The 71,204-nt window shown below is 45.7% G+C and overlaps 2 protein-coding genes and 1 long non-coding RNA gene across 4 annotated transcripts in view; 2 read left to right on the top strand and 1 right to left on the bottom strand.

Moving 5' to 3' along the window:
• YIF1B (Yip1 interacting factor homolog B, membrane trafficking protein) overlaps positions 1-10,890 on the top strand; it is a 14,316-nt gene extending 3,426 nt beyond the window's left edge. The window contains exons 7-8 of the mRNA XM_029620140.1: positions 359-452; positions 9,210-10,890. Coding sequence (XP_029476000.1) covers positions 359-452; positions 9,210-9,365 — 250 coding nt within the window. The 3' untranslated portion in view covers positions 9,366-10,890. The remainder of the gene's footprint in view (positions 1-358; positions 453-9,209) is intronic.
• A 6,985-nt stretch (positions 10,891-17,875) lies between these two features.
• On the bottom strand, positions 17,876-30,775 carry LOC115072968 (histidine-rich metal-binding polypeptide-like). Of its 2 annotated transcripts, none has more exons than XR_003851904.1 (4): positions 30,191-30,209; positions 23,555-23,673; positions 22,961-23,026; positions 17,876-20,684 (listed from the first exon to the last, which is right to left on the bottom strand). XR_003851904.1 is itself a non-coding variant. In XM_029571027.1 (4 exons), exons 1-4 carry the CDS (start codon positions 30,657-30,659, stop codon positions 20,595-20,597), a joined length of 297 nt encoding a protein of 98 aa, XP_029426887.1. In that variant the 5' UTR covers positions 30,660-30,775; the 3' UTR covers positions 17,876-20,594. The 2 variants fall into 2 exon arrangements, 1 of the variants encoding a protein (XP_029426887.1); XM_029571027.1 differs by lacking the exon at positions 30,191-30,209 and adding an exon at positions 30,638-30,775.
• Positions 30,776-41,533: 10,758 nt separating this feature from the next.
• On the top strand, positions 41,534-65,094 carry LOC115100969. Its single transcript, XR_003859225.1, has 4 exons — positions 41,534-41,668; positions 42,145-42,356; positions 52,456-52,500; positions 60,349-65,094. It is a non-coding gene; the product is annotated as an uncharacterized LOC115100969 (long non-coding RNA).
• Positions 65,095-71,204: the final 6,110 nt, after the last annotated feature.

The following is a 71,204-nucleotide window of genomic DNA, read 5'->3' as shown; positions in this document are numbered from 1 at the left end:
TATGTATCCAGAGTCCCCTAATACAAATTGAAAGCTTGCATGGACTTTGGTTTCTGTCCTAGGTTGGATGCAGGCTGGAGGTATGTTGTCTGTACTTTGGTGTTGTAAGCAATTAAGAGAAATGAAATGCACAGCAAATTGTCAACTGTGGTGCTTCTGCCTGTCACTCCCTACCCCATGCAGCTAGACATGGCAAGGAGAATTGGTGCTGGGACATTTTGCTGACATCAGCTGCTCTAACTTGGAGAGAGAGAGAAACCTTTTTCCAGCTCTTCTTTTTGTGTTTGCTGCTGTGGTTTGTGGCCGCCTTTTTTTTCTGTTTTTACCAGGTGGGACCCTTTGATCTCTCCCATCACAGGATGATTGTCGGCGTTCTGTCCGGATTGCTGTTTGGCAGGATCATCTATTACCTGGTGCTCAGCTGGTGCTGCATCGCCAGCTTTGTTTTTACGGTAAGTCATTGAATGCTTTCTTGTCGGTTTGTTTTGTTTTGGGTTTTTTTCCCCAAGGGCCCCGACTTTTACAGTTGGGGAACAAATAAATATGGGGGTAATTTGCTGATGCGGCTCTTAGGACCCTTGATCACTAGGCCTGATTGATTTGATGCAGCTCCATCATTGCTCTCTGCTTCCATGGCAACGGTTACAGGAAATTTTGGTTTCAAACAGCATTCGAGGGCCCTGACTTTTACGGTCTGGTAACCTGCACAGTGCAGCAGATACTGGCATAAGCTTGCTGGGCAGAGCAAGCTTATGCCAGTCCTTTTCTGCTGTCATTTCTATGGGGTGTGTGTTGTCGGGTTTTTTTTTTTGTGTGTGTGATTATTTAGATCAGACTATGAGGATAGAATCATACGAGCAGCTAGGTCTGTCTGGCAGGTTGCAAGTTCTGTAATAACTAGAAGTCTTAGCTGGGTCAGAATGGCAAGCTACACAGGTAACCCAGGAGGCTGGATGTTCAGGGAACAGCCATTTAGATTATTATAGCGCTTTGTGGTTGTGCCTAGGAAAGGTGAGGTTCTGGGAGGATCTTGTATCTAATCTATGGAAGAGGGTGGAGTACAACATAGAAAAAGAAACCAGGTTTGACCTGGATAAAGAAAGATTATTCAAGTAATTATACTCTAGCTGGCATCAGTAAATGTTTAATATATTGCTTTTCCATGTGGACAGAATAATTAACTGGGCTTCTGAATGGGCTACTGGGTCATTTATTATGTTACTATTATACATTATCTTTTTTTAAGCCAAGTATTGTAGTTGCCTTGTTAGTTCACACAATATGCAGAAGAAAGGGTCAACAGAAAGCTGTAAGTGATCAAACTTTCATCAGATCAATGAAGAGAGAGCATAGTTAAACTGGGTTTAAATAGTTGCGGGTCAGCTAGGCATGATGTCTGCATGGTTTAGGAAGCCAGAGTTTGCAGTACTCTGTTACAACTCGGTAACAGGGGTGAGACAGACAGAACTTCATATTTCCAAGGGCTGAGACAGCCAATGTCCTGAAGTCCTTTTGTGTTGGTTCCAAAGCATTTGATCAACTTAATTTCAAATGTTTCATGTTCTTGTGTAATGTGGAAATTGCCTTTTTGAATGCCTGCCTGAGTGGTCTTCCTTCTGATAAATACACATGACATTTATCAGAATCCCACAAACCAAGCTTCACCTATAACACTGAAGCATAAATCAAATGAGGATAATAAACCTCTCTTAACTACTGATTATCACAATGTGTGTGGGGAGGGGGCTGTCTCTACTTTCTAGGAAGCTTCATGCTGCCCTTCTAGCAAACGATGAAATTCATCTTTATTCTCATCTGGCAAACATTTATAGGAAGCTCCCCCTAAAAGTACACTTTCCACGAGAGAGAGAACACTTCTAATACTGGATTACAAATTCAAAAGACCACTTACTTGGTGAGATCAAGTGGGCAAAACTAACTGATAACTACATAGTTTCAAACATGGTCAAATCACAGCTTTCCAGCATGTAGGCTGCATAGGATTTTCTTCTTGTTACACTACACTAGGGAAAAAAACTGCCCCCCGCTCCAAATCTACAAACTAACCAGAGCACTGGCCATCAGACCAGTAAAGGAGGCTCTGTGATGGTCCAAACACAAAAAAATACATAGACGAGGGATGTGGGCAACTCTGAAATGCATATTACAGGAAACCTAACAAAAGAACCACATTTTTTCAGTTTTTCATATTACATTCTTAACACATTTCCAAAGCAGCTAAAGCCTCTGCTGAGGAACCCAATACCATTCCAGCCTTATGAATGCTTCCTAAAATCTCCCATCCTGGCAGACTGATCATATTCAGTTTTGGCACACTTGCAGAGGAAATATGTGAATTACTAGAGGGAATCCTCAACCCCTAGTTTAAAAAAACAAGACAACACTAACCTCCCCAGTCCAGATCTGTCCAATAGCTCCTGCCTTATTCCTTTGTGGTAATAGATGACCACATCTCCCTTGCTGACAGTGTAGCTGCATTTTTCAGATTTCTAAAGAGCCCTACCCGTAATCATCAATACACAGCAAATATAGGGCACCCTTAACTATTTCAGTTATTTACAGCGTATGGGACCTGCTCGGGCACCGGGATGACATTGTAGTATTCTGACCCTTTTTATGATAAAACTGGAAGAGGCATTCCTGAGTGGCTGCCACATCAAACCAGTCAGACTTTACTGGCACGTTGCTGACATCTTCATTATTTGGACTGAAGGAGCAGAGCACTTTTTAAAGTGCTTTTACAACTCATTCAATGTATTCCATCCAATAGTTGGACTCCACAATGGACTATTCCGTAGAAAGGGTTGACTTCAGACACTACGCTCTCAGTCAGGAATGGTCACTTACAAACATCTATATACAGAAAACCAACTGACAGAGATGCAGCTACCATCACAGCTCCAGTTTCCATCCTTCACCCGCTCAAGTCCATTATATCTAGCCAAGGCACATCATACCACTGTATATGTTCTGACTCAAAAGGCATGAATGAATACATCAAAGCTGTAAATGAATCCTCCAAGCATGAGGTCTGCTGGCCAAAAATCATTTCCAAGAAAGACCACATGACACCCAGGGAAACGCCTCGACGATACTAGCAGAGAAGCATGCGTGGGTATCTGCTGTAGTACCAGACCCCAGCACTAGAAAATCTAAGACATCCCAAGATAAACATCCATTACTGCTGGAGGATGAATTGCTGGAAAAAAAATTCCCTGCCCTTCTCGTACTAGCTTTCTGGTAACCAGCTAATATAAAACAAAAACTAGTAAGTAAACTTCAAACCAGCTAAAGGAGAAAAACATCACAAAATCCTGCAAACTGCCATACTGTGCCAGCACGTAGCAAAGGCCCTTACATGGGGAAGACAATCAGCATAAAGAATGACGCCTACATAATTCATGCATCTCTGAATGAGGTATACATAATTTAGTGCAGAAAATGTGAAGGCAGATGCTATATCAGTGAAACAAGACCAATCATCAGCCATAAAATAGCACCTTGCCGAGGGGAAATCTGTGACGTCTCAGTAGGTGAACATTGTCTCAAGGGAAGACCCCTCTCGTAATGCCCAACTGCACAAGAAGGCAAAACGTTTTTTGGAACCAACGCAGATACATTCTGGTTCTTTTGGACATAGGGCTCTTGATACTTTTTAAAATGTTACTGTCAGTTTTAATTTCCTGGGCCTCACCATCCCTTTACCGAGTTGTAGTTGCAGTGTCTTGTCTTTAACAGAAGTTCCAGGTTACAACTTCAGCCCTAGCTGATTCTGTACTGTTTCAAGGCAGTGGAACTGATGCTCCATTGCCCTGAGGACGGGAACACCGCTCTTGAAAGCTTTTTCTAGGCTAGTATTACATTAGCTCGTAAAAAGTTATTGCCTTGGTTGACGCTTCCTCCCAAGATTATTATTATTATTTTTTTTTTTTTTGTGTGTTTTAAGCCTGGGATCCAAATTTAATGTTCTCCTAGGAAAAGCAGGATGGTAGTCCACATAGATGGGTGACAACATCAGACTGAGCCCGGCACGAAAAATGTTTGTCAAAGTTTCTAGAACTTTGACCAGCATGCCACTATCTGCACGTCCACTCGGGGTCCCTATTCAGTTTCTTTTTTTTTTCTGTGAAGTAACTGCCTCATGGTGGTGGAGCACTGCTTTTAGTGTGTTTGTGTTTTGTTGTTTTTTTGGCTTGTCAGCATCTGGTCCCTCTTCTCTGATTGGTGCCCGTTCAATGACTTGATAGGTCTCTTTTTTTTTTTTTTTTTCCCTTTGTTGCAATCGATTCCTGGCATTTCGCTCCCCGGTGGCCACTGGCCATCGCCCCCCCCCCTTCCCCCTCGCTGTTTGTTTTTTCATGGCATTGTCCGGTTTTTCAACGGTGCCCCCAGTGCCTGCAGACCATGTCTATTACTGATCTGCATGAGGTTTATACCCTCTGCCTGGGGGCATCACACAATGCTTGCGGGTGTCATTTGTGCAATCAGATGACCCCCAAGGACCATACCTGGCTGGATAAGATGGAGAAACATTTTGGGCCCAAAAAGTCTGCCCAATACACTCTAGCATTGGAGGCATCGACACCTAGGGGTCAAGGAGAGCCGTTGGATACACTGTCCCTTTCCACGCCCCGGCAGGTCCATCTCGACAGAGGAGCCAGTGATAGGCCATCTCCGGTGTTGTCAACAGTTGCCATCTGTGAATCGGCAGCCGCTGTGCTGCCACTGAAATGACCCCATGGAGAGGCGGCATCGTTCTCTATTAGACCTGGGAGTCCCAGGCATTCCCCACTGGCATCAGTGCTGGGCTCCAGTAACGCCTTTTCCTCCTCCGCTATCTATCCTAACTTTGCTGGAATTGCAGGAGTTGGACCGCAGTGTCCAGATGGTGGTGCTCCGAGCCCTGCGGGTTATCGAGCCGGCACCAGTCCCTATGCCAGTGCTGGAACCTGCACTGTCTCTTGTGGCACACCTGCTAGAGTGCCTGGATGTCCTCTTAGGTGTCCTTCCAATGCAACCTGTGCCCGGAGGACCATCTGTTCCTCAGCGGCCATCGATGCCCTCCTCTGCAGAGATTCCCATTATTGAGGCTGAAGAGTAGGAAGATTTTACTTCGTTGGTGCCTTCGGGTCCGCTTGTCCTGCGACCGGAGTCTCCCAATCCCGTTCCTGGGCCATCAGGGATCTCGTTGCCAAAACCAAGGAGCTTGGACGGGCCATCCACGCTGGCCTCCAGGGGGACCTTAGCGAGGGAGAGGCCCTGTATGACCCCTGGGAGTCTTCTTTGGAGGACTCCGGTGATGTCCTTTCGGAACATTCACCACCAGATGAGGTAGCCGATCTCTCTCCTTTGCAGGCTTTGTCCGAGCCATGGCTGAAGCCATCCCTTTTCAGCTCCTTGCAGAAGAGGACACTCTGCATAAAATGCTGGAGGTCCTCCAATTTGTCAATGCCCCAAGGACTGTCCCAGTCCATGATATATTTTTAAGGAACTTCTCCTTTTTTGTTCCTCCCATTAATAGGAAGGCAGATGCCATCTATCTGGTCCAAGAGCCATTGGGCTTTGAGAGACACCATCTCCTACGCCAATCCGTAGGAGTGGAGTCCATTCTCAAAAAAGCCAAGCGCTCCCGCACCCACGCCTCTGTCCCTCCAGGCCAGGATCACAGGGCGTGGATGCCCTGCATAGGAAGGTGTATTAGGGTGCTTTGCTCATCGCTCGTATTGTCTCTTACCAATTATATATGACGCAGTACAACTGCAACCTGTGGAAGCAGGTCCAGGAGCTGTCGGAACGCCTGCCACAACAGCAACAGGATGCGTTCTCAGCGGTAGTACAACAGGGCCTGGAGGCAGGGAAACATGAGGTGAGATCCACCTACAATGTTCTTGAAACAGCCAGAGTGGCTGCAGTGGATATTGGCACCCACAGTATGGCCTAGCTCTGTGCTTCGGACCTCTGTCCAGAAGTCCAGGAAAAGCTGGCAGACCTGCCCTGTACAGGAGAGAATCTCTTTGGGGATAAGGTCAGGGATGTGGTTGCCCAACTGAAGGACCACCATGAGGCCCTTCAGCAGCCGTCGGCTACCGCTTCCAACCCACGATCCTCTGTCAGGAAGTCCTCACGACAAGGCTCGAGGAAATCCTACTATCGTCAAAGAAAATGTTTATCCTCCAGCCTCGCGGGCTCGTACGCCCCACGCTGCTTCCAAGAGTTGTTCCCGCCAGCAGCGGACCCCCAGACCTCAGCCAGCCCCCCAGCAGAGCCCTCTACAGGGTTTTGACTGGGGGTGAGGGATCATAAGTTGGTTTACTGTGCCCTCTGCATCCTGCCCTCTGGTTGGGGGCAGGCTGAGTTGTTTTGCCCCCAGTTGGTCCCTAATTACGTCAGACCAGTGAGTTCTCTATTGTTCACAGAGGGTACCGGCTGAATTTCAGGGATGTCCCTGTGGACTCCCCGCCCCCCATGTCCGTCGTGGGTTTCCTCCCCTCCTCGGGAACAGTCAGGTAGCAATGTGGTACATCAACAAGCAGGGAGGGGGCACTGGGTCGTTCCTCCTCTGTCAGGAGGTGGTGCAGACTTGTTCCTGGGCTTTGTTGCAGGGTATGCTCCTGAGGGCTATGTACCTAGCTGTTGCAGAGAATGTGCTGCCGGACCATCTGAGACGTGCGTTCCAGCCACACGAATGGTCACTGGATCCAGCAGTGGCAGCCCGGATTTTCCGACTATGGGGACCTCCCAGATGCGGATCTATTTGCCTCCTCCTACAATTGAAAGGTGAGCAAGTTCTGCTCCCTGTTCAGGATGGATGGACTCCCAGCCTCACATGCCTTTGCCTGACATTGGGGCACAAGTCTCCTCTAGGCATTTCCTCCTCTTCCACTGGTCATGAAGACTCTCTTGAAGCTCCAGCAGGATTAGGGAGCCATGATTCTTGTGGCCCCGTACTGGCCCAGACAGGTCTGGTTTCTGCTCCTTTAAGGCCTGTTAGGTAGAGCAGTCAGAGCCCATCTGTCTGGGGACCTCACTCAATCTGATAACACAGGATTGGGGCAGACTGTGCCATCCAAACCTCTGAGTGTTAGCCTTGATGGCCTGGATGATGAGCACTTAGTCCTACAGCCTCTGGTCTTCTCCTACGATGTGTTTCATGAGTTGGTAGCTTCTAGGAAGCCTTCCACCAGGAAGCCTTACCGGCTGAAGTGAGGGAGATTCTCCATCTGGCACTAGGGGCTTGGCTTCCATTCCTTTGCCTGTCCCACTGCAAAGTTACTGGACTATCTGTGGTATCTCTCAGAGACTGGGTTGAAAACTACCCGTGTCAGGGTCCACATGAGTGCCATTAGTGCTTACCATCATGGTGTTGCTGGAACGCCATCTCTGTGCAGCTCATAGTGGGACAGTTTATGTGGGGCCTGCTTCAACTGAAGCCCCCCCGCCTCCGGCCTCCTGTTGTGTCCTGGGACCTCAACGTGGTGTTGGCGTGGCTCATGCAAGATCCTTTCACGCCTATGCACTCCTGTGATCTGAGGTTCCTTACCTGGAAGGTTCTGTTCCTGGTAGCGGTCACTTCAGCTTCTAGGGTTAGTGAGCTTCAGGCCTTGGTTATGTATCTGCCCTACACAAAATTTTTTTCATAAGGTGGTCCTGTGTATGCATTCCAACTTCCTGCCTAGGTTGGTGACTGATTTTCATCTCAGTCTATTGTTCTGCCCACCTTTCTTTTTTTTTCCCCGAGGCGAAGGCTTTACACATGTTGGACTGCAAGCACAGCAGGCCACAGACAGTCCATTCAGCTCTTCATATCTTTTGACAAGAATGGAATGGAAGTTGTGGTGGGCAAGCAAACTGTCCAGTTGGCTGGCGGATTCTATCACATTCTGCTGTGCACAAGCAGGCCTTCAGCTTGGAGGCCGTGTTGAGACTCGCTCTAAGAGAGGAATGGTGGCATTGGTTGGCCCACTTGTGGGCAGTTCCCATTGCTGAAATTTGCAGGACTGTGATGTGTAGTTCGCTGCCCAATACTGCTTGGACAAGGATGGTAGACAAGACTGTGGCTTTGACCAATCTGTCCTTCGCAACCTGTTCCAGGCTTAAATCCAACACGCCCTGCCTTAAGGCCCATGGTTTGGATTCAGGCTTTCTCCCTATCTTAGTAACAGCACTTCGGTTAGTTTTGTGCCTGTTGGCACCTGGTTTTGGTGCTGGTTGGTCATACTCATTCCAGGGAGCAGCCTGTAGCTTGGTATTCACCCGTCTGTGAGGACTACCATCCTGCTTGTCCTAGGAGAAAGCAGAGTTGCTTACCTGTAACAGGTGTTCTCCTACGACAGCAGGATGTTAGTCTCAGGAAACCTGCCCACCACCTCATGGAGTTGGGGTCTCCTTTCATTTTGTTTTTATTTTTCACTCGTGAATTCTATATTACGAGACTGAAGAGGGACTCTGTGTGGATAGTGGCCTTCTGGGCATGCTCAGAGTGCCAGTTGAAGTTCTAGAAACTTTGACCAAAGTTTTCCGTGCCGGGTTCCATCTGCTGTCACCCATCTGTGAGGACTAACATCCTGCTGTCTTAGGAGAACAGCTGTTACAGGTAAGCAACTCCTGCTTTTTCTGACATAACTTTTCATGTATTCCCTATTTGTCAGCAACTTACATGCATATAGGTTTGCTTTGAAAATTGATGGGACCATATGTGCCTTAGCATGGCCCATGCAGCTTTGCACCGCACACTTCCACACATTCTTTGCCAGCTGGATCAAGAACGTGATTCAAGCCTGTATTTATTTGATGTCCTAGTATGTTTCTTTTGTTCCTTGACTACTGGGTTTGCAGATTTAGGAGCTCTCTCTTTGTTTTAATATTAACTTTTGTACAGTATTTGCATTTTTAGTTTGTATCTTGTATTATAAGGAATGTTTCAGTATTGCTCTATATTGCAATGTTGTAAATTTTTAAATAGATTTAGCAGCACCCGAGTGGCTTTGATCTTGCTCTGTAGTCTGGGGGCTATGTTTATGGCTTTGTTTAGTTTGACTGTGGTTTCTTTTACATATCAATAAAACTGAGTCGCTGCAGGCTTGGCTTATATTGCACTAAATATTTCATAATGGGCCACACCCCCCTCCCTTTTTTATTTTATTTTCTTGCTACTCTGTATTGTATCTCTTTCTTGTCCCTGACCCCAGATCCGGACCTTGCGGTTGAAGATCTTGTCGGAGGCTGCGGCGGAAGGTGTGCTAGTGCGTGGCGCCAGGAACCAGCTCCGCATGTATCTCACCATGGCCATTGCTGCTGTACAGCCTGCCTTCATGTACTGGTTGACCTTTCACCTGGTGAGATGAGGGGTGCTGCCCAGGAACGGCTGCAGCTCCCCCTGGCATCCCCTTTCCCCAGAGCTTCGTGTAAGGAGCGACCTGGAGACCCCCTCGCACTGGGTGCTTAATGCTTGTCTAGCAATGCAGTTGCAGGGGGGGTTTCCTAATAATCAACTGGACTGTGATGTGGGTTTCAGTCTCTTCACTTAGTTTGGCTTCTGGAAAAATGGGCAACCTGGCCCTGCTGGATTACTGATTCGTAGCCACTTTAGGTAGCCATGGATCATAAGCACTGCCTGACCCCTCCCACAGAGGAGGGGCCTAATTCCATTAAGTATTTTATAAACGGTGCTGCCTTTATTTAAAGTTTTTGTTTTATGTTGGAAATAGTGCAGATCCCTGTACGTCTGGAATATTTATTTTTCCTTTTTTTTTTTTTAATAGTATTAATTTTGTGATTTGGTTGATAAGATCTGCCTATCTGCAAATGGCCTTTTGGGAGGGGCGGTGAAGATAAACTTTTAACACGTCCTTCCACAGCCTCCCTGAAATATTACCGGAGACTGGGGCAATGCGTTTTTCCCCCAGATATTACATAGGAACTCTGCCAGGTAAAAAAAAAATATATATATAGATATAGAATTGCTCATTTTGGTCCTGGGCAATTTCACTAAGCACCAACTGCACTTTTCCCTGTGGGTTGTGAAATGGAATTTGTTCAAATGTACATTATTCTTTCAAAACAACTGGAAACTCCACCCCCATTTCCTTCTCTTCCTTCCTTAACACCCTTTAAAAGGAATGAAAAACTCCTCCTGCTTCCAGTATTAATGCATGCAGTCAGCAGGCCACAGCACCTCCCTAGCTTGTGCTGCATTTTTGGGTAGAGGACTTCTGTTCGGCCAGTCTGAGGCGTGCGAAAGCTCCTTCAGGGGGAGGAAATGCTGCCACTCTTTGAATTTAGGGGATGGGGGGGGGGGTGCTGGGATGGTTAGCCCCTGCATGTAAGGCAGGGTTGTGAGCTGGAGCTTTTTAAGTTGCTTTTAGGTAGATAGAATCGCAGCAGTTAGGCATGGCCACGTTACTGCTGCTACATTAAAAAACAGCTGTGCTTTTCTGTTTGGCCCAGTCCCTACGCTCGGTGTGGCAATAGGGGCAGGCCCAGTGGCTCTTTCCTGCTGTATGGGCAACATGCTCGAGGTGAAGGGCCTTTGCAGAAAGGTGGGGATGAGCATGGATGCAGGAAAGCTTTTACCATCAATCTTCGCTCTTGAGCCTACGTCTCTGCTGTGACTTCCTTGTGCTTCTCGCAACCCGTTTTCAGGAACAGGCTTCCATTCCATCCCCACCGCCATGAAGTAGGAGAAGAGGGCAGGTCTTCAGTGAATTGCCCAGTAGTGGCTGCCCCCATCTTGCCATTCCTCTCCTCGTGCAGAGGTTCGGGTCTGGTGGCCCAGTCCCTGCTGGCTTTTTCCTGTTGGTATAGCACCAGCTCTAGTCGTATGTTTGTTTACAGGAGACTGATCTTTTAATAAAGATTCTATGTATTGAGGCTGATCTCTGCTGTGCAATCTGTGGGAGAGAAGGCAACAAGGAGTTGGGAGGGTTTTTTGACTCTTTATTTAAAAAAAAAAAAAAAAAAAAGTTTTGCTAGCCACAGCGAGCCCTTACTTTTTCTATTCTTACCTCTTTAACCGCATCTTGGAGCATTATGGGAGTTGTAGTTCTGTTTCTGTTGATTAGGACTATATGCTATAACATTTTGAGCCAGCACTTTTAATTGCATATTAGTTTTTCTTCAAATCTGACTAAAATGCTTTTACCCTTGCTGGAGGCTATGCGAGTAGAAGAGAATGAGCACTGGGATGCAGAGAGTGGTAATAAAGAGAGTCCATGCTGCTGAAGGCAATGTAACTAATACTGGGACCAATTCTTTTCAATATCGGTTAGTCACATTGAGAAACTGGAGGGCAAAATAGGCTTGTTTGCCTGATATAAAATCTGAAATGCCCTCCAGTTTCTCATCAAAAAGCAAGGGACCTTGTGACAATCTGGAAGAGTTGTGAAGTGTTGGGAATAGGAGCTGCAGTTAGGATATAAAAATCCACTTGTGCCCTCTCATCTACAACAGGACTTCCCAACCATCTTCTGGTGGGTTTCAGGACAGAGTGGGTCTCTGTGATATGCAAACTCATCTCATGCATATTCAGGGTGGATATCCTGAAAACCCAGACAGCTTTGAGAAGCTCTGCCCTAGAAGGACAAGACCTGGCACCTGTCTGGTTTTGTCTCTTTTTAAGAGAGAGAGAGAGAGTACAAGTACCTAGTCAATATCATAAAGTAAACTAACTCAATGCTCTGCTCTATAACTGGAGCTAACATTGTCCTAGTATAATTACTAAAACGGCCCTAGCTTGTTCCTTTCTTTAACAGTGGGAGGGCTGCTACTCCTCTACCTGCATGTAATCCAGTTTGAAGGGTATGAAAGGGGGAATAAAAATCGCCTTCCATGAAAGGTGGAAATGATGCTGGAGGAAAGAGGGGACATGACAGTCAATAAGAGACAGGTTTTAGTAAAGTACAAGAAGGCGAAAGTCAAGGACACTGTGTGCTTGGAAGCAGCTTGTGCATCGCCTATTGGCAGAGGTCTGACACCGAGGCAGGCCATAGTGGCTGGCACCTCCTCCCACTCACATCCAGCATTTATAATGACATCTTGTGTGTGTGACACACATGCCATGCAAGGTGAAAGTGCTCCTATCCTGCCACCAGCTGCTACTCCGTTGACTCTGCTACGGTTCTATGAGGTTGAAGCCATACTGCCTGCATTGACCATTCTGACCTGTGCAACAGTGGCCAGTGCTGCTGTTTTGTTTTTCTTCCTTCGGACCATGCTAGCCCGGTTTCAGCTCTTTTTCCTCCACCCTTAACGGGTGGGACTGATAGTGATCAAAATCCCTGGGGTCACTCGGTCACTGCCCCCCAACCTTATTTATTTAAAATGTTACCTGCTCTTCTATAGTTCAGGAAGGGGCTGCCTATTGCGTCCACCGGCACTGGTGGTAAGGATGAGTGATAGTTTGACCTTGAGCTTGACTGCTCAGTCCTTAAATTTTAGAGGAGGGGTGGTGTACCTCTGGTCATGAAGGACACAGGTCTGGTTTTCAGGATCACCTTGATGAATATACATAGGAATCTGGCTGCTCTATTGCCACTGCATACAAATATCTCATATATATTCATAAGGGATATCCTGAAAACACAACCTAATCTATGCCCATCAAGCACTGGAATTTCCTGACACCTGCTTTAGTGAGGGCCAAGGAGGAAAAGCAGAAGCCCATGTTCAGCGAACTTGGAAAAGCCAACATGTATGCTGGGGCGTGAGAAACAAGAAATAGATCAACTATTGGAGATGAGCTGGGTACTGGTAAGCAGGACTGACCCCTGTCTAAGATGCTGGGCTCAATCAACACTGGTTTAAGCTAGGAGGGCTCTTATGATTTTAATCATGCAAGAAAGCTGAAGTAATGTGCATGGAGCAACCATGGTTATCATTCTTAACAGCAAGGCAGGGGATGGTCACGTGAGTCGGGGCATCATCACTAGTGTTGGTGGCTGTTTTAGATTATCACAAAGCTCTATGGTAAGACATAGGAGATATGGGACTTGTATGATCCACAGAGGAAGACGAGGCTTAGAATATCCAACCAGTGAACATGGTGGAGGCCAGCACTGCAGTGCACTTAAATATGGCTTGGAGAGATGGGGAGAGCAATAGGAGGAACAGGGCTGAGAGGCTGGGTACCAAACAAGAGGAGGAGGAGCTGATGTGGGTTTAAGTAGGGGACTTTATTTGCTTATTTACCTAAGCCAGAAAAGCAGAGGGGAAGGTGACTGGGCCAGTTGCTCCTACTGTCATGCAGCAGCAGTGGGGATGCCCATTTTGACTCTCACACACGTCCCCTTTCCCATTTGTGATAGACTGATAAGTTGAAGGTCACCATATGGGCAGGGAAGATGTCCCTCAGTGCCTGCCCTTGTTGGCTGGTAACGATTACCAACGAGTGCCATATCAGCATGGCTAAACCGGGTCAATCATGGCATTACCTCTCGCTGCCCCGCCCCCAGCACATACACAGTGATCTTTAGACTTGCACTTTCAGTAGCCGAAAGAAAAATGGGCATGAGGGTAAAGCCCAGACTGGCTCTGCCTGTCACTGGTGGCCTGGAGCTTGTTGGTGCTGCTCCCTATCAGTACATCCTCCCTGCAGCAGCTTGGCCAGGAGAGCCCGTTCTGTATTTGCTCGTTGCCTCCCTGTAATTATGGCATCGGCCTGCTTGGTTCTTCCTTGTAACAGGGTTAAGCTGATTGAACCTTCACCCAAAAGAGACCTCCCTCTGTCCTGTTTCTGATCCCACAAGCACGAAGGAGAAATCCTTGCAAAGAGAAGTTCCTTTGCGGTATTTTAATCTCATATTATTTGAAGAAAACAGATTTTGTAGTTTGTATTTCAGAAAAGTATTTTTAGGTGTTCTTGTAGGAAATGAAACAAGAATGGCTTGTAGGGAAATCACGTCCGTCCATCTGAGAATGAGCTGGCGACATTAGCTGAGATTTTACACCCATGTGCTTCAAATATTTGGTTGTGATGCTTAAAACAGTTTGTTAGACAGGTTCTTGGGTTCTGTTTTGGGGTTTTCTTTTGTGTTCTGGTTCTAGGGTGTGCGGTAACAGCCTTTTTCCATGCATTATAACTTCCCTGTGTGCGTAAGGACCTGTTTGTGCACCGGGAAAGTGCGGTAGTAAACAGGAAGCTGCAAGGGAAGGCCCAGACTTTAGATTTCCTGCAAAAGAAGCTGTTATCCACGTGTGCAAGCTGAATGGGAGTACACGCGGCTTATGTTTTTTTAACAGGGTGTTTACTCCTGCTGCTTTGCCAGTGGTCAGTGCACTATCATGTCCACCGTGGAATAAGGTGATGGAGCATTAAACCCCGACTCCCATTTAACAGCATTCGCTTTCTGCCAGAAGGCCATCTTCAGCACATGCCTTAGGAGTCCCTATTTGGCACTGCCCATCACTCCTAACTGTTAGTACTGAATTCAAGCATTTTTATAGACTCACACTGGCTTCTTTGTTTAAAAAAAAAAAAAAAAATTTCTGTTCAAATCCAATGCAGTAAATTTTATAAGAAAATCCTGCAGAATGGTATTCGAGGAAAAAGAAAGCCAATGTTTGTTTTTATGAATTTAATGTCTGGAGCAAGGTAGCTCTTAGGCGATAAATGGTGCAGTGCACTGGGCTGGAATGCAGCGGAGGGTGGGGGAGGGATCCCACTTTCCAGAGAGCTGCTGGGAACTATAGAGGTCTGTAGTGGATTGCCCTGGATTCTGACAGCACTGACATTCTCATGGCTTAGTATTAACTTTAGTCTACAGCACCTATGATATGTACTTTTCTAGGGTAGGATAGAAAGGACATGGAAGGGGGGGGGGGGGGGAGACCCTGGAGCAGACCTCACTCCTTGTTTCTGGCCCAGGCCTCAGCCTGTCTAACCTTAGCCCCAAACCAAAGGCAAATATCACTTCCACACATGGCTGATGGTGACCCATACGCTTGTTGGAGTCACTGTTTTAGCTTGATTTAATATCATCTTCTCAAGCTATTGTTATATTTGCACTGGTTTGCCTTTTAATGGGTTGTGTGCCAAGGGTCCTATGGTGTTACCTGCTTATTTTATTATGTCTTTTGTAAACTGGTTGGATAAAAAAAAAGAATTTTCTTACAGGTGATATATTAAATAAAATTGAAACTGTTCTTACTTCACCTTACCACTCTCCAATGCCCTGTTTAATCTACCTAAGGCCCATCTTATAGCTGTGATTCCCAACCATCTCCTGCAGGCACAGCTAAGCAGTCTGCTTTTCAGATATGTGTGATGAATATGTATGAGAGTTTTGCATTGCATGCAGATCTATCTTGTGTATATTCATTGTGGCAATCCTGACAAGCTGACTGGATAGGTGTTCCTCCACGAGTGGGTTGGGTAACACTGCCTTATCGACCAACCTCTCTGCCCAGGATCTGTCTGCTGCTACCCTGTGGGTAAAGGAATGGGAATCACAAACTAGCTCCGTGTGTCAAACTCCCACTCATCAGCTTGCTGCCTTTGAATTAACAGGATGAGGATGGTCGCTGCTAAACGGGTTCTGGACAGCCAAAGGCTGTTGTGCAGCCAACCTCTGTTGCCATAGCTGGGAGCTCCCTGTGTTTTACCTGGATCCTGGGGTTTTCGCAAAGTGCTGGCACTCCAGAGAAATGCCCCAAATCTCCGGGTGTGAGCAATGCGGCAGGGGAACTGGTGCAGGTGTATTGCCGGGCTCTCTGCCTCATATTGCGAAGATGGCCAGTGTTATGTATTTATATTTTATTGTTGTGTTTGGACAATGTGATCTATTTATTGTGAACTACTGTGGTTATCTTAGGATCAGGCACTTCCCCAGCACAGCACTCTCCTGCTGGTAGTAGTGCTTGCAGCCAGTGTTCTGTTCCTTGGGGATATTTGCTCTTGTAGAGCACTGAGCTTCATACGGGCAGATTTTGATGCCTCCAACCTGCCTAGTTTGACTATTGGAAGCACCTGCTCTGCTTAGAATGGTGGTCTATTAAAATTAAGAACTAATAACCCATCATAACCAGCATTTGGATGCACTATTACCCCTTACTGAAGAAGGGGTAAAGCTAGCACGTCAAACGCGCGTCCAACCCTTCCCCCCGAGACTAATAGCACCCGTAACATGCAAATGCATGTTGATGGCCCTATTAGTCATTCCCGCGTGATACAGTAAGTAAAATGGGCAGCCAAACCGCACATTTTACTTTCAGAAATTAGCGCCTACCCAAAGGTCGGCAATAATTTCTGCCGGCGCCAGGGAAGTGCACAGAAAAGCAGTAAAAAACTGCTTTTCTGTGCACCCTCCAACTTAATATCATGGCAATATTAAGGCGGAGGCCCCAAAAGTTAAAACAAGTTAAAAATTTTAAAAAAAAAATTCAAAATGGGCCCACGGCTTGAAAACCGGACGCTCAATTTTGCCGGCGTCTGGTTTCCGAACCCGCGGCTGTCAGTGGGTTTGAGAACCGACGCCGGCAAAATTGAGCATCGGCTGTCAAACTCGCTGACAGTCGCCGCTTCCGTCAAAAAAGAGGCGCTAGGGACGCGCTAGTGTCCCTAGTGCCTTTCACCGCGGGCCCTAATTTAAATAAAGTTACTGAATCGCGCGCGCGCAGGAGTGTGGCCTGTGCGCGCGCCAGGAGAGTGGGCGCTCGCCCGCTCGGTTTCCTGTATTGGCCCAATTGTGAGAAGGGCCATCCTTAGGGAGCAAACCGGCCACAGCCCCACCCCGATAATTTCCTGTTGGGCGCAGGAACGCAGCATCCAGTTTCACTTCCTTCCCTCTCCTAGCCTGCAGTCGCCATTGGTGTGTGAGAGCACCGCAGGGCTGGCTGCAGCACAGAGAGTGGGGGGGTGAGCTGTGAATCACTAGTGGATGGTGGGTGAGCAGAAGGCAGAGGCTGCGGCGAGAGAGCCAGCAGACAGCAAGCCCAGATGGCGGAAGTGGGAAGAGGACAGGGGTTGATGAAGAGAAATGGTCTAGGGGAGGGGATGGAAAGAAGAGAGACGAGGTGTATGGCGAGAGGAGAGCTGGTCCCTAGCAATGTCCACCCCCTGTGGTTTCGCTGCAGTCCTTTTTAGAGGGCACATTGCTGTGCAGCGGGTGCAGGACATATAACTCGCGTTAAAAAAAAGGAAGGAAAATGGAGAAGGGGAGAAGAAGTTTAAAAAAAGGGCTGTGGGATGTGATGGGACAAGAGAAAGCCTCCATACCATCTCCCTGCCCTCTCCCCCTACTAATCTCAGGGGCCCCAGTGTAATAAAGGGGCATTCTGATTTAGCATTTGTGTGCACAGATTAGCCTTCCTCCAAGCAAATCCCAAATGAAGCCTGTGCACCACTCCGCACTGGGAGCCAATGCCTTCTTTCTTAACTCTGCTCAAAGGTGAAGTTTCTGGGGCCAGGGGGTACTCTATGGGGCCAGGGTCCTGTACGCAGCATTTCCGTGCACATCGCTCATGTTTTATGCATGCTAAACCAGTCTCTGTTTGCACTTTTTCTCATTAGCATACTTTTTAAAACTCCAGAGACATTACCATACTGTCAGCTTACCGCACCAGGAGTTAAAAAGAAATGCAGGCTGAAATTCAGGGCCCATCTTTACTCACATGGGATGAGATCAGGGCTAGCAGAACTCAACGCGCCCAGCTATGATCATCGCTGGAGCCTCGCAGCCAGACAAACCATGCCACGCTAAGAGCTGGATTATTTCTTTTCAACTCAGTTAAAGGCTTTAGTTAGTACTACTTTTACTGACATATGATGTCAGTTGCACTTAGTGTATTATCTTGCTGTAAACCTCTTTGGGTTGCACTTTGTTCACGGAAAGCCATCTTATAAATGTAACAGAGCACGTGCTATAGGGCAGGAGCTTCACTCCCCATGTTTATTGCTATCAATAATCACAGTAAATACCACAAGATCATACAACCATTTAAATGAGTTAGAACTGTGCATTTCTATAAAGGGGCAGTTGTATTTCTTACAGTGCCGCATTGCAAATTACATTTTAAGCTTATCATGTGATGCTGCAGGTCAGATGATTTTTTTTTTTAAAGATAAGAAAACAAATCTACTAAGAAAACAATGATGAAAAGTCACAAGATTGTGTCCCATGCACAGACCGTAGAAGAGATGGAAGTGACCCTAAAACCAGCCTACTTTATTCTCATCTGAGCCGTCAGTGGTAAAGCTCCTGGGTGCCTTCTGCTCCAGCTCAGCATCGCTCACCTCTCCCTGACCGTGCATCAGGATCGGTGCAGGCGCTGGAGCGGACAGCGGCACCTCTGCCTACGCCCTGCAGCACAGAAAGCCCCAGCTTTGCGCATTTTTCTTCTGCTTAGACAATAACCCCCAGCAGACAGTTTTCAAAGTCATCATCCCAGGTAAGAAGCACCCATGGCCTTTAGCTCAAAGCAGGCACTTTCTCCCCTCAAAGGAACCAGCCCCAGGCAGAAGAGACCTTTCCGTGGCCAGCACTGTGAAATAGCTCAGCGTGGCCAGATGTTCAGGAGGCAGTAGGACAAATTTCCCAGCACCCCCTCATTGAGGACAGGGGGACCAGTTGGGCAGCAGTGACACAGTGGCCAGAATCAGGGCCCATAACTCCAGGGTTTCAGAAACAGCTTTGGTGATTTAATTTTGCTTTATATTCTCCTCGGTCCCCGGCCCATCGCTGGAACGACAGATCCACGTGAGCTAGGAAGAAAATGTCCCCAAGCAGCAGCCAATGAGGGCTCGTGGCATTGCATCCCAAGGCTCCTAGTTCCAATTAAGCTCAGTTTCCCCCCCCCCAAAAGGGCACAGGAGGAGACCGGCAGGCTGAAAAAGAAACACAATTCTGCCTTTTTAATCCATGAATTTTATAGAAATAAATGGGTCCTTGTTACCCTGCGACTTGACTCCGATCTGCTCAGACTGCCTTTGTTATTTTTTAAATACAGACTGAAGGTGGCAAAGTCCAGGCTGTGTTCCTGTTGCAGTTGGGGGGAGTCCGTGTCATCCACCCTAGAAAAGCCACAGGCTGCACTCTGCCTATTAGCGTCACTGTTATAAGAACCCTATTTTAATTGGCAGGCCAGCCTGATATGACCCTCGAGCAGGGCTTCCCAAACTGTAGGCCACGACACCCCCCCCCCCCCCATGAGGTCACAGAACTTTCAGCAGGGGTCATGTGTATCTCAACCAGGCAGCAGCATTAGTGGGGTGGGGTTGTGAGCCAGTAGGTGCTCACAGGCCCTGCAGGGGTCCCGCCCTCCTCCGCCTTTCTCTTCTGTTACCAGAAAGCTCTGCAGGAGGAGGGCCTGGCGTCTCGCTGCAGGACATTGTGTGCTTGCACTGGCTCAGGGACTCCGTGCTGACTTTTGTTACTAATGCTGCTGCTGCTGCCTGCAGAGCGCTGGCAGCTGTCTGGCTTGGGACCAGGCCTGACCTGACGGGAGGTCTGAGTGGGCGTGGGCCAGTGGAGATTCCCACTGCTCCTCTGTCCTCACACAGCAATGGTGACAAGGACAGCCTATGACTTCGGGAAAGCAGGGGTTAAACACAAGCTTTGTGGGGGCAGGGTAGGGATGGTGAAGTTGAATAGTTGCTGTGCATGGACCTACCACATCGGGCATATGGTCTTTTCCTGCCATCATGTTTCTAGCCTACCCAAGAGAAAAATGTTGCTCCTTTCATGGGCCTGCCCTTCCTCTTTTCACCTGCTGTCATTCACCTTTAGCCCAGGACCAAGAGGAAAATGTTGCTGCTGACCCTGAGCTGGGGGATTTTTGGAGGGGGAGCTGTTTCAAAGGAGGGGCTTGAGGGATGGATCGGGTGCAGAGGAATGGGTTGTGGGTAAGGAGATAGGGTGATGACAGAAGATGAGGTAGAGGATACGAAAGAAAGGTTGGATGGGAAAAGGTGAAGCGGGGAGGTGAGAGAGGGGATGAGAAAATCAAAGAAGGGCTTAGGAGTGGGAGAGAAGCAGCCGTGGTGCTACAAAACAGGCTGGAGGGGATGGGGGAGGAGAGGAGGTTCTCTGGAGGGAATCAGCTGGAGTGCGGTGAGGGTGGCAGTGGAGTGACTGAGGGGGACTGCAGTGCTGCTGATTTGATTTGGTCATCGTGTAGGGTCAGGTGATTTTTCAAGGACTACAACAGCGTTACTTACAGTAGGTAAAGGCTTGAGAAGCCCTGCCACAGAAAAAGCTCGGGCAGCATCTGAAAGATTTACATCGCACAGGAGCTACGTTACTCTACACAGGAACAAAAACTGACGCGGAGGCTGGTGGCGCCTGCCAAACTAACTGGCTCGCGAGGACGATGCCCCTTAGGACGTGGAGCCCTGGCCTTAATAAATGTGTTGGCCTATAAGGCGGCACCAGCCTGTGCGCCATTTTAACAGTTTACAAGAGTGATTTATTATAGCAGACAGACACCTCTGGATAAAAATAAGCAGTTACACACAGGTAAAAACGGTTCTTCCAAAGAGCACCAACATTAATCACAGAGAGAAAGGGGGAGGGGGAGATCTGCTCCAGGCCAGCCCTGCAGTGGACGCTGGGCAGAGAAGGTGCCCCCCTGTCTTCTCCGCTCTAGTGCTTGCTGTCTTTCTTGGGCTTCTTCTCCTTCTTCACCTTCTTCTCTTTCTTCTTTTTGTGCTCGTGGCCCTCCCCATGCTGGTGCTGTGACAGGAGAAGCGAGATTGAAATGTTAAGGAGCCTGGAGGGGGGGAGGAACGGGACTCGGCCTGTTCTGCAGGACCTTCACACGCATGCAACACACCAAAGTCAGAGCAGGTGCAGGCTCCACGGATCGCCCCCCCCCCCCCGGGGACGTGAGCCCAAACACACCTCAGCAGGGTAAACTAAACTCGCCCTGCCCCCAGCGGCAGGCGGCGAGGACACAAGAGCTCATTGGGCGATGAGCGGCTTGGGACGGCGTCACGTCCCTCTCACGAGCTGCTGCCTCCATGCCTGCGCTGTATTGCAATTAACTGCATCCAGGACCGCGACAACAGAACAGCCGTGCTTCCCCCTGTGGCACTGCTGCCTGGGGCGATTGGTTTGCTGCCTTTGGGGAGAACGGAGGGGAGGGCGGGGAAACATATTTTCTGCTGCTTGTATAAAGGACCCAACACAGCTAGTGCATATCTTCAAAAAAAAAACCAACCCCAGATTATCTCCTCCCCTGAGGTGTGGCACCCACAGCGGGGCTGCTGATTATACAGCCGGCAGCAGTCCAGAAAGGGCTGCAAACTGGTTTGGATTTTCAGGCCAATGACAAATGTTAAGCTTCTGGTTTTGCATGTTTGTCTGCATTCCTTGCTGGCCCTGAAAACTCTTGTCTTCCAATTTCAAAAGGATCCCCACCCCCTTGATACATGAACTGGGTTTCAGTGTGGCCTGGATTTTCGATAACCGCTGACAGACAGGAGCCACAACAGTTACAGAAGCAGTAAACTAAACCAGGCCAGGGAAAGTGGCCAAGAAAACTTCCATAATAAGGCCTGCATAATCTGAGCCCCCGCCCATAAGATGTGGAGCAGCAAACGTTATCAAGATTAATTTCTGGCTAAAGTCCTTAGTCTTTTAAAAGCTAGAAAAATATTATAGCCTAGAGCTGCCACTTATTATGAGGTCCGTCACCAGTGAGAGGAGTCAGGAGTGAGTTTGGGGAGAGGCAGTGCTGCAGTCAGAAGGAGCGAAGGGGGCGCTGCTGTTGATGGGTCAAGTTCAGGGGCGGATTTGGCCTAGCGGGGGGAAATCGGGCAGCCCCCGGTGGGGCCGGTCGCTCCAGTCACGTGGTCTGCCGAGCCCGGCCGTGACAGGGCCACACTCGGCAGACCGCGTGGTATCTCCTGGGCGGCGAATCCCCGGGCCCGTCGTCATTGGGAATCCGCCCCTGGTCAAGTTGGAGGTTGCTCAGGTCGTAGGAGAATCCTGCTGGGCAGAGTGGGAAGCTGTTGAGGATGTGCTGTCACTTTAAACGAAATAGGAAATGTCCTTGATCTTTTCCTATTTTGTTTTGTCTCCTAAACAAACAAAAGAAAAATGAAGGAAATTGTGTTTTGTTTTTCTTTTGTTTTGTTTTAGAGAAGCAGCTACCACCAACATTAAAAAAGAAAGCCATTGGGTCCTGGCCTCTTCTCTCACCTACCAAAGCTGCCCCCCTACAACTTCCCCCCACCTCTCCAACCTAGTTCTTACCCCATCATGGGGCTTCCAGGGGAAGGAGCTATCCCCGCTCCTGGAAGACTCGCCACAGGCTGGAGGAAGGCCTTTCATTTAAGCACATTTGGTGGGCGGGAGGAGGAGACAATTTATTTGTGTTTTCCTGTTATATTTTCTGGGGTTTTTTTTTTATTTTATTTTGAATATATGAAACGAAAAACAAAAACGAAAAGAAACATTTTCAAGTATTCACTCCTAGAAGCTGTCACCGGTTCTTGCTTCTTTTATCATCAGCTGCCTCTGATGGGCTCAAGTAGGTCAAATCCAGTTGAGGACTGGAACTGAACCCTCTATAAACAAAACTTACTTAGGATAAAGGCGCAGACCCAAGAATCCTACAGGGTCGGCATAGCCGTGACCTGTTACCAGATCTAACTGGTTGGATTTGACGCTCCCGGAGAGCGCATCTTCAGCCATGGGTCAAAACTTCTTATGATGTGGAGGCAGACACAAACACCACCACTTATTGCATCTGGACTGAATGGACCGCACTTGCCGGCTAGGTTCATGGTCATCCTTTTTCTGCAGCGACTGGACTATGTTTTGTTCTGAACTCTCACTACCTTGGCAGAAAGCAAGCACTTGAGAAACAGCCGGCTGCTGCCCGGCTTCTTCACCAGAGCTTCTAATTTCTAAATTCTCTGTGCTCGAGCGTGTCAGCGTGTTATGCCTCGAAACCAGAAGAAGCAGACTACATGCACGCACACCGCGGACAGGTCAGGGCTCACCTTGCCTTCACATTCACTTCCACTGGAGCTGGAGCTGCTGGAGTCGCTGGAATGTCCACCTTTCTCCTGTAATGAGAATGCAGTGAGCCAAGGGCACACAAAGGCTCCACAACGGCAACCAGAGGGCAGGGAGTTCAGGGCTAGGTTTGAACTGTTGAGGGACGTTTGCCGGGTGGTGCAGTAACCTGCTTGGGACAGAAAGCCAGATCCCACTGCTGACACTCGATTCAGGTCCCAAGATTTGGTCCATGGGGAGAGTGGTGACCCTTTGGTGACTGCACAACATTGGGCACTTTTTCAATGCTATATAAATGGGCAGTGGCCTGGCAGGCAAGCAGATAGAAATGAGCAAAGCAATAAATGGATGGATGGACCCAGTGACCTTCATCTACCGACACTGTCTATGTTTCTACAGCGTGACAATCTTGACAGCAAAAAGACCAATTACCCCATTATAGCTTAAAGCTAGAACAGCTGTCAGCCCCTTCCTGCTCTCTCTCTCTGAATAAGTTTGTCATCTCCCTCTTGTTTCTGTATTTGCTGGGCAGATGTTTTGTTCAGCTGCAGGCAGTGAACACGCATTTCTCTGGTTACCTTATGCCCTTTGCAGTGTTCGCCTCCGTGTCCATGCTGCTCGTGTCCATGCTGCCCGTGCCCATGGTGCCCGTGCTTCGGGTCATGCTTCAGATCTCCACTTTTCTTCTGAGTGCATCCTGAAGAGACAGGACACAGTGTTTTGAGGTACTCTTTTGGCTGAGTGCAGCAGAAAAGTTGTTCGTGGCACCTATTGACTGGACTAAGGGACCGAATTTACTAAGGCTTTTCTCAGACCCTGTGTCTAAGAGGGAGAAAAGCTTAGTACATCAGGCCCTTAATCTATTTCTGATTGACTTTGGGGAGCTGTGCGCCCTTCATGAGGTCAACAGATTACAAGCCAAGGCTGATCTACACTTTGCTTTGATCTGATAACAGGAGCAGAACTTGCCAAAGTCAGTCACAAATGTATTTAATCCAACAAAAAGGCATTGCCAGGCACTAATTGATTGACTTTATTTCTACGTATCTAAGTGAACCAATGGGCCAATTCCAGTCCTAGAGAGCCACAAACAGGCCAGGTTTTCAGGATATCTACAATGAATATGCATGAGATAGATCTGCATACAATGGAGGTAGTGTGTTAGGATTTGTGGACCCTTGTACTGTGGTGAGATTGGGTTAACCTACAGGGAAGGCCTGGAAGGTTCCCACTGACAGCTGGCAGAGGATTGCTGGGCAGAGACTGGACAGGAGCTTCACCTATACAAACCTCTTTCCCCTCAGGTTGAGCCCTCAGGTTCTGGGGGCTGGCAGGGCTTAGGGGAGAGCCTCTGAGGCAAACATAAGCATTGGCCCAGTATCAGGCAAGGGTTGGGGCAGGCATCAGACAGAGGCAGAAGGCAAGCAGCAGGCAAGGATCGTTGGAAGTCCAGGCAAAGGTCAGATCCAGGAGTCAATCATAGGGCAGACAACAAGAACTGTTCCTGCCACAGTGGTAGGAGTGGCAGCTGGAATGGTTCAAGAGAATCTCGGGCATCACAGTGGCTCAAATCAAACAAGTTCATAAGCAGGAAGCAATGCGTCACCAAATCGCTGAGCCAACCTCCTGCTATCCATTTATGGAACCTACACACAAATTCACCTTTAATAAATTCTGATCTAAGCCAGTCCTTGTGACCTCCTAGCCAGATGAGTTTTCAGGATATCCACCATGAGTATTCATGGGTAAGGTCTCCAAAGTGCGCAAATATCCCCCAGGCACGTTCATCCTGAAAACCCAACTGGCTATGGAGGTCACAAGGACAGATTTGGAAAGCCCTCCCATCTGGCACCAACCTCAGATGTCCAGCAAACAGCCAAGTCAGAAATGCACTAAAAAAAAAAAAAACAAACAAAAAAAATCAAGACTGGAGGAGCGGGTTGTCTGCATTTTGGTCAGCGGGGTCACGCGTGAGTCAGAGTCAACTGGAAGGGCTTGGAAGGGACCCAGTATAACATACCGTCATGTCCTCTTTCTCCACTCTAACCCGAATCAGCATTCCCCCAACCTAAAAATGCACCTGACAATGGATTTCTTTGTAGTCTGCAACAGCCATCATGCATTATGAGTGACGCTTTAAAATATTTTTTTCAAACACTTACCAACATTAAAAATAGCTTATTGATCTGTATTAATTCATTTTATATGTATTGCAGTTGATAAATACACAATATCATATAAAAAGTAAACAAAGAACAAGTCACAGAAACATCAGATCCAATCACATAATAAAATTAATAGCAATGTATTCTTTTATGAATCCTCTTTTCTAAAATGCAGAATATATCATAATGACAATAAAACAGCAATAATCATAAGAATCAGAACTAGGATTGTTCATATTATAATCTAACATGCAAAAAAACATATATTCAGATTCTGGTGTCACCTCAGTATCAGCAAAACAAACATCTTCCACTGCCAAGCACTTTGGGAATTAATACAAACCCTTACAAAAATATAATAAAAAACCATCTAGAACCTTGCTGTACCATACCATAACAGTAACTTTCAGAACTCAAAACAGCAGCAACCTTATCTATGAAAAGATAGCAAGGCAAACATAGCAGGCCCTAGAACATTAATACACCACCTACTAGGCAAACACGTCGGACTGCTACAAATCCCTACAGAGAAACTACACACTAGCCGAAATACTGCACCTCTATCACAGATAGAATATACTATAAATTAGAAACAGAAACAAGCAGACAAGATTGAAATGGAAAACCCAAGAAACCAGACTCTGTGAATAGTGGAATACTGAAGAAAATGTAACATACAATTCTATAAGTAATGCATGTTCTCAAAGACGGCATATTTCAATTGCTGAAAGTCAAAATAGTTTTTTTTACCTTTGTTGTCTGATCTTATTTTTCTAATCAGCTGGTTGCAGTCTCTCTTTTCCCCTTGACTGTCTTTTCCCAATTGCTTTTTCAAGGTCACTCTTATTCTGTTTATTCTCTCTTCTTTTCTTCCTCCCCCATACAGGCTCCCACTCCCACACACTCTCTCTTACCCAGGGCTCCCACTCTCATGTACTCTCACATGCAGGTTCCCACTCCCACACACACAGGCTCTCATTCTTATATGTTCTCTCTCACATGTAGGTTCCCATGCCTATATGCTTGCTTCTTCTCACATCCACAGGATCTCAAACCCACATTCTCTCTCTCACACCCACACACACTCTCCACTCCGCATTCTCTCTCTCAAAAACATATACAGACTCACTCCCACATGATCTCTCTCACACACATGACACACAGGGTTCTCACTCCCAACCATGCTCTCTCTTTCACATACACACAGGCTTCTCACTCCCATGCACTCTCTCATGCATACACAAACACACACACACATACAGGCTTCTCACTCCCATGCATACACACACTTCTCACTTCCAAGCTCTCTCAAACATTTACACATGCTTCTCACTCCTATGCGCTCTCTCACGCATACACACACACAGGCTTCTCAGTCCTACATACTCTATCAGGGCTCTCCCTCTCTCCTCGGCCTCCTTGCTGCAACAGGCCTCCTTTTCGGCTGCACAGGCTGAACTCTGTGACGGCCCAGCGTCAGGCCTCCTCTTCTCGGGCTGCTTGGGATGAGCTCTGCAATGGCCCTGCATCAGACCTCCTCTTCTCAGCGCCAGGCAATGCTGATTGGGTGGACCTGAGCCCAAAGGCCCACTCATGGCTACGCCACTGTCTCAAGATGTTAAGAGAAGATCTGGGTCCATTCTTGAAGTGTTTAGTTCATGCCTCACTAGCTCAAGGGGAAACTCCAGAGGCCCTTAAACTAGCTATTGTTTGACCTTACCTATAGAAATTGATTCTGACTTATAACAAACCATCAAGTTACCGACCTATATCTTCTCTTCCTGTGTTAGCAAAGGTACTGGAAAAGCTCATTCTAGTCCAATTTCAGGATTTTCTGGATGATAACTGTGTGCCACATGATAATCAATTTGTTTTTCGTCCAAGACATAATACAGAAATCTTACTTTTCTCTACCCTTGACTCCATTCCTAGGGGTTTCAATGCTGGGACCCTATACATTCTTATATAGTTGGATTTGTTGGTTGCATTTGCTATGGTGCATCATTCTATTCTCCTATCTCGGTTATTTTCCTCGGGGATGACAGATACATTCTTCTCTTGCTTTCAGTCTTTCCTATCCTATCGAACATACAAGGTGATGATTGGAATGTACATACATTTTCAGTGGGAGTCCCACAGGGAGCTATGTTATCTCCATGGCTCTTTAACATTTATTTGAGACCCCTGTGTGAGATTATGGCATCGCTGGAAATCTCATTCAAGTTATTTGCTGATGAAATTCAATTTTTTTCCTATTGATCCATCGTTTGATACAGCATTGTGTAAATTGACTAGATGTTTTCAGTGACCAATTGTTGGTTGTCAGCAAATAACCTGAAATTAAACGTCAACACAACAGAGGTATTTGTTTCTCTCATGCCAAGAGGTAAGTGATGTCCCATTCTACTGGACTTGTGATGACATCACGAACCTGATCAAACTTCAAGTGAGAGATTTGGGTGTGATCACCAATTCCTCTTTATCGTTGCAACCACATATACAAACCGTGATCCGGAGTTCAATTCTTTAAACTTTGTCAGCTGCGATCCCTAAAATCCTTCCAGAATTCTGCAGATTTTTGCTTGATGACCCAGGTACAGGCCCTGTGCTACTGAGTGTGCAAACCATGCAACTGCATGGGGCGGCACACCCGGGAGGGAGGTGGCTGCGGTGAAAGGGGCCCACCAAATGGAGCAGCAAGAAGCTTGTGCAGCCACCAGTGGATCTCATCCCACTGGTGGCAGAAAAATGGAAAGACCCACATCACACACAGCCTGAAGAGGAGAGAGCCATTCTGTGGCCTATCCTTATGTGCCAGCTGGCCCCATGGTGCTCAACACTCACGGTGCTAGCACTTCCTGTAGGCTCATCTCGTGAATGAAATTTTTAAAACGTATTATATGAGTTTCTAATTATTATTGGATGCCATTCTATTTGTCAACTGTTTGGCAATATTCTTATTATTAGCATGGTTTATTATGATTCATTTATATTTCTTGATTTTATTTTTTGATGATTTAGGAGGACTGATGAGGTTTCTGTTTTTCCATTGCATATAGAGTCTAGGTTGCTACAGTTTCCAGTTCAGTTTCTGTCTACACATTTCTGTTTGTATTTTATGATCTCTTTATTCTGTATTTGGCAAGGGTCTATCTATGTTCATCATGTAGAAGTGAGGCGAGGTATTCTGTTAACATGTAGTTTCTATGTAGGAATTTAGAGCAGACTGGATTGTTCTGCTTTCCTAATAGGAGGTGTTTTAGGGTCTGGTGTAATATTTGCCTTTTATAGATTGGGTTATTCCTGTTTGAGTGCTTGCAGTTAGTACTGCTGTGGTATGGAAATTTTACTATATTGTTGTCATTTAGTTTACTCAAAGCTGTCATAAGAACATAAGAAGTTGCCATACTGGGTCAGACCGAGGGTCCATCAAGCCCAGCATCCTGTTTCCAACAGTGGCCAATCCAGGTCACAAGCACCTGGCAAGTACCCAAACACTAAGTAGATCCCATGCTACTAATGCCAGTAATAGCAGTGGCTATTCCCTAAGTCAACGTGATTAAGTGCCCAAACCACATCTAACACACAATATAACAGGCCTAATACTATAAGGGTTCCAAGTATCTTTTTTTTTTTTGCATGGTTTTCTGGTTGGCACCACCGAGTTGCATGTTTTTCTGTACAACAAACTAGTGCCAGCTACAGAGCTCAGCCAGCACCAATTTTATGTACCGGTAATAGGTGGGGAAGGAGCACCTAGGGGTCATTCCTGCACAATTCAGAAATTTTGGATCTGTGGGTGGGGTAAAATAGATTTGGGGAGGGGTTAAATTTTGATAGTTCAGATTGTTGGAGGGAGCAGGGCTTTTTTTGATGGTGAAAAGGGCCCTGGGACAGAACATGAGACTGACAGTTTCTATAGGGCGTTGGTTATTGGAGAAAACACAAATTTTGTGTTAAAAAAAAACAAACCAGAACAGGGGGAGGGTGCAGCAGGGCAATTTCTCACACAAAGCAGCAAAAAAAATGCTAGCACTGGCCCTACTCAGGTATTGGTACTTCCTACATTAGATTACTGCAATGCTATTTTTTTTAGGTTTGCAGAAATCTAATTGCTCACATTAGGACCATATATCTCCCGTTTTTGCCCATTTTCATTGGCTTCCTATACAATTCATGATTAGCTTTAAAATCTTGGTCTCGTGCTTAAATGTCTGCATGATTTAGTTCCCCTGGGATTCTCCTCTGTTATTTGTGCCTATCAACCTGCTCGTCCCTTAGGCTCGGCTGATAAATCATTGCTAGAAATCCTGTTTATCAGGCAGGTTCGTCTGAAGGAAGCTCGGAGCTTATTTCTGCAGTGGCAGAACCTAGTTTTTGGAATGCCTTACCTGATTCTTTAAAATCAATTCAAGATTTACTCACGGCTAGGAAACTACTGAAAAACCTTTTCTCTTTAAGGAGGCTTATGCAATTTCTTAGTATGTGGCTACTTTTTCAGTCGAAGGAAGTTTGAGAGGTGAATTATGTTTGGTACTAGTATGGGTGGAGTATATTACTAGACAGTACTTTCTAAAGTTTTTTTTATATAAATTTGTAAATGTCATTTTACTATTCAATCTGTTATGGTTTTATTTGTTGTTTGTAATAATTATGTATGTCCTTGGGACCCTACTGAGATTTTGTGGATCAGAGGGCTAGAAATTGTACAAAATAAATAATTCTAAAATCTAAATAACCCATCATCTCCCCAATAGAAAAAGCATACCAGAAAAGAAAGATTTTATGATTTGCTTTTTTCATGGTGCAATCACCCCCAGATCTCTGCCCTAATGTATACAACCTGTGGACATAGAAACTGCAAGGAGATACATAATTTAACAGATAAGGTCATAAAGGAGGAATCCTGGTTTACACCCCCCCCCCCCCCCATTGCATCCATGGACTTGTAGCTCTTACTTTTTTTTTTTCCTTTTAAGAAAATCTGAAATTACAAAATTATCAGAATCACTGGGAGTGAAACCAGTCCCTTAGGACTGGGCGCCTTACCTATAATACAAGGAGCTGACAGATTGCTTTTATCTAATTTTGAACGATGATTTCACCCTCCCTCACCAACGTTTAGGTAAGCCAGCGCTAGGAGATGCCTCTCTTAGGTGCCGCGGCCACACCCTACCTGCACCTGCGCACCTCTTATTTACAGAAGAGCGCGCTCTCCCTCGCGCTCTCCTTGAGCACCCTTCATCCTGGCCACGGGAAAAGGCGCGCCGAGCCCGGGATAAACTGAGCTCACGTTTAGATCACACACACACACACACAAAAAAAAAGAGTCTTTTGTTTTTCCGGATTATTAGCCAAAGGACGGATTACTGCCAATTCTGCTTAATTAACGGTAATGTGACAGCGAGGAAATACCGGTAATAAGTGACAGTGAGGAAATCAAGGGCTCGTTTCATAAAAGCCAGAAGATGCGAGGAAAAAAAATCCCCCCCTCACCTGCGGTTGATTTGCAGTCCATGGCGATCTCGAGCTCGGAAGAGAATAAGGAGAAGGAGCTGCAGGAAGGCGGGAGGGGAGTTGGGTGGGTGGGGTCTGTCTCCTCCCCCTCCCCTCCCCTCCGCCGCTCCAGCAATGGGGGAGTGAACGCTACGTTGGCCCTTAAAGCACCAGCAGCACTAGCTGCTGACTTCAACAGAAAAACAAAAATCCCTCCCTCAGTTTATTGACTCTGTGGTGTGTTGATTTTCTTCCCGAGCCTTCTTCCTTTTTATTTTTTGTCCTAATGTATTTCATTTGTATATTTTAAACTTTTTTTTTTTAAATATCGTTTTGTGCCTCCCTGTTTCGTTTTGTTGGGGTTTTTGACTCCAAAGTTTCTGCTGGCTCAATGGCCGCCAGCCTCTGCGGCGGGTTGGAGAACCTCCTCCTCAAGGTTTCAGGCTATCCTTGTTGAATATGCTTGAAGAGTTTTGCATTCATTCTGCCTCAGTTGTTTTCAGATCTCTCTCATGCACATTCCTTTAGGATAGCCTTCAAACTTGACCAGCCTGTGACCCCGGAGGACTGGAGGTTCCCTGCCCAGACTGGACAACAACACCACGGGCCACGAAAGAATACCTAGTGCAGGGGTAGGCAATTCCAGTCCTGGAGTGCACAAACATATCTGAGGTTTAGGATATCCCCCAGGAATATCCACTGCCTCCATTGACTGCAAATATATATATATATATATATATATATATATATATATGACGAGCCCTGACCTAGTGGCAGGGCTGTTGGAAGAGTATTTTGTGCCCTGGGCACTCTTCGGTCATGCACCCCTCTTCTCAGTTTACCTATTGTGACAATCCCAGCGCACTGTTCCCTCCGCTCAGTGACATTGGTTCCAACCCAGCACTCCCTTCTTCAGCGGCATTGGCTCTGGCACAGCATCCGTCTGTGCTTTGCGTCGGTGGGATTTGGCTACCCCTAAAATTGGCTCTTTTAGGAGCTTGCCTAGTGTGCCTAATAGAAGCACCAGCCCTGCCTAGCAGTTAGTGCAGCAGATTGAGAACTGGAAAGCCAGAGTTCAAATCCCACTGCTGCTCCTTATGATCTCAGGCAAAGCTCTTCACTCTCCCTTCCCTCAGGTACAAAGTTAGATTTGAAGTCCTCTGGGGACAGGGAAATAGTTACAGTACCTAAATGGAACTTGCCTTGAGCTAGAAATGAAAAGGCCTCACGGCTCCACTTCTTCAGGCAGCCCTGCCACTACAGTCCCAGTCCTTGGCTGGGACCTCAGGAAACAGCTCCTTCTGGAACCTGGGGGATGTGTGCACTCTGAGTTTGGTCGCTAAATGCCACCAGGGCCTCTGCAGCATCCCAGCCCTAGCCATCTGGCAGAACAGAAGCCCCAACTCTGGTCCTCTGCACAGCACTGCCAGTGGACCGCTGCCCTTCCCTCCCCCACCCCCACGTTTTGTAACTTCTCCTTCCCGGAATCTGCTCTCCAGCTGTCCGTGCTGTATTCATGCATTTATCTGTGCTGGGCTGGCATTAATGGGACAACCAGAGAGATGGCCTGAGGGTCTAACACCCGATTCCAAGGCATGTTTGTGTCCCTGCGGTGCATCTCTTCCACAGACAAAAACAATGAGAGAAAGAGGAAGCAATGGGGCCTGTGAGCATGTGCCTGCTGACCGGTAAAGCCCTGCATGAGATTCCTTATTAACAGGAAGTACATGTGGCAGGAGGGGGGCAGGGCCACTCCCAGCCCGTGGTCCAGGAAAGGTGCTTCATGTCACTGCCTCCACTGAAGAGGTGCGTTGGGCCCAGATGTGGTGAGGGGGGGGGGGAGGAATTGGATGAATTCCTGGGAGAGTGAAAATGAGAGGGTCCCTTAAGGTAGGGGATCGTAAATATCTGAGGTGAATGGGAGTGCATGGAGGTTAAAATTGGTGGATTTTTGCTGGAGGGAGGGAGTAAACAATTGGACCTGAAATTGAAAGGGGGCAGGGGGAAAGGATCCAGGATTGGCATGGGACAGAAAGGGGGTGGTGCGGGGGGGGGGGGGGCATACTGCTGAAGAGGACCTGGGATAAAGGGGAGGATGCTGGGGAGCAGGTCCATCACAATGGGTGGGCAAGCAGGGCGAATGCCCTGGGCACTGCCACACTGCCCTTTGCAGCCAGTCCTGTGAGGCAGTGCGCGTGAAAGCCCAAACAGGAAGAGGCTGCCAAAAGTAACCCCTGCCCTGGGTGCTGAGGGGAGAGGACCTGAGAATGGGGATAACGCACTCCGTCCCAACATATCTAACACCGTCCTGTATCACCGTGATGCAGGCATACACTTCTGACAAAGAGCTGCTCTTCCGCTCTCAGTGGCGCAGCCTCTGACCTTTCACGTTTTGGCTCTGGTCCATTCCCCTATGAACAGGATCACTACTAGCTGAGTCATCTCCTTACAGGTGCAGCAGTTACAGGGCCTGGAAGCACTGAAATCGCTGTCACTCTGTGCTCCCCTGCGCCTTTAAGAAGGCTGCCTTGGATGAGAAACACTACTGCCTTGGGCTAGGCACCTACATGTTTAAGATCTTCAAAGCCTTTGTTTACTTTTGGCAGGTAATTATTTATCCCCCCTTTCTCAGCCCCTTCAAAGGTCAGGAATGCCTGGGTTGGGTGGAAACATACTTACATAATTGCCTTTTAGCAGCCTCGGATACAAGGTAGTTGCCTTAACCACAGAGGTGAGAATGAGAGACAATGAAGAGACAAGAAATAGATACAGGGTGACCAAAATGATAAGGGGCATGGAATGGCTGCCCTAGGAGGAAAGGCTAAAGAGGTTAGGGCTGTTCAGTTTGGAGAAGAGCTGAGGGGGGATATGATAGAGGTCTACAAAATCATGAAAGGACTTGAACAAGTTAATGTAAATCAGTTATTTACTCTCTCAGATAATAGAAGGAGCAGGGGGCACTCCATGAAGTTAGCAAGTAGCTCATTTAAAACAAACCAGAGAAAATTCTCTTTCACTCAGAAAATAGTTAAGCTCTGGAATTAATTGCCCGAGAATGTGGTTACAGCAGTTAGTATAAATGGGTTTAAAAAAGGTTTGGATAAGTTCCTAGAGGAAAAATCCGTAAACTGCTATTAATGAATAAGCAATAGTAGCTTGCGATCTATCTAATGTTTGGGTACTTGCCAGGTACCTGTGACTTGGATTGGCCACTGTTGGAAACAGGATACTGGGTTTGATGGCCCCTTGGTCTGACCCAGTATGGCGTATCTTATGTTCTTATGTTTTAAAAGGGTCTTGAGCCATTGCCATGAAGATCCTACAGAGGCCAATGTAATAAGGCGCACTGACATTAGTGCAGGTTTTTACTCCTGTTTTAGCATGTATTTTTACAGGATAAATTAACACTGGTATTTAGAGGGGGTTTTAACTCCGAAAAAAATGAGCGATAAATCAGGAGTAAAAACCAGTGTTAAAAACAGCACAAGTGCATGCAAAAGTTACCTGTTGCTGTGCCCAGTTTGGTACTCCGCCTCAGACCCAGGAAGGCATTAAATTTCCAGTGTAAGCTCTCTGGGGGACTCATCTACAGCTGAAGAAAGCAGCTGGGGTGAGCACCTACATGAATACACTGCAGTGTACCAAAGTTGGGATGCAGTGTATACTAAGCAGCTGAAGGTGCCTGCTTTACAGCACTTACACTTTCACCAGCTGTAGGTGCAAACCCCAGAGAGCTTATGCTGAAAATTAATCTCCTTCCTTAGTCTGAGGTGGACTAAACTCACATTTCTGGTGGCCAATATTTTTCTATTGTTGTGCCCAGTGTGGTAGCAATAGCTCAACACTACCACATGGGCACAGCAATAGAATGACTTTGGCCAACAGAAATGTGAGTTAACTTTTACTCCACCTCAGAACCAAAGGTTAAATTTCCAACGTTATGCGAGCTGAAGCAATTTCAATTGCCCCCAGCCACACACACACCCCGGCTCTTGCCCTCCCTAACCACTCACTTCTCCCCCTCATACTGTCTTGCCTCCACTTCCCCTACCCTTCTTTCATGCCCTCTTATCATCCCTTGTCTTTTTCTTCCCTCCTCTCTTACACTCCACATTCCTTCCCCTCTCTTCCCACCCTCCTTCCATTCCCCTTTCCTTCCCTTCTCACCCACACTCCTTCACTTTCCACCCTTTAATAAAGTGGCCTTGCATGTGAGATTGTGCCCAAGTTGGGATGCACGGTGCCAATCTCACATGCAAGGCCATTTTGCCACAGTGCCATGCTTTTTGTTCAGATCTAGGTGCCTGTCCCATTGTGGAAAAGCAGGCAAGTAAAATCCAAGTATAAGCTGTCTGGGATGAGCTCCCACAGCTGAACATTATGCATTGGCACTGTGGCACAATGGTCTTGCATGCTAGATTGGCGCTGTGCATCCTGAGTGTAGGTGCCAACCCCAGAGAGCTTACCCTGTGATTTAACTAAGCCCAAGACTGCATGCATGGCCATTTTGTTCACACTCCTTCCAGCTTCAAGTACTTACCTCATGATGCCTGTTTTTCAAGCACTTTTCTGCGTTAGTGTGGATTTTTAAGTTAACTCACATTTTTAGCACATTTTTTTTTCATTTAGTGTGCCTGGTTCTATATGCATGCAATTAGCTTACTGTATTCTTCCTTATTGTGGATTTCTTCCATGTGTGTTAAATAAAACCCATGCTAAAAATGTTATCAGCCCCATAGTATGGAGTGAGTGGTGGTGGGAGGCCCGCTGGTTCACAAGGCCCACCCATGTTAACCTTTGGCCCCACAAAAATTCAATTCTGGCTACACCACTGCTTTATGTATAGCAGTGACATATCCACATGGGGCTTTGATGAAGATCCGCTCTCCAGCTGTCAGTGCTGTATTCATGCTTTACATGTAACAGTGTGACACCTGAATGGGGCTCTGATAACGATCCGCTCTCCAGCTGTCAATTCTGTATTCATGCTTTACATGTATCAGTGTGACACTTGCATGGGTCTCTGATGAAGATCCGCTCTTCACCTGTCCATGCTGTATTTATGCTTTATATGCATCAGTGTGGTGCCTGTATGGGACTCTAATGAAGATTCATTCTTCAGCTGTCTGTGCTCTCCCCCTCCTATACGCTTTCCCTGGCTCCCCTGTTACTTCTCTGTCTGCCAGTTTCTGCTTCTCCTTTTGTTGAGGAGCTCCATCAGCTGCACCAGCATAGTTCCCTCTAAGATGAGCGCTTGAGCGATCGCTCATGCATTTCAGAGTGTTGCTCACATACATTTTTATTTGTGCTGTATACAGCAATCCAGTGCTAATACTGGAGCTAAAAAATTATTGGTTTAAAAAAATTGTTGCTCACACACACACACTCACAAAAAAAATGTGCAGACACCTAGTCACTCCTTGGAGGGAACATTTTCCACCAGCCCCACTACTCATTTGTCACTGGTGTCACACTGACACCTTGTGGCCTCTACGAGTATATGCTCCTTTCCCAGAGTGACAGATGCTGGGTATTATTATTTAGGATCTTCCTTGGGAAAAGACTGAAAGGAAGAGAAGGGATGTTAATGTCTTTCTGTTCACTGGCACTGAAAAAATTTTTTTTTTTACATTTTTTTTCTAGCACTGCTGTTTTGAATTGAGAACAGGGAATACTAGAAACCGAAGCTGATGGTCATTCCATTTGTTGGACTTTGAACTTTTGGAAACAGTAGAGGGGAGTTGTGTTTGGGAAGGGAAGGGTAGGGCAGGAGCTAACAGATAATATAATATGGCAATAAAATGTTATTCTAGTATTGAAACAATTATATATCATGTGATATTTCACAATATACTGTTTGCTTTTATTCAATAAACAAATTTCAATCTACAATGAGAACAGGTAAGGAAATGCTTAGCGGGTGACTCATAAGAACATAAGAAACTGCCATGCTGGGTCAGACCAAGGGTCCATCAAGCCCAGCATCCTGTTTCCAACAGAGGCCAAACCAGGCCACAAGAACCTGGCAATTACCCAAACACTGATGCAATTAATAGCAGTGGCTATTCCCTAAGTAAACTTGATTAATAGCCGTTAATGGACTTCTCCTCCAAGAACTTATCCAAATCTTTTTTGAACCCAACTACACTAACTGCACTAACAACAGCCTTGGGCAACAAATTCCAGAGCTTTTTTGTGCATTGAGTGAAAAAGAATTTTCTCCGATTAGTCTTAAATGTGCTACCTGCTAACTTCATGGAATGCCCCCTAGTCCTACTATTATTTGAAAGTGTAACTAACCGATTCACATCTACTCGTTCAAGACCTCTCATGATCTTAAAGACCTCTATCATATCCCCCTCAGCCGTCTCTTCTCCAAGCTGAACAGCCCTAACCTCTTCAGCCTTTCCTCAAAGGGGAGCTGTTCTTCCATCCCCTTTATCATTTTGGTTGCCCTTCTCTGTACCTTCTTCAACACAACTATATCTTTTTTGAGATGCGGCGACCAGAATTGTACACAGTATTCAAGGTACGGTCTCACCATGGAGCGATATAGAGGCATTATGACATTTTCCGTTATATTAACCATTCCCTTCCTAATAATTCCTAACATTCTGTTTGCTTTTTTGACTGCTGCAGCACCCTGAGCTGACAATTTGAAAGTATTATCCACTATGAGGCCTAGATCCTTTTCCTGGGAGGTGCAGTTTAAAAAAAAAAAGAGGGGCCAATGTAATAATAAGCTGTCTATTAAAATGCACACTAAAGTCTGCACACAGTTTCTTAATCCATATCTATACAAATGGCATGCTAATGCACCAGGAGTTTAAAAAAAAGCACCCTAACCCAAAAATGTACCTTAAAAATTCACTAGTACACACAAAAAATATGATTTATGCACATAAATCATGTTTTCTGTGCATGAATCCTGAGTACAGGACCCTTCACCACAAACTCCAGGCTCAGCCCCAGAGAATAGCAGTGGCCCCAGGAACTTTACTTCTGACCAGGAGTTAAATGTTGAGCATTAAGAAAACAGGAGCTAAGCCTACTCACCTCTCTGCATTGGGGGAGGGGGAGATAACAACCAATCCCTGTATTAGCACTAGATTTAAGGGCACTAACCAATAGGACATGCAGCGTCAGGAGTAAGGTAAAAGTGCAAGCTCTGCCAAGTGAGCACACCTTATTACAGCAGACCCAGAGTTTGGTAAATCTGGCCCACTGATTTGCAGTAGTAAGCTAAGGAGCAAAGAAAGCAAATTATTAAAGAAGTTTTAGAGAACCTTTCTTAAATAATGTCCTCACTTGTTTCCTAGTGCTGTTGCCCTTTCAGTCTTATTCTTTCTCTCCTTCCCTTTTTATCAAAACAAATGTTACTTCTTTTCTTGCGGCCCAGCTGATTCCTCTTGCTTCTTTGACATTCCAGCTCCGTTGCAATTGGCCTCCGTTGGGCTACAGTGCCATGAGCCTTCATTTCAGACTTCTCAAGTCTTTTCTCCTGTTTTACAGTCCCCTCCCAACTCACTTTGCCCAGTCATTGAAATAACAGTCCTCAGCTGAGAGCTATGTGCCAGGGCCTTCTCTGTAAACCAGCGAACCTATAATCCCAAAGCCAGCAGAGCCAAGTCACAGCCTAATTGAGTTCACAATAAAATCTGAAGGTGGCTTAAACTGTTCTGCAGTAAGAGTCTGCGGATGTGAATGTGGCATGTGATGGCTCTGGCTACAGCAACCAAGATTTAACAAAAAAAAAAAGATCTGAGGGGAGGAAGACCTATGTGAGCGATGCCAGCCCCTGGGAACAGCTGGTGTGAAGCCATGAGTCGCTGTATTGAGATGGCCAGCTCCCAGAGCCAGTGCAAGTCTTCTAACCCTCACTTACACCCTGGCAAACATCCCCATCTCTTGCCCTGCTCAGAATTCAGCTCTCATTCTCCTCTCACCCCCTGCCAAGTCCTGCCTTCCTCTCCCTTTGCCCCTTGTCCACAGTGCCCGACGTCTCCTCTCTGCTTTTCCTCCCAGCATTTCCTCTTTCTCTGCCTTCACTCCTCGCTGAGCATGGAAGCAACACCCCAATCACCTTGCCCCCTTCTTGCAGTGCCCAGCATCCTCTCTTCTCCCTGGGAGCCAATTTATCAGAACGATCAGGAAAGCTAAACACAACACAAATTAAATTACCCCTCCCTGGTCACAGTGAAGGAGCTTGCTCCACAGTGCTGGCACCTATGTCTATCTCTATCCTCTACCTGACCAGAATACTCCCTCTCTCCCCTCCATCCTCATTTGTCCATCACCCTCTCTTCACATCTCTCCACCCACTCAGCACCTTTTCCCCCACCCATCCAACTTCCTCTCTCTCTTCACCCCCACTACGGGTTTCAGCTCTTTTGAGTGCAGTGGCTGCTCAGGCACCCCCAATATTGAGCAAACTGCTTCACTGTGACAAAGGAGGAGCAATTTGTGTAGAGTTTAGCACCCCAATCATTTTGAAAAATTGGCTCCTCTGCCCCCACATCTACCCAGCATCCATCCTCTTCTCTCTTGTGGTGCATTGCCTTTAAAGTGGACAGGCAAAACCTGAAGATTTTTCCTGCACCTTCCAAAAATTGTAGCACCCTAGGTTGCTCATGGAAGTCTTTCAGCGCCTCAGACAATTCTGGTTTTTAGGATAACCATCATATGTCAATTAATGCATGGGTGGGAGAAAGCAATGGCCTGGTGGCTTGGGTGTAAGTGCTGTGCACTGTCTTGCAGTGGGATTGATTCCCAGACCCGGACTTTGCATCCTGGGTCAACCGGAGCTAAGACTGCTGCATTCACAGCCACTCAAGGGAGGCAGTTGCAGTTGTCACACACTCACTGGCCAGATATAGGGACCATGACTGCAGAACTCCATAGGGAGCTCTGCTGCATGGCCCCTGCCTGAGGACTGTTGCTACAGTGACTGGGCTCAATGGAGAGGAGGGAGAAGAGAGAGAGAGAATGCTATAACGAAGGAGAAAAATCTGATGCCTGGTTACTTATTAATGAAGGCTTAAGCAGGGCCAGCACATCCCAATAGATGGACTAAGCAGTCACCTAGGGTGCCAACCATTAGGGGGAGGCAAAGAACTGCCATGTGGGGCAGCGAGTGGAGCCTATCCCCCTCGTGGATGAGAGGAGTAGAGACTCAGCGAGCAGCACCCATCCTGCTCACAGCCGAGAGAAGCAGAGTCTCGGTGGGCCACCAGCATCACCTCTGCTTGGGGCCGATGCATTAAATGAGCATTGAAAATGGGCTTTCAGTGTTGGGCACCCACTTTCTCAACGCATGCCCAGCCACCTCTCCTGGGTGCACAATTCAATATTTAAATGAGGGGTCGCGCTGCCAAGGATGCGCTAGGGACAAATGTTCGCCCCTAGTGCCTCCTTGGCAGCAGGCGCCCAGAAGTGGTGGTCAATTTTATGAGCGTCCGTTTCCCTAACCTGACTGTTGGCACTTTTTTTTTTTTTTTTAACCTTTTGGATACTCCAACTTAATGCTCTGGCACATTTTTTTTTTTTTTAGATCTGGGGAGAATAACTAATAGCCCTTATAGCATAAGGAGTTGTGGACGTGCGTCCAAAACGTGCGTCCCACCATGGATTAAACAATGCTCTGGGCTGAGCGCACTGTTTTGCATCAGATCCTTTGTGTGTATGTGTGAGAGGGTTTGTGTGTATAGGAGACAGCAATGGTGTTAGTGAGAGAGAGGGAGGGAGCCTGTGTAAGCCTGGTGCCTGTGTGAATGAGACAAGGAACCTAAGTGTGTGTAAGAGAGGGGGGGCCTATCTGAATGAGATTGGGGCTGGAGCCAGGGTCTGAACTGGGGGGGGGGGGGAGGCACAAGGCTTGCCTAGGGCGCCTAATACCCTTGCACCCACCCTGGGCTTAAGATGCCGGGATCCCAGCAGCCGCTGCAACTCAACTGGAAACCCAGAGCAGAAGGAAACTACTGGACCCAAAAAATGCCTGGGGATATGTCTTCAGAAATGAAAACCAGATCTGGGCTCAGCCCTGGAGGATAACAAGCAGTTATGATATTTCAAATTGGTCTGACTAAATGCTACTCTTGCTCTAGGTCATAAAATGCTTATCAGCAGCATGGGGTAAAACATTAACTAATTATGACCTTATCACTGAAGGACTGACTGCTGAGGGCTAGGACCAGCCTCTATCAGCATATGACTGGAAAAGAAGTAAACCGAAGACTTATTTAGACTGGGTCGTCTTCAGGAAGGCGTGAAAGGTGTGATCAAATCTGCACACGTACACAAAATATCCTTCATCCCCGCCTATGACTGGAAGGGGGGCTCTGAATCCGTAAATGGGGAATGCTGTGACTCCATGGGATCCTGGGTCTCTTGGTGGGTTTATGGCGGGACCCAAGACCCTGTGGAATTCTGCTCTCCGGATGTGTTTTGGGAGGAAGCTGGGATCCTGAAATCTGCGTGTGGAGGAGACAAAAACAGTACCGGGGATCCCTACTGAGCAGAGGATGAGCACTAGGGTAACCATCATGGAGCAGCCGTTCCGCCCAAAACAGCAGTATTGTGCTTCCAAACTGGCATGGTTTCCTGCGCAGAGGGGTAGTTACAACACTGAATACCTTGCTGGACAGATTAGATGGCCTATTGTGGACTCTTATCGGCCATCATGTACTTATTTTATGTTACTATGAGCTTATCTGGAGGGCGCTGGGACCCTGTGGGATTTTGAGCTCTGGGTATATGTACAGGACGCTGGGATAAGGTGGAATTCTGAGGCGCAGGCGCAGTCTTTGTGGGAGGGCATTGGGACCCGGTGGGATCCCGCAGCTTTGGAAATATCTGGAGGCGCTGGGGCCCTGTGGAATCCACGCGCTCTAGATATACGAGGTAGGCGCTGGGACCATGCGGACGCCGCATGGTGACGTCACGGTGTAGGCCGCAACCGCGGGCTGGAGTTGGAGTCTCGCCGTGGGGATGGAGTGAGGGTACCGCTATCCGTGGTTGGGCCGTGGGAGGAGGGTGAGTGTCCAAATAGCTCGCGATCCCCGCTCTCGTGTATACCGCCCGCAAAAGCCTGGCACAGGGGAAGGGATCCCAGGGCAGGTGTATGCACAGGTGGAGCCCCGGTGAGTCTCCCGAGGAAGGGGCTAGACACACAGGTGGAATTCCAAGGGATCATTCTGTCGCCTTGCCTCACAATTGCATGAATGGTATCTGACTCTTTGTCATTCGAATTTTAATCTTGATACGGGTGGCTGTGTTACCCCTTAAGCCTTTGTCACTGTACCCTGGCCTCACGCATTGGGGATAACGAGAGTGGAGACAGTATCGTGACCCTGGAAGTGAGGGCCATGGCCTTGGCATGTGTACAAGAGTCCTGGAGGCACGGTTCGGAGAGGGCTGCCATGGACAGGGGCTTTTTGTGGAGGGTTTGACCAGTTCTGCCTTATCAAGGAAGTTTTGTTTGCTTAACGATCTAATCTCTCCCTTTCTAGCCCTTCTGTGCTCTCCCTGCGGGACTGAGCTGGTCTCTGCAACTCGCGCTGCTCTCCAGCCACAGCTCTTGTGCTAGGACCATGGTGTGTGAACTTTTCCTACTCTCCTCCATCTGGTTTCTCTTTGTTATCTTCTGGATGGAGACCATCAGCGTTTGGCTTTTCCTCTGTAATTTCTACCAGGACAGAGTGTTTTACCACTGGGGAGACAGGTGGGTGCTTCCTTTGTGATCATTGGGGTTTTTGAAACTCCATAGTTTTTTAGAGCATAGTTCTAAATATATTTCAACTTCTGTATAAAGAGATTGATATAATTGGCATCTCAGAAATCTGGTGGAAGGAGGATAGCCAATGGGACACTAATAGGGTACAAATTATATCAAGATGATAGGCTGGATCATATTGGTGGAGGGGTGGTGCCACACATTAAAGAGAGCATTGAATCAAACTGTATAAAGGTTCTGCAGCAAATAACATGCAATGTTGAACTTTTTTGGATAGAAATTCTAGGTGAAAAGGGAATAAAATAGCAGTGGGGGTGTATTACCGTCCACCTGGCCAGAATGAACAAACAGACAATGGAATGCTAAAAGAAATTAGGGAAGCAAACAAAATAAGCAGTACAGTAATAATGGATGACTTCAATTACTCCAGTATTGACTGGGTGAATGTCGCATTAGGACATGCTAGACACGTAAAGTTCCTAGATGAAATAAATGAATGCTTCATGGAGCAGCTGGTACAAGAACCAACACGAGGGGAAACTCTTGGAGGAGAAGTCCATTACCTGCTATTAAGTTCACTTAGAATAGCCACTGCCATTAGCAATGGTTACATGGAATAGACTTAGTTTTTGGGTACTTGCCAGGTTCTTATGGCCTGGATTGGCCACTGTTGGAAACAGGATGCTGGGCTTGATGGACCCTTGGTCTGACCCAGTGTGGCATTTTCTTATGTTCTTATGTTCTTATTTTAGACCTAGTCTTTAGTGGAACAGTCCACACCTTAGAAAAGGTGGAAGGAAGGCTAAATGACTTCCAGCATGGTTGAAAGGTGAGTTGAGAGAGGCTATAATAGCTAAAATAACATCTTTCAAGAAATGGAAAAGGGATCTGAATAAAGAAAACAGGAAATGGCATGAGTACTGACAAATCAGATGCAAAGCATTGATAAGGAAGGTAAAGAGAGACACAACATGGAAGCAAAAACTCATAATAAAAATGTTTTCAGGTACATTTGAGATAAAAAGCCTGCAAGGGTGTCAGTTGGACCATTAGATGATCAAGGGATAAAAGGAGCCTTTAGGGATGACAAAAGCCATAGCAGAGACTAAATTTAATTCTTTGCTTCGATATATACTGAGGAAGATGTAAGAGAGAGACCCATGCCAGAAATGATATTCAAAGGTCACTGAGGAACTGAAACTAATCTCAGTGACCCTGGAAGGTGTACTAGGGCAAACTATCAATAACATCTGTAGTACCTGAAGACTGGAGGGTTGCCAGTGTAATGCCAATTTTTAAAAAGGGATGATCCAGGTAATTACAGACCAGTGAGTCTGACATCTGGGCCAGGCAAAATGGTAGAAGCTATAATAAAGAACAAAATTACTGAACCTATAGATAAGCAAAGTTTAATGGGACAAAGCCAACATGGAATTAGCCAAGGGAAGTCTTGCCTCACAAATTTGCTACATTTTTTTGAGGGCATAAATTATGTGGATAAAGGTGAGCCATTTGATTAGTGTATCTGGATTTGCAGAAAGCATTTGACAAAGTCCCTCATGAGTCGTCTTAAGAAATTAAAAAGCCATGGAATAGGGGGCAATGTGCTATTGTGGATTGCCAGCTGGTTAAAAGAGAGAAAACAGTAGGGATAAATGGTAAATTTTCCCAATGGATAAAAGTGAATAGTAGAGTGCCCAAGGGATCTGTTTTGGGATCACTGCTTTTTAATATGTTTATAAACAACCTGGAAATGGGAACAACAAGTGAGGTGATCAAATTTGTAGATGACAGTTATACAAAGTTGTGAAATCACAAGACAATTGTGAGAAATTGCAAGAGGACATTATAAAATTGGGAGACTGGGCATGCAAATGGCAAATTTAAATTTTCTTAGTGTCCAGACAGATGAATCCAGAACCAGTAGGTTATGCACCTCTACCAGTAGATGGAGACAGAGAAATCTGACATCACAGTATATATATTCCTGCAGTGACAACATGCCAGTATTCTCCGTCTCCAGCAGATAGTGGACGTGCATCTCCCTACTGGGGATTGCTTCAGCTTTTAGAAGAATTTTCAAAGGAAAATTACCCCACTGTCTTGCGGTGATACCAAATGGTCCCTCCCCCAGTTGAGAATTCCTGGGGATTTCCTTGGTTCAATAGCTGTTTTTTTTAGCTGGTGTGGACTTAGGTGATTGTGCAACTTAAAGGTAGCGGGTGCAGGAGGCTGAGCGTGGCAGTGATGGCATATGTGCTCTTCCCCCCCCCCCCCCCCCCCCCCCCTGCAGCTGGAGACCATCTCTGTACTTGGCCGGGAAGGCAGGAAGGGCTGAGCTCACATAAGTGGGGTTTTTTAAATACAACTGTCAGAGTGGAGGGGTTAGTTTAGGACTTCCTCCGGTCTCCGTATTTGGTGTGCCGTCCCGACTTCCACTCCTGTGGGGGTTAGGGGAACTGGGCGGGTTGAGCGGCCACACTGGGCTAGGCCTCACCATTAGGCTTCTTTTTTGTGCGCCATGTGGTAGGCCACAGTGGCATTTTTGCGCACTTTTTTTTTTTTCTGCCTGTTCGGCTGTGCCTCTGATTAGTGTGCACGGCCTGTGCACACGCTTTCTTGTATATGAGTTGTGCACCAAGAATTGGACTGGTAACTGCACTTAGCTTTTTGGCGCACACTTAAAAGTTGTGCACACAAAATTTGTGCGCATAAATTTTGTTTCAGCGGGGCTTTGGCTGGATGCACATAATAATCCTTGGACCCAAAGGCACAGTGACTTATATGGAATTTTATTATTACTGTTTTGTCATTTTAATTATGTATGTTTTAACCTGTAAAGAAACAGTATATAAACACATTTTAAATGAATCTTCAGTCGCCTTTTAAGCGTACTGACACATTAATGGCGCCAGTGCCAAGAAACCTAAGCACCTTTCTCTCTCTGCTGCCTGTCACAGGCATCTCAGCCTGAAGGGCCTTCTAACATAAACCAGTGCTGCTTTCAGGCTCAGGGAGAACTCTCTCCCTCTGATTTTACTAAACCTGGGTCTTCCCAGCCTGCTGATGGCCTGGTTAAAGATATGTTAGGAGGGAACTCCCTTGACTGGTTCCTCTGCAGGGGATGGCCGCTCATTGGGCGCATCACAAGTGCCTCCTATTCTTATCCTGGATTTTTCTGCCTTTTCTTGGGTAGAAATTTTTTCAAGGATTGCAATACTTCCTTCAGGTGCAGTCCTCAGCACCATCCAAGCATGTCTGTGCAGATCCTCAGGCAGTGGCCTCTCCTTCTTCCTGTACATTTAAGCACCAAAGTATACCCTCTAGCTGCAGGTGTTTCTGACAGGAATCGGGATGGCAGGGATGAGGCAGGTCTTGACTCCCCTAGAGGATGGGGAAATACCTCTGGGGCTGGAAACATATAGAACTGTTGTTGAGGTTCTTTCACAGAGATGACTTTCTGGCTCTGATTTCCCAGACCTTGCAGATGGCTGGGAGTTCCTGGGGCAGATTCCATGTCTGAGCCAAAGAGAAATCCCATTTTGGTTTCTTTGCATAAAGCCTCTTGTTTTTTTCCCAGTTTATAGAGGCCATTCGAGAACTGATTGATCTTGAATGGGATGCCCTGGAGGCAAATTTGAAAGGGGGTCGGATCTTGGAAGGTCTGTACCCCCTGGATCCAGTGGTGAGAGCATCTGTGTTTTCCAAAAGTGGATGCACTTGTCTGAGCCGTCTTAAAACAGACAACCATCCCCTTGGAAGGAGGTGCGGCCTTGAAGGATCTGCGTGAGAAAAGAATTGAGGCCATCCTTAAGCATTTGAAGCAGTGGCAATGACATTGTAGGTAGCTTCCTGTTGTTCCTTGGTGCCTCGCTTTTGCTTGCTTCTCTCTCAGGAAGTTGATGACTCTGGAGTGAATTCCAGGGCAGTTATGAAACTCGCCACCTTTTTTAGCAGATGAGGGCTGCGATTTGGAACACACCTTGGCCAGAGGAGTGGCTTCAGTAATAGCGGCCAGGCATCAGTTATGGCTGAGAAATTGGGCGGCCGATGGCGATCTCCAAAGCTGATCTTACGAAATTTCCTTTTAAAGATCGCTCTTGTTTTGGGAGCGAGTTGGAGAAGCTAGCCAGCAAGTGGGGCGAATCCTTGATTGCTGGAGGATAAGAAACAGTCATGGTGCCCCTTTGCTATGAGGAGTCATCTCGGGGGTTCCAGGCATTTCCCCCCCCCCTACAGAGGGGCAACCTTTCAGAGGACTCTGCCTTTCGACAGGTCTCAGTCCTTCAGTCCAAGTGGGGAACGGGCTTGGGTAGTGGAACCTCCCGAGCCTCCCAATGAAGGAACAGGAGATAGGGGGGCACCTCTCTCTCACTTTTATCAGAGGTGGGTCGAGATTACATCGTATTGGTGGGTCCTGGAGGTCATAGGAGAAGGATATGCGCTGGAGTTTCGCAGTATGCCTCTGGATGGTGTCTCCGTCCCACTCTTTGCAGAAGAAGCAGGCAGTCAAGAGTGTGCTGTCAAGGTTCCTCAGTCTGAGGGCTGTGGTTCCAGTGCCCACGTCTCAAGAAAATATGGGTCGTTGTGCCCAAGAAGGACTCCTTTCGTCCCATCCTGGATCTCAAAGGGGTCAACTGTCATCTGCGGGTGACTCACTCTTGCATGGAGACACTGCACTCGGGGGAATTTCTGACCTCCTTGGATCTGTCTGAGGTGTACCTTCATATTCTATCCAATTGGAGCACCAACGTTTTTTTGCATTTCGTGGTACTGGGGTGCCATTATCAGTTTCGGGTGCTGCCTTCTGGTCTAGCCTCTGCTCCCAAAACCTTTTCCAACGTTTATGGTGGTAGTGGCAGCAGAACTGAGAGAGGCTGGGATCCTTCTACACTTGTATTTAGACAACTGGTTGATTCAGGCCAAGTCTCTGGAAGAGAGCCGTCTGGTGACTCGCAGGAACTTGGTTAACCTAGGCAAAAGCAGTCTTCAACCATCTCAGTCATTGGAGTTTCTGGGAGTACGTTTCAACATGATGCAGGGCAGAGTTGTTTTCTTCCAGAAGCTCCTATTCAAAAGTTGATGGCACAGGTGCATCTCTTGATGAGCACTATACACCCGGCAGTGTGGTCCTATCTACAGGTGCTCAGGTTGATGGCGCCAAGCCTGGAAGTAGTACCATGGGCGAGGGAGCATATGCATCCACTTCAGCGCTCCCTGCTGTCCTGATGGAACCCGCAGTCTCTGGACTATTCGATTCTACCTGCTGATTGAAGTCTGCTCTCATCTCCAATGGTGGTTGCAAGCAGATTGTCTGTCTGAGAAAGGGAGTCTCCCTAATGTCACCAGACTGGTTTGTCCTCCCAAAAGATGCGAGCCTCCAAGGGTGGGGAGCTCACTGGTGCAAGGGCAACCTCAGGGGGGCAGATTGTGCCTAGATAATCATCTTATTAGAACCGCACTTTCAGGAACCCTCTACACCCCTTCCCTTAACTGTGCTCACCACACGTCCACCAGAGAAAGAGCCCTATCCATTGCAGGTCCCTCCCTCTGGAACACTATGCCACTTGAGCTCAGACTAGAACTATGCATTCGGAAATTCAAAACAGGGGTTAAAACATGGCGCTTTAAAATGGCCTACCCTGAATCGGATCCTACGTAGTTCCCCTGCTCCCTCTACTCCTTCAGAGAATGAACCCTTGTTATTAACGTACTCATAGCCTTCTCCTTTATTCCTTTAATTATACTCTGTTTTGTCTCCCATTTCTCTGCACCCCTTCCCCTGTCCTTAAACCCTACCTTTTCCCTATAGCAACCCTTTTATGTACCCCTTTTATTTACCCCCTCCGCTATCCTCTAAACCTTACTTTTCCCTATAGCAACCCTGCTAGTTGCCTTTCTGAACGTATAATTTGTAATGTCATATATAGTGTCTCCTGTATGTACTAGTTAAAGATAATGTATATTATTGTATGTAATACCTTTTGGAGTGTATAAGGTTATCCACAGGGTATAATGTTATACACAGCCCCTTATTGAGTGTATAATTTGCAATGCTACTTATGTTCTTCTGTTTTCCATCAGGTACTGTTCCTTTTCTCCTCTTCCTGTTTTTCCCTGTCTTCTCTTGCCCCTTCTCTCTTCCTATCTGTTCCCTCTCTTCTCACCCTGGTTTTTTGTTATGTTCCCCTTCAGTTATATTGTAAACCGGCATGAAGTACCCACGAATGTCGATTTATATAAAAGTAAATAAATAAATAAAATATGCTCGGTGATGCAATTGGGCCTCCCCTCCCCCAGTTCTCTCCCAGTCTGCTCCAGTTAAGGAACGGACTGGGAGGGAACTTCCCTAACCCTCTGCCTAACCTTCCTTCCCCTTCCCTTCTCCACCCCGACCCCTAGCACCTACCTAGCTACTCCAATTTTTCTACCTGCTGCTCTTCTGGAGCAGAAGCAAGTTACGCACGAGAGCTGGCTGCTGGCACGTGCTGTCCCGGCCCGCCACCCTGGAGAGGCCCGGCACTTGTGCGCGCAGCAGGGTTTACGCACGTGGCTGGGCCATAGGCGCAAGCCCTGTATTTTATGCGTGCGGGCCTTTGAAAATTTTGGCAAAAGTATCACGGACCAGTCTACCATAATGGCTGCTACTGAGAAGTTTTGTGTAATCTGAGACTTTACTTGCATGGGGAGTACATCATTAAGAATCAATTTGTATAAGGAGTATCCCAGAGGCAGCCCTCGGCCAAAAAGTGAGCCATGCCGACTTATGCAAGGAATCCATTTTGAGCAACTATTCCAGTGGCATATAAAGTAAAGTTAAAAATTAAAAAAAAACAAAATCATCACTGTTTATTGTGCACTGCTGCCTCTGGTATCGCTTGAGAGGATTTTTAGACTCATGATTATAACTTAAACCTCAAGTGTAAAAGTATTTACATGGTGTTATGAATTGCAAGAAGTGATCCTTTGTTTGTATGACTTGATCAGATGTTTCCTCTATAATGTTTGGAATTATTACCTTCATTGTAAAGCTTGGTTCTAAGAGTCTGAGGGTTGCATCCTCTCTCTGCCTTCTGTCCCAAACTAGTCTGCTCTTCCTGTAATTGTTGCAGTGTTTGCCATGATTGTTACAATCTTAACAGCATAAGGCCTGGTTACAAGGAAAGCACCGGGCTGGGTCTTTGCCTGCTGGGGGAGCACTGTAACTTGCCAGCAGGATCGATGTTGTGTTTCTGGACTCTCCCTTTTAATGTAGAGAAACCGGTAGTCTTGCAATCAATCACCTCCTCATGACACTATTTACTGTTTCTTGGTTTCAGGTCAGTGGAACAGGTTTCTGTTAGAAGCACCGTCAGCACCTCGCCTCTACTCTGCCTTTTACTTTTTCCTCCCTTGCCATTGGTTTCCCCGTTCTCCTGATGTCTGCCCTTGTTTTGGTGGATTTGGCAATGTTTAATTTTGTGAGGGTGAAGTGCATCATTTAATAATAGGGTGCCAGAATAAATATTGGTTTCTTAGTGCCATTATTTCAGCTGACAAGCATCCTGCTTCCTCCCATGTCCCTTGTCCCTTGTAACAAATATCCCACTGCCAGTTTCCACTCCTGCTCTATTTCTCTTCTCTGTGAATAATGCCTCAGTAGTATCAAGATAAGTTAGAAAATATGTAGAACTAGGGGTCAACAAACAAACCATGGGTGATACACTGGATTTGTCCAGTATACAAGGTACCTGTGATGAGCTATGCTCCCTTCATCAGGTCAGAGAAGAGAGCTCAGTTAGCGAGTCAGCTAGGCAGGAAGTTGTCTGCCTTTTGCCTCTGCAACTCATAGAGCTGTGTTGGCTTGTCACTGACCCGATGAAAGCAGCACAGCTGTCTAAAGCTGGTCACAAATGTACTGACTTACTCCAGTATAAAGGTACCACCTACAGTTTTTAAATCGGCTTTTTAATGTAGCAGATCTTTTGTATAATCTTTGGTTTAATTTTGAGAACTTTGCTATTTTATACATGTTACTTTTGTTTCTTGTTATATTCTGAGTTCACGACTGTTTAGCCAGGAAAGTGCAGCTTATAAACTTCTAAATTAAAACTTAAGTCCATGAGAAATGCCATGCTGGGTCAGACGAATGGGCCTTTGAGCCCAGCATCCCGCCTCTGATGCTGGTCAGTGTGGATCACTGCCGCTCACTCCCTCAAAGTAAGAAGTGGCAGTCCTGCTTGATCCTTATTTCTACCAAGCTAACCAGCAACCACAATGCTTTGCTCTGCTTAAAAACTGTAATGTCTCATCTTTTGTGGTGGTTTTGATCCCAGTCAGATGATGCAGTTATGTACATCTCTTATTTCCTTCCTGCTTTTGATATTTTTGCTCCATAGCTAGGTTACTAGAACTTCACCTTCACCTAGCTTGATTTTTAGTATTCCAGAGACTTTCCATTCCATTCTGGGGGGACGGACCTGCCGTCCTCAATAGCTGCTCTCTTGTGGCTGCTTCTGCCTGCAGCAGCTGGGGGCCCTGGAGGTAAAGTGAGGACGCCAGTAGTTCTACCTTGCTGGTCACCGAGCTTCCTTGAATCGTAAGAAATCGCCTTCAGTGCTCCATCTTGGAGTACTTGGATGTACGGCATAGCTAAGGAGTTTCAGGTTTTTTTTTTCTAATTCTCCCCAGGAATTTCTCATGGTTTACTGTGGCAAGAACAAAAAACAGGAGAAAATCAGTTGAGAAAAATTGCCTCACTTTTCTGGGTAAATATCAGTTTACTTTGGTGGACAGAAGCCAGGACAATAAAGGAATATTAAGCAGATTCTCCCCCCTCTACTCCCATTCCCTGCCTAGCATATCCCCTTCTCTCTCTTCTCCCCCACTCCCATAGCAATGGCGGTCCTCCTTACTAGTGGTGGCTCCAGACCTCTCTCTCTCCTTCGGCTCCCGCGCTCTGCAGCATGGCCCGCTGCATTTGTGGCACTTTGGCTGCTCGGAGGAGGGGGAGGCAGGCGCTCACTCTCATCAGCAACACAGAAGAGCAAGTGGTTTTGCTGGGGGTAGGGGGTAGGGGGGGGTAAGGACTTGAAACGCTGCAGGTGCTTTGGGCCACACTGGCTTCCAGTAGTTGTTGGAGGCCTTGAGACACTCGCTGCATCTGCAGCTGTGGGGCTGCGCTTTCATCAGTCTAAAATTTAGGACGAAAATCAGTATAAACAGATGATCACTTTTGGAATTTGAGTGAAAACTGAAAACAAAGGCATTGGCCTTCAGATTCCTTCTTGTTGCCTGAGAATGCTTTGGTTGTTTAGTAGGGAAACCATAGTTTTATGTTCACAGATCCCAGCTAAGAAAAACAGTGCTGGTCCTTTAACTCATCAGTAGGACCTTAGTTTCCAGATTTTATTTATCCTAGGAGTTTGTGTTTATTACAAGAAAAATAATTATATTTTACCTGTAAAAATAACCAGTCCTTCCTCCCCCCCCCCCCCCCCCATTGCTTTCTCCCATTTGTGCCCAACTGATAAATTCCTAAGTAAAAAACAAAAAACAAAAAGGAAGCAGATATCCATGAATCTGTTGCATTGCCTGCGGATTGAGGGTAATTTGGTGTGAGAACACTGTTGCACATTGCTGAAATGGTAACATACCTAGGAAACTGCTGACACACTATCTGGGCAGGATTGTGTTGTGCAGGCTTCAGCTTGGATTTTAGATCTGACAAAATGTTAAACTATGGTTGGTATTGTTTGCCAGAAAAGGTCCGGTGAGGATTTACACTCTGCATTTCGGTGGAACCGGACACACTTTGTGAGCCTTGCAGCAGGCTGTTCAGGCCGCTCCATTGCAGAGTGGGCAGGAATCTGTCCCTGCAGAGCGGGCTGCTGGAAGTGGTCAGACCACATTGTCTGGCACTGACTCATCTGGGAGGCCAAGGAGAATGGCTGCTGCTACTCAGAAACCAGTAAGCTGTAATGATATTTGTACAAGTTTTTTGCTGAGCAGTGAGACCCATGCGGTTAGGAGGACGTTTCTCCTTTTGTATATAACCTGTTTTTCCAACTCTGCAGCCTTCCAATTTTTTTTTTCTCTTCCTCTGCAGGCTTTTCATAAATGACCCAGGGCACATGCTGTATGTGTTTGTGAGGTAAGATTTTGGCTACTGGTGAGGACTGTGATAGGCATCTGGTTTTGCCTTTTTGTTCTGCATCATTTAACAAGGAAGATCACATCTGAAACAGAAATGACTTTTCCTTGCCTTGGCTGGGAAAAGTGGGGAATAGCCTGCAAGCGAGAATGCTAATGCCCATATATACTCTGTTTTAGTACTATTTGTTTTGCAAGCCAATATGATGCTTTTATGCTCCTAGTTCTCAGACCACAATAAAACCTCTCCCTTGTGTGTCTGAGGCAGTAAGAATACTTTTGCTTGTAACTTTAAAGAAACTAGTTCTTTAGAGCTTATGCCACTACCAAGGGAATTTTGTTTGATGCTGGTAAATGACCTTCTAATGTAGCTTGTTTGGTCTGACTGGAAATGTTGCAATGTCTTTTGGTATTTTAGGGTTTAAAAAAAAAAAGTTTCTTTGGAAAAAAAAATCATAAAACATATCACTAAGCATACAGTATGTCCATTTTAGCATAGTTTGTGAGCAAACTTAAAATCTGGATATACAATTCTAACAAAAATATTAGCTTCTGTATTGCAAACATCTACTCTGAGGTGAAACCAAGATTTAAGGAAAGGCTTCATATGGCAATTTCAGTTTCTAGTGCCATATTTAACGTGTAGCCGTAAGACTACATACCACAAGACCCTTTGAGTATTAACTGTGCAATTAGGGGAGACAGAATCCACAAGCCCATTTTTTTTTTTTTTAAATCCAAGAAAAAATATATTGGTCAGAAATTGTAATAGGCATTCTCATCATAGGTGGTAGAAATTGCCCTAACTCCCACAGCAGCTCTCAAGAATACAACTTGCAAGGGGTATTCTTGAGAGATGAAGTTTCTGCGCATTATTTACACTTAGCAGGAATGTCATACTGTGCATGGCACTGTGACCTTATGTGTCCCCCTCCTCCTTCAAGTTTCCTATAGGAGAGACAGAGCTGTTGCAGGGTCTGAGCATGAGCTCAGTCCTGCAAATAGTACAAAAACCTGGTTGGTGCTTATTGATTGCGCCCAGGACACCGTTGTGGAGTGGAAGGTTCAGAGGGTTGGTGAGTGACTGGTTGCAGGGGGGAGGGAGTAGAAGCAGCAGTAGGGAAGTGAGAGAGTGTGCAGGTTTGCTTTTTTTGGGGTTGCACCAGTATGTGTCAGAAGGCCTGACCCCCACAGTTTTGTATGTCACGAACTGCTGAGAAGGCAGCTAACCCCCTGACATAATTCCCACTTGACTGGCTATTGCATCACTGCATTTTACTTCTACAACCAAATGTGACATTCTAAAACCAAATAATAAACTTTTATGCAAATTTATTTTTGAAGTTGCTCAAGTATAACATTTCAGAGGATGGTTGTTCAGCCCTGATATATTATGAAGTTCTTAATACACAATAGCTGCTGCCATGGAAATAAAACTGCCTCAGGACTTTGCCATAGTTATCAGGCCCTGTATTGGGTGTATCTGCCTCAACTGCTCAGAGGTGGACTACATGAAACAAAAGAAACTAAAGAACCCAATTGGTGAAAAAATGTCAAAGCACCAAATTAAAATGTCACCAAAATAGCAAAGCAGATATTTAAAAGGACCTCATATGATAAGGCACTTAAACTGAACCACTGATTGCAGTGTCTTGTTTATGAATGAGTACCTATTTATTTATAATCATTGGCCCAGGATGGATTAAATGTCCAATTTCTTAGCATCCAGTCAGATGAATCCAGAACAAGTGGGTTATGCACCTCTACCAGCAGATGGCGACAGAGCAAGCTGACATCATAGTACATATACCTCTGCAGGGACACCAGCCCCCCAGTATTTTCCGTCTCCAGCAGATGGTGGACGTGCATCTCACTTCTGGGGATTGCTTCATTTTAAAGAGAAGAGAGTTCAGGAATTAAATTTTCCCCTCCCACAGTTGAGAATTCCTGAGGTGATTTCTGTGGTCCCTCAGATGAATGCCTTGGTCTGATTTCAGCCAGCATGGACTTAGCTGCTTGAGCGGGTGCAGGAAACTGAGTGCAGCATTGATGGCATTTGCCCTCCCCCCCCCCCCCGCAGCTAGAGACAGTCTCTGTACTCAGCCAGGGATAGCTGAGTTCCAGTTTTAAAAAAAAAAATAAACGTAGAGACTTGGAAGAAGGTTTTTGGTTGGTTGTGTAGGGCTTCCTCCTATCTGTCTCTGTGCTTGGTGTGCCAGTATGACATTCATCCCACTCCATGGGAGGTTGAGGGATGTGGGCAGCCTGGCTGGTTAAGCAGCCTCCTTTAGGCTAGGCCCTGCTCCAAGGCTTTTCGCTGCCTGCTAGGCTGCAATGGCTTTTCATTTGTTACCAAGGCTGCTCTCTCTACAAGATTGTCAGTCCAGCATGTGCGTGTACCTGTGCGTCCAGGTTGTGCACTCGGTCAGGCCTTGTAGTTAAGCACGGTTTCCCTCTGTGCACAAGTGATACTGTGCGCTTAACTTTTTGACTGCCTAGGTGTGCATTTCATAAATGTTTTGGGCACATACATTTTTTGAGCCCCTAGTTGAGAGCTATTAAAAACAAAAAAAATAGCTAAGCCATGCCTCTGGCCGCCACTCAGCGCACTGTTGCCTGTGACGGAGGACTAAGCATCTTTCTGTTTGCAGGCTTGTGCTGGTGCTGTTTGGAGGCTCAGGAAGAATTGTCTTCCTCTAATTTCACTGAGCCTGGTTCTTCTCAGCAGGATGTGGGTATGGGTAAAGACGACTTAGGTGGGGGTGCCTGATTTTGGACCTTCCCTATCTGGTTCCTCAGCAGGGGAAGGTGGTTCTGTGAGTACTCTTCAGGCTTCTCCTGATCTGGATATCTCTACTCCTCCTTGGGTAGAATTTTCGAGGGGTTGCAATCCTTTTTTTTTTCCAGGTGCAGTCCTCTGACCTATTCAATGCTCCTCGGGCAGAGGCACAGGTATGAACTTTGCTTGGACTTACTGTTCTGCGCTGGAGTAATCCTAGAGCAGCAGCGGAGACTTTGAATATAGAACTGGATGGCACGGATCTTGCCTCTTTGTTATGGTTCTTTCATAGAGATGTCCTGCCAGCTCAGATTTCCCAGACCTTGAAAATGCTTGGCGTTCCTGGGGCTTTTTCAGTGCCTGAGCCAAAGAGCAATTCCATTTTGGTTTCTTGTTTTTTCCCCATGATGGAGGCCATTCAAGAATTGATCTTGAGTGGAGCGCCCCAGAGGCTAATTTCAAAGGGGGTCAAATTTTGGAAGGCCTGTACCCTCTGGATCCAGAGGTAAGAGAGCACTTAAGTTTTCTGATGGTAGATGCTCTTGTGTGTGCAGTCTCCAAGCGGACTATTGTTCCTGTGGAAGGGTGGAGTGGCCTTGAAGGATGCTCATGATTAAAAGATTGGGACTATCCTTGTGCAAGCATTTGAATCTGTAGCAATGGCCTTGCAGATTGCTTCTTATTGTTCCTTAGTGATGTGCTCCCAGGAGGATGATGACTCTGGGGTAAATTCCAGGGCAGTTATGAAATTAGCTGCTGTCTTCTTGGCAGATGCAGACTGTGTTTTGGTCCACACTTCTGCCAGAGGGTTGGCTTCAATAGTAGCAGCCAGGAGTCAGTTATGGTTGAGAAATTGGTTGACCAATGTGACCTCCACAACTAATCTTGCCAAATTGCCTTTCATGATTCCCTTTTGTTTGGCAGTGGATTGGAGAAACTGATCAGTATGTGAGATGAATCTCTGGTTCCTCGTTTACCGGAAGATAAGCAGGTTCAACGCTCCCTTATCAGGAGAGGTTGTGCTAGAGGATCCAAGCACTTTTTTTTTACTATATAGAGGAGCGAATTTCAGAGGACTCGACCCTTTGATAGGTCTCATTTCTTTTGGCCCTGACAACCCACAAGAGGCGCAGGCTTGGGTATTGGAACTTCCCAAACCTCCCAGTTAAGTTTTCTTAATCTACCCCCGGGAACAGGAGATAGGGGGATGCCTCTCTCTTTTATCAGAGGTGGGTCAAAATCACAATGGATCAGTGGGTCTTAGAGGTGATACAAGAAAGATATGCGATGGAGTTTTGCAGTGTTTCTCGGGACATGTTCGAGTGTCCCTGCCGCTCCCCGCAGAAGAAGTGAGCAGTCGGAAGTACACTGACAAGGCTCCTCAGTCTGAGTGGTCTCAGTGCCCACATCTCCAGAAAATACGGGGTGATATTCTCCCATTTTGGACCTCAAAGGTGATAATTGTCATCTGCGAGTGGAGTGTTTTCGCATAGAAACTTTGCGATCGGTGAAAATGGCTGTGCAGTCGGGAATTTCTTCTCATTCCCATCCGACTAGAACATCGCTTCCTGAGGTTCGCAGTTCCAGGACGCCACTTTCAGATTCAGGTCTGTCCTTTTGGTCTGGCCGCTGCTCCCAGAACATTTTCCAAGGTAATAGTGGTGGTTGCGGCAAAGTTGGGAGAGGATGGAACCCTAGTATATCCGTTTTTGGATGTCTGGCTGATTAGTATCAAGTCGCTGGAAGAGAGCCACCTGGTGCCTTGCAAGATGATTTCCCTGTTGTGGGAACTGGGCTGGGTGGTGAACCTAGTTAAGAGTAGTCGTCAGCCTACTCAGTCGCTAGTATACCTGGAGGTTCAGTTCGACACGAAGCAGGACAAGGTGTTCCTGCTGGAAGCTCAAGTTCAGAAATCACTAGCTCAGCTCCATCTGTTGAACACTCTGCACCTGACCATATGGTCTTACTCACAAGCCCTTGGCTTATGGCGGCGACTCTGGAAGTGGTACTATGGGTGAGGGTGCATTTATGTCCTCTTCAGTGCTCCCTGATTTTTTGGTGGAATCTGCAGTTTCAGGACTATTCGATTCGGCTCCGCCTGATGATGGTCTCCTCCCAACTGTAATGATGGCTGCAGGCGGATCATCTATGGAAGGGAGATTCTCTGTTGCCACTGGACTAGCTTTTGACAACTGATACCAGTCTCCTTGGTTGGGAAACTCACTGTCAGGAGTTGACAGCGCAAGGGAGCTGGCGTGCGGGAGAGTCTCTCTGGAACATCAATCAGCTGGAAGCCAGAGTGGTCCAGTTGGCATGTTTACAGTTTAATGACAAGCTGCAGGATTGATTGTTCCGAATAATGTCGGACGACATAATAGCTGTGGCTTACATCATTTGGCAAGTAGATATCAAGAGCCAACAAGTGACACATGAAATAAATCAACATATGGAAGGGGCAGAGGTGCATCGCAAGATGTTCAGCCTCGCTTGTTGCAGGCAAGGCAACGTAAGAGCAGACTTTCTTGGCAGGTAGAGTCTGGACCCAGGAGAGTGGGTATTGTCAGAAGAGGAACTTCAGCTGATTAGGATTCCTGGGGTCTCCCATTCCTAGACCTGTTAGTGGCTTTGCGCTATGTGAATGTCCTGTGTTTCTTCAGCCACAGAAGGGATCCAAAGGCATTGGGGTTCAATGCCCTAGTGCAGGAGTGGCCAGAAGACAAGTTGCTGAATGCCTTTCCTCCATGGCCCAGGTTGGGAAAATTGATTAGGTAGATCGAACGCCATAAAGGAATAGTGCTCTTGGTTGTTCCAGATTGGCTCTGGAGTTCATAGTATGCAGATCTGCAAAGGCTCCTGCTGTATTCCTCTCTTTGACTTCTAGCTCACAGGAACCTATTGCAACAGGGATCTGTTCTTCATGAAGCTCCGACTCTGTTTTGTCTTACGGCATGGCCCTTGAAAGGGCTCGCTTGCTGAACTGTGGATACCTTGCGGCAGAGCTAGAAAGTTCTCCACTTCCTTGGCCTATGTGAGGGTTTGGATAGTGTTTGAGGATCAAGATACTCTTCCTTCCTTGGTCAAGATTCTACTCATTTTGGGATTTTTGCAGGATGATTTGAATAAAGGCTTGGCTCTTAATTCTTTAAAGGTACAAGTAGCTGTACTTGCCTGTTGCAGAGGTCCAACAAATGGTGGATCCTTGTTGGTTCATCCTAATGTGACCCATTTTCTGAAAGGAGTGAAACCTTCTCTGCATTCCTTGTGGTTTCCCCTATGGAGCCTTAATTTGGTTTTGGAGTTTTTGGCAAACCTACATTTCGACTATTATGTACTCTCTCTTTGCGGTTGCCGACCTCGAAAATGTTTTTCTTGTGGCAATTTGTGTCTTTCCGGGAGCCATTTCTTCAGGTGGCTCCAGGAGCAGTGCAGCTGCGTACTGTTCCTTTTTTTTTTTTTTTTTTTTTTTTACCGAAGGTGGCCTGAGTTTCACTTGCTTCAGTCCATTTCCCTGCTGTCTCTGGACAGAGAGAGAGGTAGAGGAGTGTGTAGTCTGTTGTGACCCTTGGATGTCAAGAGGCATATGGTCAGGTTTCTGGAAGTTACAGAGCCTTTGCAGAAGTTGGATCGCCTGTTTGTCCTTCAGGGTGGTACTAGCCGGGGAGAGCTAGCCTCAAGAGCTACCATAGCTCGCTGGATTAAGAAGAGTCACGGCTGCATTTGTGGATGCTGGGAAGCAGTTAGCTGGTCAGGTTGGGGCTCATTTCGCTAGGACTCAGACAATAGACTCATAAGCGGAAGCTAGACTGTTGTCCCCTGTTGACATTTGCTGAGCTGCAATGTCTTCCCTGCACACTTTCTCCAGATATTTGTGTGGATGTTCAGGCCCAGGAGAATGTGGCCTTTGCATGCAGTTTTGACTGGACTGTGGGCAGCCTCCTGCCCTATTCAGGAGTAGCTTGGATACATCCCACTTGTTCTGGAGTCATCTGATTGGACGTTAAGAAATGGGAAATTACTACTTACCTGATAATTTCTTTTTCTTTAGGATAGTCAGATGAATCCAGCTTCTCCCCCTTGGCTGCTGAATGATTGCATAATGAACCTCCTGCGTGCCTATGAGTTTTAGGGATTACTGGTAAGTGTTACTCCAGTCCCTGGACTGCTTGTCTGAGCTTGGTGTTTTGAGTACAGAATTGGTTGTCTGGTAAAAAGCTTGATTAAAAACAATCTATCCACAGTTGCTTTTGAAGAGAATACCGGCAGGCTGGTGTCGCTGCAGAGGTATATGGACTGTGACATCAGCTTGCTCCATCTCGATCTGCTGCTAGAGGTGCATAACCCACTTGTTCTGGATTCATCTGACTGTCTTAAAGAAAAGGAAATTATCAGGTAAGTGGTAATTTCTCAATATCCTAGGTAAAGTGTAGGAATGCTCTTTTGAAAATTACTATGGCCTTTAAACAGATACGATCAGAGCTTTCACTCTGATCCTCTACTGTGTACTAATGCTGACCCTTGAAAGGAATTTGAAATGTCACAGTGTTGGGTGACTTACAAGACAGCGCTTGCATATTTGGTCGATTCCGGTGGATCCAGAGTACTGTTTAGTAGCTTGGATTAAAATGTCTTCTGGAGCTCTCAAGATAGTAGTCAAAGCTTGAAACTTATGTTGATTTACACTTGAGGCCATTTTTATTTGCAACAGTTTAAAATTTAAAAAAAAAAAAATAATACTTTACTTTACCTAGGATATTTGGACATTTAATCCACCCTGGGCCAATGATTATAAACTGGCCCTCATCTCATTCATAAAACAAGAATTGCAAGCAATGATGCAGTTTAAGTGCCTTATATGAGGTCCTTTTAAGAAAATCTTTCAATATTGGCTTTGCTTTGCTATGTTGGGGAAAACCTTTTTTTGGTGCAGAAATGGACTATGGCATCACACACTTTGTCAAATTAACAGTGTTTACCATTATTTCATGCAGAAGTGCTCCTAGTGCCAAATATTGAAGTGCTAGTCCTGTACAGCCTTTTTTTCAATATGTATTTTTACTATCACTTTTGTAGGGTTGATGGACCTGGGCAGCCTCAGACCTGAGCCTTCTTGTACAGAGCAGCAGATGGAAACAGAAGAAAGTGCAAGGATGGGAAGCAGCAGCAGCCTCTATCACATTGGAATTTTCTCAACAACTTATTTTCTTAGTACAGTCACTAACAATGTAATGTTTTAAAAATGTCAGTTATCAATTGTGCAATCATTAATGAGATGGGGAGCCAGCCTTGCCCTGCACCGTAATCCATTCTTTATTCGGTTAAGTCATGTGCTTCGTCTCTTTCAGTGAGAAGCCTGCAAGGTTATTAATGCTTTAACGGAAGAGGCTCAAACGGGTCTGAGTACTGGTGATCAGTATTGCAGGGTGGGTTCTTTATGGCTGGTTAGGCAGACCTTAAATTCCATTAGCAACACAATACTGTTCTCACAGCTGTTTGATTCTTATGTAGTACAGACATTCCAATACAACTGTATCTGATTCAGAATGGTGCTTTGACAGGATCACGTTTTGTAAGTGAGGACAGTGGGGGAGAGTGGGGTTTAGCCTAGGGGTAGAGGCCAAATCTAGTTCGCTTGTGCTGGTGCCTGTTTCTCTTTCTGACTTATACAGGGTGGCTTTTCAGATAAGAGGGTGTTTGTTTTTTTGCTTAAAGCTCACTGTTCCTCTCATAGGGCCTACTTCTTATGCTCCTCTGTTTGAATAAAACATTTTGGGGTGTAAAGACTTCATTGTATGCCAATAGGCTATTATTTACTGTTTTAGTGAGGTCTTACTGCGCATTATCTCCCAAACTTTCCTTTCCAGCCTTGTAGACAGGAGCCTGAACCCTAAAAGGCTCTGTTCTCAGGAGCACTAGCACCTGTGCCATTGTAACACTCTCAACCTTTGGTAGGTGAGAGGGCAGACTGGAGCCAATATTTGCTTTACCTAACAGCTGTTCTCAGAGGACAGCAGAATAATTGGGCATAACTGTGGCTGCTGTGCTTGGCTGCTTGTTAACAGGGATGGATCTTCTAGAGCTGCTGGAAAAGCCTGCAAGGATGCCTTTTTGGGCAGGCATAGAATTTTCTTCTCAAGCCCTTCTCACTTATTAGCTAAACAAAACAACTCCACAATGGAAGGAGAGTACATGTGACTGATTTTCCTGCTGTCCTTGGAGAATACCTGTTACAAGTAAGCAAATGCCCTTTCTTTGAGGACATGCAGGATAATTGTTATGCGTGGGAGATTACCAAGCTAAGGGTTGCCTTCTAACATGGAGGGGCTTGCAACATAAACACAAGAATACAGTGTCCAATGAGAAGATGACAACCCAAAAATCATCTAATATGCTGGTCTGGGGTTAGATTCCAACTCTCAAAGAGACCCTGGCTGACATCCACCATGGTATGTTCAGTCAGTGTCTAAACTGTTATGGGAAGTAAATATGCACTTCAGTCCAGATCACAGACTTCCAGGTTTCCTTAATTGAGGCTGATCTTCAGTAGGTTATAATCATGTCTCTAGTCTTATGAGCTTTGAGCTGCTTTTCTAGAGGCTGACCTTCCTGGATATAGTAAAAGGAGATCTGCTATCTAATTGGAAATGGTGTATTTGATTACAGCAGTCTCATATCTGTTAATTTCAAAAGAAACAATTGGGTGGCCTGTTGGCCTTTGGTCCACTTCAGCTAGAAGGCAAAAGCACTTTTTTAAATCCAAATGGTACAAGACATGTTCACTTGGGGCAAAAAAATGTTGGTAGGATAATTGATTAGTTAAAGTAGAAATACACCATTGTCATCTTAGGCAGGAGCTTAGACTGAGTGCAGAGTAACATCCTGATATAAGGTGGATAAGTTACTATCACCTAGAACTTACTGTCGCTGAAGTGATCACCAAAAATATGACCTTCCACGTCAGGTACTTGAATCCTCAAGAACTCAATGGCTAGAAGGCTGCCTTCATTTGCTGGAAAAGCACCATGCTGAGGTTTCATAACACTGCAGCTAGCCTGATGATGTATTAGTAAAAGAAAGCCCTTCCTGGCTAGATGGAGAAGGTGGTGATAAATGCTAAGGGCGGTGAGCTGTACCCCCAACAGTTTTGGTTTTCAGAGCAGGCTCTGAAAGCTGTAGAACATATTCAAGCAGTTTTTGGGTAGTGTAAAAGAAAGGAGCTAAGGTCTTGCCTTCAGCTCTGATGGCAGACCATCTCACTTTAAACCAATAAGCTCCTTTGGATACCTTCCTTGAAGTCAGAAGGACCTGTGGCACGTCACTGAGATTTCAAAAGAACAAACTAATTCCTTCTTAACGGCAGTGCTGTGAGAGTAAGAGATTGGATGTTGGGATGAAATGAAGTTCCTTGATTCTATATAGGAAGTTAGCGAAACATCCAGCCTGCATGGTCACCTGGTGGACAGCTCTGTCTCAGCCAAGAGGGGAACTATGCGAATCTCTTCTAAGTTTATTAAAGGCTTTGCCACTAGGACTATCGACAGATACACATGTAGAAGGTTTGTCTTTTGGTTGTGGTGTATCTCTTAGCTCAGTGTTCCATGGCAAATAGTGTAATCTACTGTGAATAATTTCTTTGTAAATGGCAGACTAAAAATATTTTAAAGGAGATGGCCTCTGCCATTAGGCTACCATTTAGAGCACAAAGGTGGACATCTTCCTGTTCAAAGCTTCTGTTCCCTACTTGGAAAAAGCATCTTCACCACTTCTTCAAGGCTCATTGCATGCTGGAATGTTCTGAAGTCACCTTGTGAGAAATGGCCCAGTTCCATGTGGATGTTTTCTTGATAGAGGAGGCATGAGTCTGTTCCTCTGTGCTTGTTCAGAGAGAACATGACTACCCAATTCTATCAGAACAATTTTGTTGGCCATCTGACCTCTTAAAGCTCTTAGGAGTATGCATCACAGCACATAATTCAAGAAAAGTGAGGCAATTAATATTTTTTCCTGAATTGGCCAAGAGCCTGGCCTGTGATGGCTTTGTAGATGAGCTCCCCAGCCTAGGTTGGAGGCATCCATTGTCAGGAATTTGGAAGGGCATTTAAGGACATCTTGACATTGAGACACCAAGTCTGAAAAGTATCTGTTTAACCTAAGAGATGATTTCCAAACCAGTATTCATTAGCTAATGAGCAAATTCCACTTGTTGCTCTAGAGGGAGAAACTCCAAATTGCAGTGCCCCTTCCAGGTTGGAATGCATGTACGTGATCATGCAGCTCTGATGTATAGGAACTAAAATGTAGTTCTGAAAAAACTTCCTACTGTAAAGGTCTAAGATGTGGGATTCATGAGCTGGAAGTAATGAAAAAGGAGTGGGATATTGGCCCTTTTCAGGGTGGATCCAACAACAACCAATTGGTGCAATATTTGCACCTAGTTGAAGCTAAGAGCTAAGGGGACATGCTATTTGGTGTCTGCTTTCTTTCCAAAGGAGAAACAGGACAGTGGAATTCCCCCACATTCTTTTATAGGTCCTGCAGAAGTTGGTGGATGGGCACTGCCAGCAATGTCTTAGGGGTATTTAGGTAGTGGAGGTGGCCCAAAAATGGGAAATCCCATACATTCCCAGAAAGCCTTTCCAGGACTCTATGGAAGATCTGTCTATATTAGTACTGTTAGACGACATCACCTTGTACTTCCCCCTAGCATTTACTAATTTCAGGAATCCTTGCAGTGTGACCCTAGTTGGGAACCATGGAATATACAGAGTAATACACTGCATAGTATTAGGCAGTATAGCTTGGCAAAATTGCACTACCTTTTCATAGCAGAGTGCAAAGATGTATAAAAGGATGACCTATATAAGGATTAAGATTCCTGTAGGCTGCAGCCCAATCATATTTTTACATTCTAGCAGAAACAATGTGTGATGCTATCAAGGGATGCAAGTTGTCTCAATTACCATTAGTAGATTAATTATCTATTTTCCTCCAGATCGACTATCCTAAATATCAAATTATTGCTATAGAAGTAGTATCGTGTTCCTCTTCCTACAGTTATTTTTGATCTGGTCTTCTGCCAGGAGGTGTAGCAGCTCTCCTGAGTTTTTTGCACCTCTGTTGCATTAGAAGAGGTTCTCCTTCTATCCTCCTGATGACAGTTAATAGTGCAGGGTCCTAGGTTTCATGAAAAAAAAAAAAAGCCTTTAACAAGCAATTGCCATGGAGAGACATTTGCCTGAAGTGACTAGAAAAAGAGTTAATTAGTATATCCTTTGATTAGGTTGGAATGCAGACTAGTAACTAAATTGCTTATTGCTTGGATGCTAATTGTAACTTTATTGGAAGTCCAAAACTTGCCAAAATATTTACTAGTGCAAGAACATTAAGACCATCATCTCCATCATGTTTTCTGGTTCTGAGCAACTTTTAAAGATTTAATATACAACTCTGCCTTCATTCCACTTAGGATATTACCACAAATTGTATAGCTTCTGCCTCATTCAGTTAATACACACCCTGCTTTAAGATGTTTTTTGTACATCTTATTCAATGAAAATAGTAGTGCCCAGTGCCTGTGAAACATAACTGATTATTACTGTGTGATCCATATTCTCTTTGCACCATCAAATCATGAGTATTTTACAAGATGTAACCAAAAATGTGGTTGGATTTCCAGGGACTAATGAAGAATGTTTGTTTAGAACATTTAATGCTGGGACTAAATGTTAAGCTATTTGTCAATCTCATTGGATGAGAGGTTTTTGTAAGCTACTACTTGACAAGTATTACACCAATCACAAATAAAGCTGGTGAATCAAATGTAACTGCATTCCAAGTCATTTTTCTTTTAAAGCACACTAACATTCTCATTACTGAAGGTTACAAGGTTAGAATTTAAATATTTACTACCCAAATACAGTTAGCTATATGAAGACAGTAATGGCCAAATTTTTTAAAAAACCCTGCATGTAAAATCTGGGGGGAAGGGGCCCGGTCGCGTGTATAACCCCTGTTATGTGCACAAGAGCAGGGCCTTGGCAAAGGGGGGGGGGGGGGGGGTGTGGAAGTGGCCCGCACAGTGGCCATTTGCACTGGGCCGGGGGATCGTGCGCCTGCAGGGTGCTGGCGTATGCAACTTGCTAATGCTCCTTTGGAGGAGAAAAAGTTACAACACTGTACGCTTGGAGAGTGTTACTGAGCCAAGCTGTAGATTCATTATTAAGTATTTTTATTTATTTATTTAAAAACCTTTCTATACTGTCGCTAAGTTATGTACCATCGCAACGGTTTACAAATAGGCACAAATAGGTATATATAGGTAGGTATCGTACATTCTAACAAGTGCCAACTAAAAACGGTTACAATATCATTAATAAAGTTAAATTTTTGGGTAGTGATGAATTAGTCTAGGAAAGTTATTGAGATACTTTATTTCGGTCTATTTCTCAACTGTATTATGTATTTATAATATTGTGATGTCATTTATTCTTAGCTGCGCTTTTCTGTATTTTTCATTCTCTCTCTCCCTCTCTACCTCACTGTTTGGAAAGGCTTGCTTAAAGAGCCATGTCTTTAAGGTTTTCTTAAAGGATTTGATGTCACTCTGTAATCTGAGTTCAGTGGGCATTGTGTTCCATAGAAAGGGCCCAGCCAGTGATAAGGCCCTTTCTCTTACTTGGGTTAGATTAAAAATAGGGATAGAACCTTATATGCCATGTGACAGGGAGCCAATGAAGGGATGAGAGCATTAGAGATATGTGATTATTGATTCTTGTTCCAGTAAAAACTCTGGCAGCAGCATTCTGTACAGTCTGCAATGGGTGACTTGCATTTGCAGGGAGATCTAGGTATAGAGAGTTATAGTAGTCTAATGGATTTAGAATTAGTGATTTCAAAACTGTATGGAAATCAAATGGTTCCAAAAGTGGTTTCAATTGTTTTAACATACAAATCTTAACGAAAGAGGACTTCACAATAGTAGATATATGATTTTCATTCATAGGTTTGAATCGAGAATGAGATATAGGTTTTTTTTTCTTTTTGCATAATTGGTAAAGAATGACCATGGAATGTGAATATAATAGATATTAAATAAGAGGGATTTTTTTTATTGGAGTAAGTATTAAAATATCGGTTTGGGAAATATTTAATTGTAGTCTATTATGATCTAGCCAGCATCTTACTGAATTCAAAATTAATTAAACTAAATCTAAAGTATCTTTCCATGAAATAGAATAACCAAATCACAAACTCTGTAACAGACAACTAAAATCTTTTCTCTATATATTCTAAACCTTTTTACCCCCATTGCGACCCAACTTTATCTTTAAATTGTATTTGTTAAAACTCTGTCATTCTCCTAATGTAAACCGTTATGATGGCAAAACCGAATATACGGAATACAAAACATGTTAAAATAAAAGAAATTGGCATACATTTTGAAGTTAATACCGAGATTGGTTCCTCTCTGTATGTCCTTGCCTGATACAGATTGAAGAGCGCAGCAGATAAAGCAGACCCTTGAGAGACACTTGAAGAATTGTTAACCCATTCAGAGCAAGCTACTCCAATCCTGTCTTCTTGTGTTCTATTTGATAAATAAGATGAGAACCAGTCAAAGACGGAACCTGATATTCCAAAGGATTGTAATCTGGATAGTAATATATCATGATCTAGCGTATCGGACGCCGCGGGGATTAGGACCATTATGTGGCCACTGTTGGTATGAAAGCCACAAATTAGTGTATCAAATGAAGAGAGCAGCAGCGTTTCTGTATCAAAACCATGTCTGAAGCCATGGTGGTGCTGGTAAAAAATGCTATTACTTCAATACAATTGGTGTAATACAGCAGATGCTATGATTTTGGAAAGAGTAGATAGGATGATATCGGGTGATAATTGGACATATTCAGAGGATCAGAATTGGTTTGTTTTTTAGGGATAGGGTGTACCGAGGCATGATTTAGTATTGCAGGCATTAAGCCAGATGTTAGTAAGAGATTTGCCAAAGTAGTAATATATTAAGAAATGTCTTCCTTAACCAGTTTCAGCGTTGAGGTAGGGCAAGGGTTCAGAAGCCATGAAGAAGAATTCATTTTGGATAGTATATACTGAATGATATCAGCAGAAAATGGGTCACATGATATTAAATGTATCTATAGAAATAGGTGTGAAAAATTGCTTTTATAGCAGAATTTTGTCAGAGAAAAATGTGGCAAGTGTATTGCAGTATTCAGAGGCAGCTGAAAGTTTAGAGACAAAATGTGCTGAGGTTAAAGTTTGTACAGTATTGAATAGTATCACAGGATTATTACCAGCAGATTGAACTGATGGAGGAATTTCTATCTGTTAATTTCCTTTTCATGAGTCCTGCTACACCAATCCAGCTCAGTCTATATCAGCTTGAGGTACATCACACTGAAATCTTCTGTGACATCATTGCCAGTACTTAATGATAGTGCAGTCCAAGGATATACATTGTTTTGTTGCAGTGTGTTGTCAAGGGAATAGATATAGGAACAGAAATAAGAACATTGAACTTCCAACATCTTAAGAGAGATAGCCTCTCACCTGGAAATGACCTGCCCTTGTGAATAAGAGAACCACAGAACAAAGGGCAAGAAAGAGGTTCACTCCTAGATGAATAAAGACGTGTCTCTCTGTGATGTAGATACAGGACAGAAAACAACACAAGCAAAAGTTATCTTCCAAAATAAAGGCTCAACTTCCCAGCTCTCATTTCCTAGTGGTTCCACAGATCTCTGCAGTGAGGAGGCTGCAGCGAGCCAGCCAAGAGATACAGTCACAGAGGAGGGGAAGGTGCAGAAAGAGACAGTCAGAGTCACAGGGTGGGGAAAGGAAGATAAATACAAGGGGCGCAAGGGAGGAAAAAGACACAGGGGGGATATGGAAGGAAGGTCATAGAGAAGGGGAGAGGCACTACAGGAGCATGAGGGAAGATGGGAAACATAGCTGGGGAAGGGAAGGAAGAAACAGAAGAGGCACAGAGGAGATGGGGACATGGGAGGAAAGGACGTAGAAGGCACTGGGGAGGAGAGGGAGATGAGGGAAGAAGGAGGGAGAGAAAGACAAAAGCATATGGAGGGAGGGGACTAGTGATAGGAGGGCAGCACAAGAGGAGCGCACAGAGGAGGGGGAGGGCATATTGAGAGACAGATGGCACAAAGGAGACACAGATTAAAGGCTGAGAAGGTTTTTAAGGGAAGGGAGAGCAAACCACCTGTGTCTGAGACAGAAGGCTGTGTGCTTGGGAATGTGCGTGTGTATGAGAGAGGAGGCTTTGTGTATGAGAGAGGAGGTTGTGTGTTTGGGAGTGTGTATGAGAGGAGGTTGTGTGTTTGGGAGTGTGCATAATAGAGGACGCTGAGTGTATGAGAGAGGAGGTTGTGTGTTTGGGAGTAAGCATGTGTGTATGATAGAGGAGGTTGTACGTTTGGGAGTAAGCATGTGTGTATGAGAGAGGAGGTTGAGTGCTTAGGAGTGTGTGTATGTATGAGAGAGGAGGTTGTGTGTTTGGGAGTTTGCACATGTAGATGAGATAGGAGTTTGTGTGTTTATGGGGAAGTATGGAGGTGGGTGTGTATTAGAAAGGCTTTAGTTGTCATAGAGAGCTAAAGTTCATGAGAGAAGCTGATGTGTTTATGAGGATAATTGAAATAATATTTTATAAAACAAAGTATATTGAAAGGGTGCTTAAAAGCCAAGAAATGAGTGGATCAACAACTGACAGTGGTCTGTAACTCCCCCCCCCCCTCCCAAAGCATGAAGTTTAGTGGGGTGTTCCATTATGGTCTATGGAAAAGTTGGCCACCCTACACATACCAGGGGGAGATTCTGCAATCTGAACAGAAAATTAAAAAACCCCAGCATACATGAATATAGGCCAGAGACATGGCTGCATTGGCTTAAGAACTGAGGATCATTTGCATTTCTGCAAGTCGCTGTGAGATCCATGTGAGGCATTCCCTATCAGAGAACTACACAACAAAAGGCTTTCCTGCTCACTTAATTGGCCTGAACATTGTCCTGCCCTGCAATGTGAGCCACTGACAACAGCTGTAGGTGCTGTTCCACCCAATGGAATAACAGATCCATCTCCTCTGACAACCCCTGGCTCCTGGTGCCTCTCCTGCCTGTTGACATATGCTACTTCCATGGTTTTGTTGGATAGCACTCTGATTGCTTTTCCCTGTAAGAAGGGAAGGAATCGAACCAGAGCTAGACATATCACCCTGGTTTCCAGGCTACCTCCTCTGGTATTCAGTACCCCTAAGCTACCTGGTGTAGACAGTGAGCTCCCCAGTCAGACCAACTTGCATCTGTCATCACCAGGACCCCTTGCAATAGGGAGTGAGGAACAGCCCACCAGAGAAGATTTACCCTCACTGATGAAGGCAGGGGAAAAGAGACCTCATATAATCCTTAGACTGAGGGGAATAGTGAGAGAGGATTGAAGAGGCCTCATGTGAGACCTGCCCCATGGGTCCAGATCTAGAGATATTGCCAAGGATCCAAATAGCTGTAGATAATTCCAAGCTCTTGGGGCCATCAGGGTGGAAAATGATGTGGCCTGAGCAATCAGCTTGTTCACTCTCCACTGTCAAGAATACTTGACGCTCCTAGGTATGGAAACGTGCTCCTGGATACTCCAAGGATTGCGAAGGGGTAAGTTTGCTCTTTGTATAATTGATAACACAGCACTACGGCTCATTTATCCTTATATGCATCTTCCATGTAGTGTACCAATGCAGGCCTTACAGTCTTTAAAGGGGGCTATATCCAATTTTATTTGGCAAGGGCACCCTCCACCCACGTTGAGATATGAGGCTATGCTTAAAACTAGAGCAAGTGGGGCTTGGGTTACCACAGGTGCAGTGGTGCTATTGGGCATGTAGATTATCATGTATTCGAATATGGCTAGGTACAGACCTGCCAGCTTTCTGTGGAGGAGGCAGGAGCAAGAGGATACAACTTGGCATCCCTTTTGCATATGCCACACACATCAAATACATTTAGGAGGATTATGCAGGGGCATTATATTATTGCACATACATTTAAAATCTGGAGGTTGGTGACGCCACATGTTAATTGAATGAATGCAGTTTGGCCCTATATCACATCTTTAGTATGAAATCGTAACTTATCACCACATACATTCTCAGCAGATATGGAAGCGTGGGTGCGGAAGGACTGAAAGTTTTAGGATAATTGATCGATGAGGGCAAAGTTAATCTCCCACCAGCTCCATAAAAGTTTTATCAGATACTGATTTCGACCCAGTATTTATATTTACATCTATGTAAAGAGGGCAAAGCTATTACTAGGGATAATCCAGATGTAGAGGATAGAAGGGGTATTGAAGGAGTGTTAAATTATAAGAGAAGAGCAAGGCATTTAATATCTATATTGTACATAACACTCCATGCGGCACTGTGTGAAAGGGAAACTTTGCAAAAAAACGTATGCAGACATGGAACTCAGTCTTGAATGCTGACCTAGTCAGTAAGGAATGGAAATCAATCTGGAAAAGGTCACCACAAATTACTATATGTTACAAAGGGCAAGAGCTATTGTATAAGCTGTTAAAAAGAGTGTAACATACTCCAGTGTTATTCACAAAGTGTAGTAGTGCAAGTCCATTTTGTTGGAGAGAGTGCAGGCAGATAGGATCCTATTTCTCTATGTGATGGGAATGTCAGGATACTCCAATATTTTGGCTTAAAATGTCAGACTGTAAATTTGATACATGTGGGCAACAACTAGAGGTCAGCATCATTTTGGTGGGGAAAGTAGCCTAAGAGACAGGCCATGACAGGCTATAGAAAACTGATAGGACAGCCAAAAGCCGAGGAAACAGACCCTGCTCCTGCTGTCTTTTTTTTTTTTAATTTGTAACAGTTTTTTTTTCC

This window comes from Rhinatrema bivittatum, chromosome 11 (assembly GCF_901001135.1).
Source record: "Rhinatrema bivittatum chromosome 11, aRhiBiv1.1, whole genome shotgun sequence".
Taxonomy (NCBI): domain Eukaryota; kingdom Metazoa; phylum Chordata; class Amphibia; order Gymnophiona; family Rhinatrematidae; genus Rhinatrema; species Rhinatrema bivittatum.
Note: the sequence above shows the minus strand (reverse complement) of the source record. Positions and strands in the feature narration are given on the sequence as shown.

Bases quoted from the DNA above. Each gene is read 5' to 3' on its own strand.
- LOC115072968 (XM_029571027.1), bottom strand. From the start codon at position 30,659: ATGGACTGCAAATCAACCGCAG. The intron at 23,674-30,637 runs GTGAGGGGGGGA...CTGTCTCTTCAG, and splicing joins GGACTGCAAATCAACCGCAG to GATGCACTCAGAAGAAAAGT. The intron at 23,027-23,554 runs GTAACCAGAGAA...TTCTCATTACAG, and splicing joins AACACTGCAAAGGGCATAAG to GAGAAAGGTGGACATTCCAG.